Here is a 72,089-nt window from a genome sequence, read left to right on the forward strand (position 1 = left end):
GTTAATAAATGTATTTTCTTTCTTTTTTCTTTCTTTCATGAATAAAATATGTGATAAAAACGTAATTAAAAGCCCTCATCATTAAAATTCTAATATTGAACTTCTGGGAGCTTTATTGCACTCGGCCATTATCTACTTTATAAACCATTTTAAATTCATCTTAGATGTTTGCAGAAATAATACCATTTACCAAATTTATCTACTCAAAAGCGCGAGTTTCTAGTCTAATCTGGAGGAAGATACTCGTAAATTGCTAGTAAGGCAATATGGCAATTTTTGATTTGAGAATTATTACTATATAAAATATACTTACAAAAACATCTGGAGGAATCGTTTAAAAATGTCTTATAATAAACAAGTCTGAAAAAACAAATTACCTGTTATGTCTAGATTTTAATTTATTCTTTTGAGTCCTCGAACTGTAAACTAAACATCTCTATTATTTCCTATTCTTTAGAGTCATTATTCTTTCAGACAAAGAAAGTTATTACCTATTATATATCGTCATAGGTAATTATACCTTTGATTTCACATAAGAAAAACAATTTACAGTTTGAAAATAGTTTAAAATCGAACGTAGAACGACCATATATATTTCTATACATGTTAGTTTTTGTGCGGTCAATTATTTCCTATTTTTCGCACTGTTGTAAATAAAATATGTAATGTACTATCAACAAACGTTTGTGTATCAAAGACTTATAAAAACAAAGTATTTTGAATACTTTACTTTTGAGTAAATAGGATAAGGAAATTGATTGTAGTTTTTATTTTAATGAAATTTCGTAAAAGACGTGCAAATAAGAAAAGTATTATTTGTCAACATATTTGTCTGCTTTCATTTGGTGGCCATTTGGCCACCTGTATGTTTGACACACCTAAAAGGCAGACATTATTATTATGATCAATAAACCGGACATTAAACTATGTACCTAACTAAACTATTAAAGTATGTAATTATCCAAAAAGACGTTTTGAAATTTTCGGTTGTTTTTTTTACATAGGTATTTATTTTTATGGGGAATAGGTTTGACCGAATAATAGGGATGATGTGATGACACATGTTGAATTTTATAACAAAATCTAGTAAAATAGATAGCAAATCAGCAATTTATCGCAATAACGTGGATATTAAAATAATATATGGAAATGATAAAAAAATAAGTTTCAAAATTAAAGGTTTTTTTTCCTAAAAGGAATAAAGTAAGGGTACCATTCGATCCCTTACATTTTATCCAAAAAAATATTGTATAGCAAATATATACATAAACACAATATTTCACCGACAAAATCGCAATTTTAATGTTTTTTAACCGACTTCAGGATTTCAAAAGGAGGTTATCAATTCGGGTGTTTTTTTTTTGTTTTTTTTTTGTTTTTTTAAATGTTTGTTACTCTTCTTTAATCTTTGTTTGAATTTATATATAGGTATACAGATTGGTCCCGTCAAAACTCAGTTCTGATGATGGGATTCATGTGGAATCGAGGGAACTCTTCAAATGTGAAAGGCAAACATAGTGTTTTTTTTTATTTTCTAAAGAAACAAAAATTTGTTTTTGTTAAAACAAGTCAAGAATTTACATTCAAAAAAGTGACATTTGATGAAGTGGAACTGCTGATGATGATCAGAATTGAACTCTTCAACGACGCATAGTACCTACACGTTTGGCGATTTGTCCTCTTCCCTGTGTTTGTTAAGTAAATTAGATTAGATTTTTTAGACAAATTTTTGTCAAGTTCAAGTTCCGACGATGAGGTCCATGAGGAATCGAGGGAACTCTTCAAATGTGAAAGGCATACATATAGTGATTTTAGTATTTTCTTTAACAAATCGAGCATTTACAATTATAAAAGTGACATTTGATGAACTGCTGATGATGATCAGAATGGAACTCTTCAACGACGCATAGTACACTTTTGGCGATTTGTTCTCTTCGCTGCGTTTGTTAAGCAAATTAGACTTTCAAGACAATTTTTTGTCAAGTTCGAGTTCTGACGATGGGGTCCATGAGGAATCGAGGGTACTCCTCAAATGTTAAAGGCATAGTGATCTTAGTATTTTCATCAACAAACCAAGTATTTACATTTGTAGAAGTGACATTTGATGAAGTGGAACTGCTGATGATGAACAGAACGGAACTCTTCAATGATGCATAGTTCACGTTTGGCAATTTGTTCTCTTTGCATGTTTGTCAAAAAGTTAGGTTTTCAAAGGTACATTTTTATATTTCTATCCTACTTAGTTTTTTAAATAATTATCTGGTGCTTTATTTCATGCATGGTGTCAAATAATTTATCTTAAATACAGTCGAATACCCTATTGCGGGTATCTTACCAATCAACATATCTGAAATGTGCCAAGGTGGGTACAGGGACAAAAAAAACATGTTACCTCCTTTTCTACATAATTAGGCGTTGGATGCTGTCTTTTTAATTTCATTGTATGAAATCCACAATCAATAATAATCGTGCTTTCACTGGTATCCCTCATTGAAATCGGTTTTTTTTTTCTTAAAAATTATCACACTTCAAGATGGGCTCTTGGTGACAGTGACGTCACGTTTGCTTATCGTTTTGTTGGGAGCATTTTGCGAGTGAAGTAGGACTGTCGGACTTTGACTATCATTTCTGACTTTTGTATTGCTTTAATGCAATGGGTCCCATATAGACATTTGATTCTAAAAACGAACCTGAACAATTGATACCATTAATAAAAAATTGTCATCTAGCCTATTCTTTAAGTTAGATTATTGCCAATTTACTCTTGTTCGCTCGGCAATTTCATCCTAATTTTTGGCATAGGTGCTAGATTTTGCAAAAAGCTACTCCCATCTTACTTTACTGAACTGTTGACTTTTGTCTGGTAAAAATAAAATATTAAATAGAATAACAAATATTTTAACCAATCATCTTTAGTCAAACAACATTCTTGTTAAACGAGGATCAGCGTCTTTATGTCCCTTAACAAGCGAGCCTTTGATATACTTTTGTTACAAAATAATATGGAAAAGCAGCTTTTGACGAGGTTATTTGCTTTATAAGTCCAAAGAAAAAATAATAATGTACCTAAGCTGATGGTAATGATATTGCTAATGTAAATCCTGATGACATTAAATGAACCGTAAGGTTAAAGTTTTTTTTTACATCTCCTGGACGGTAGAGAATGAAAAACCTAACCTACCGGGCCAATTGCACACCAAAATAGCATTTAAGTATAAGAGGACGGAACCAATAGAAACCAGCAATCGATGAATTCAGCTGACGATGATGAAGTAATCATAAATTATAATAAATAATATCTATTATGTCCTTCATTTTAAAGACACGTGATCTTAAAAATACAGTTTAAAAAATATAACTGTTTGCTAAACTATGCCCCGAAATACCTTCCCCACTGACATCTCAAACGCGATAATTTTAATTAAACCAAGCTCAAAAAACAATAAAACCTTTCAACCAATTTTGTTTCCAACAGCCGAAATTTGTCTCACGAACGCATCAAAATTCTGCAAAAACGGAACGCGTCAACGAAACAAAATGGCGGACAGTAGCCATTTTGCGTTGTGAAATTTTAATTGGGCCGATCAAGGACCGTTCACGGAAACGTGAGGAATGCGGTCGGGAGAAAAACTTTTATCTGTCGTCGATTAAAATTCTGTTCGTAAATCGAACAAATAGGTGGGTTTTTATCGGCCACGCCTGCGACACAGGCTTGACACCAATATGGCCGATGTGAAGACGTACTGGCATCGATCGATAAAAATATTTGCGGTTTACTTGGTAATTATTTGCCATTTCAGATGTTTTATTCCTTATTATGTTAGCACGCATCCGTCAGCTTTGTATTGCTGGAATTTTGAACTTCAATTTGATGCAATAAGGACCTATTCAAGGTAACATATGACGACTTTTCTCATCATTATCCGTAGTTGGTTATTTTTCCTTCTGTATTTTTTTTAAACAAGTATAGAAACAAGTGAAAGTTGCATATTTTAGAACGTGGATTTAGTGTTTAGTTTAAAATGATTAAATATGATTAGGTACATATTTCGTAGTGATGAATTTATGGATCCTCCTAGTAAGTATGTCTATACCAGAGTGCGGGGATTCTTGTCACACGTTACTTATAAGCATTGAAATATATATCTAAGGACGGGCCTTACGGGCACTAAGAATGGCGCTAGTTCAATGGTGTCACTCACGAATTCGAGCCAATCGTGCAATCTAACGCAACTAGTTGCGACCAATCGCGCGCGTGATGCAAACTCATCAACCAATCGCGTTGTGGCGTTAGACTGCACGATTGGTTCGAATTCGTGTGCGTGACATCGCTGTACTGGCCCTATTTTCATTGCCCGTAAGGCCCGTCCTTAGATATATATGTCAATGCTTATAAGCGATAAGCGTACTTACTGTGAGCCTTCATAGACTGTAAACTAAATGTGTAAGCAATTTTCGATTTCCATTATTAATTAATTGCTGTTCAATTCTTTATTATGGTATCTACACATAATGTCTATTACACATGAATAATAATGTAGGTATAGTCTTACCCATCTGGTTAAAATACTTGTGTATTGAAAACGATGCAATCAACCTTACATTCTTACCCACATAAATGTGTTATCGTTTAAATCGTATCCGCAGCTAAGTAATTAAAATTGGAACCGAAACAATTTGTAGAGCGGTGTCAAGTTGCGTCGTTAATCATAGTTTTTAATGTGCTCGGAAAAAACGGGCTAAGCCAAAATATCTGCTAATTGACGTGTTCCTGGTTAGACTAGTTGGAGTGTAATGACTGTTCGTGTGAAGGAACTAGGATTTGTCATACGAGGTAACTAAAATAGATGTGCTATAAGAAAAAAAAAGTATTTAGAAAGAGAAGAAAAAATACTTATTTATATAATTTTGGGATGTTTTGCATGTCTTGATTTGGGATTTTACTATAGGGCCTATGAAATAGGTCGACAGGGATAAATGCAACTATGAGGGTAATGCCTCTATTTGATATATTTTTTTTTATAACTTGAATTACAAGAGCTCACGGCCTTTTTTTTAATACTACGTCGGTGGCAAACAAGCATACGTCCCGCCTGATGGTAAGCAGTCTCTGTAGCCTATGTACGCCTGCAACTCCAGAGGAGTTGGGGCGGAGCCATACCTTTCTTTTGGACGTAGTTTAAGGACGTACCCGGGTCCAATCTAGTTGACATCTAGTTGATAAAAGCCTGAGCTATTAGGAAATAATACTTAACATAGAGGGCGTTCCATCCAATTGTATTTAAGAAATGAATAATAGACACAATTACCCCATAGTTGCATTTATCCCGGTTGACCTTACTTATATGATTTTCGTAACAGCCGTGCAAACATACCATTAAAATGTGCTGTGGAAATAACATTAGGAAACGCGTTAAATGTATTTCAGGTCTTTTGATAAATTGCATTTTTTTCTATTAAAGATTTTTTACTATTTTTTTATTATTATTTAAACTGCACTTAAAAGCTGGCACATCTAATAACGTTAATTATATGTAGCATGTGACACAGCTGTATCTAAATTAACTTGATTTAAAGCCGCCTATTAATTAATCTGTTAGAAAAATGACGAGGATGATGCATTTATTACCCCTTTTGTCATTTGTCATTTGTGATTTGCGATTTACGTAATATATTATACTTATAAAATACTGTTTTTATGATCAAAGAAAAATGGTATTTAGTATCTAAGACTAATAAGATGTTTAATTAGGTAATACAATATAACAAGGGTAATTGTGTGTTGGTAAATTGGAGTTATTAGGTAATTGGAGTGGAGCGAACTTAACCCTTTAATGGTCAAGATTAAAGCCTCATCGCCTAAAGTCCTAAAATTCTGCATAAAAAATAAATAGGGTGGTAATTTTGCCATGAATAATATCTAAGTGTGCCTTATAATAAACAATTAATGGTGATTTTAACTCATTGCGAATCTCGCGCCAGCTATTGTGAATTAATATGACTAAGCAGGAATATAATATTTACTAGGGATTTTATGCATAAAAAATTACCAATGGTACTTATGGGGTTACAAAATACTTTAAATTATGGACCTAATTTCATGGCTTTTGAAAGTCGCAACACCTTATTTCATATAGGTATTTCAAAACGCTGACAATTGACACCCGACATAAGTAGGGAAGGACAGCACGTATAGTTAGCATTAATACATATTTACTTGTTGGACGAGCAAATAGGTCAGTAAGTACGGTGAATTGACATTGTCATGTGACAATTTTCAAAGTGGTTGAACAGGGGCCAGGAAGCTACCAATTCCAACTTCAGTGACCTTTCTAATTAGTAGGTAAAATTCCATCCAATTTCGCGTTCACCTCCAGCTAAATAGTCGTAAATTACCTAACGCGTCATACAAATTCCTCCCTTTTTGTGTAATTTTTTTTCCACTCCAAACAAATATGCGAGAGTAAATTATAAGGGCGCGTTCCAGGGATGTTTGAGTGAACGCTTAACGCTATATTTGGACCGTTAGGCAGGATACCCCATCATTTGCTTTAACCATGACATTCCGGCTAACACGTGGTTTCATGCCATGTCATTAGGAGGAAAAAAAAAACTAAAACATACACGTATGTAAAAGGATAGAATAGAAAGTATCTTGCGATTACTATGATGAAAGCTTTAGATCTCATAATTGACAAATAACGTAGTCCACTATTGGCTATGTCAATTGCAAAAGATGTTACTGAACGTTTTACTTTTAAAAAGTGGTAACTGTCTCCTATTAGACAATTCAGAGGACTAAAATAATTAAATGAGTTTGTAGATATATTCACTGATTTTAAAACAAAGTTATTACTCGTACTAACTATGTCAGTGCTAATGATTATATCACACAGGTTAATACGAAATGAGTAAACAATGTTGCTATAAAAAAATAAAAATAAAAACAAAAATTATTTATTGCGTAAGACACACTTTGTTTATAATGTAAGGTGATTGAGCCACCCGGTAAGCAAAAATGACTATGTTGGGTGGTGCTATTAGGGGTTCAATTAGGAAATTAGGCTTTATAGCCCTTAGCTTTGGTTTAAAACCGACCAATTATAGTCCAGATCGGCTGATATATCGGGTGGAACAGAATGAGGAACTTATAGAAACCGGGAATTGTTTAGGCTACGTACTTTATTTTTCACTTATTAATCACGTTAATATTTATAATATTTTTAAAATAAGTTGTAACTGTAGTATGGAAACGGAAACATAGTAAGTAACGCCATCTGTTGGTTGCGGTGGCGAGATTCTGCAATTATCAATTTGTCAGTAGGTACCTACCTGGGGGCCAAGATGAGAGGCGTTGATAGAAATCGCCGATTGAAACTTAAGAGGATGTATCAGCAGAGCTAAGCTCCTTCTCAGATTTGAGATTTTTAGGTAAATATCTCCGTCGTGCTGACGGGAACGGCTTCTAAAATTAGTGCGATAAGGACAACTGCGGGTGTATATCATAGTTTCGGACACGTACTCTCGGAGTATCCTGCTGTCGAATGTTCGTTGATTGGACTGTCGCTGGATCGAATGTTCGCTGGGTCGAAAAGCGTAGAAATAATCAATTGTAGAATCGAATTTGAAGTTTCGATTGTCACCCCATAGAAGATCTCGGGTACGAATGTTCGTTGATTCGACTGTCGCTGGATCGAATGGTCGCTGGGTCGAAAAGCGTAGAAAAAATTTTTTTTCAGGGTACCTCCCGAACATGTGAAGAGGGGGTATTTTTTTTCAGTTAAACCCTAAGGTAAAAACCTTTTTTTTTAATCGGTCCAGTCATTCATTCATTCATTCAGTCATTTTGGAGTTCATTCGTTACAAAAAGAAAAAATCCTAAAATACAAATGTTTTCTCTTTAATATTAGTATAAATATAGCTTTGTTTTTTAATCTGAACATGACACTAAAAATCATTAGAAGTAAAAAAGGATGATAAAATAAAACTCTTGATTACTCAATCATTTATGCATAAATCGGCCACAAGTATTTCGACCCAGCGAACATTCCATCCAGCAACATTCGAATCAACGAACATTCGATACAAAACAAATCGAACCCATACAATTCTAGATTACGATTTTTCGATTATGCATAATTCGGCCACAAGTATTTCGACCCAGCGAACATTCGATCCAGCAACATTCGAATCAACGAACATTCGACAGCAGGATACTCCGAGAGTACGTGTCCGAAACTATGACAATTATACACCCACAACTGCAGCTCGGGCGAAAAATCCTGCGTAAAAATCCCAGAAACCGAGATTTCGTTCTCCACATTTTCCTCCTCCAAAACTTAACTAATCGTTACGAAATTTTGGGAACGGAATGAGAAAAAAATTATCTGTGTTTTTCCTTTTCGATTTTTGCGTTTATTATTGCCGATTCTGTATGCTAGGCGTCTGTTTACGGCGCATTTATTTGGCCGTTTTAGCGCTGTTTGAAGTAACCAAGTTCTTATAAAGACAAGAATATATAAAAAAAAAAACAAAACGTAACGACACTTAAAAAACTAATTCATTTAGCAAAATCCAGAGAGGAAAATGTCGAGAACATTTGTATGGAGAGAAATGACAACTAATGTATCCACTTAAATATTGTATGAAAATTGTCACGTGACTTTTCATAGCTTCTGTCAAATGGGGCCCACGTGCCTAGATACCTGCTGGAAAAGAAAATAAGAGAGGTCTTGTTTATTGACAAGCGATTCTTTTGCATTGAAAAGCTATTATAGGTGCTAAACCCCAATACATATGTAAACAGGCCCTAAAGCAAGTGTATTAATTGAGTTAATTAGAATAGATACCAAGTGTCTTTGAGAAAGTAGGAAACTTAATTTTAACTCACAGCAATGCGCAATTGACATTAACGGAGTAAAAAAAAACACGGTGTATAACTTCTTAGTGATACATCTCAATTATATTCGTACATATGCATGAGTATGTTTCAGCGAAATATCTTCATAAATATGTAATGATCTCTAATACTTCAATTAGTTTTGCAAACAAAGTAGACAGGTAGGTATGTTAATTACCTAATTGCTTAAATTAAATATACGTACGTAAGAAATAAAGTAAAAATATTCTTCTTACATGAATACCTGAGTTAGCACAAAAATGAACTAGATAACCACGAAAGAATAATTTTGGCAGCAACGGTTACGAATGTTAATAAATACCACATTAATTCCACGGCTTCCTCATTCATTTAATACAATAAACCTCCAGTCAATCCCCATATTCAATACTAAATATCCCATTAAGCACTCAACAATAAGCTTTATATCTTTAGAAATAAGGTACACGATGAGACGTTTCGCTAATAGAGTTCCACTATCGCTCATTTTTCTTCGCACCCCACGTAATTAACTATCTTCCCTTCGGAATACTAAAGACCTATTTAGTACCAAACCAACTATTCTCGAAAGAATAAGGAAGATGTGAGATATCGCAGGTGTAAAAGAGATAGGAGAGAGTAATAGATATCACCCCAAGTCTTCACGCTTGCTGTAAGGGCGATTATGGTTTTAAAAGAAAAAAGTCGTAAGTGAGGGTAGTTTGAGTATTGTTTGTGACGTTTTGTAGTTGGGTGGTGTCGGTACATCTTTCCCCTTATGTTATTCTTGGACGGCAGCCGCCTGTGAAGTGATAGGAAATGTTTATTTAACTAAACGATATTTACACTTTATTGGATATTTATGGTCATTTAACTGTCAAATGGATGCCGTTATTTATGGAGCTTTTTATGGGGAGATTTTTGGTTACTGAGCTTTTACTGAAGTAGGTACATTTTGATTAGGTTTTTGTTTGTATAAAAATAAGGTAACCATTTCGCTTATCCCAAAACATGACTTCGTATCGATTCATTTTAATTTACCCATTTTATTTTAATTCCTAATTTAAGAAACTAAGGGTATGAATTTATTTTGCAACAACAAATTAATAATGAAATCCACCAGTAGCACCTTAGAGGATTTAACAACGGCAGGAGACGCCTAGTCTGTAATTTTCTGTACAAAACAGTCTGCCGGTTTTTGCGGGTACAAATAGCCATGTCAGATAAACGTCAGTCCATACAATACATGTGGCCATTGGCCGAGGTTTTTGACAGAGGGGTAAGCTCTTAAATGCGACTCTAGTTGTTAAATCCTCCGAAAGTAGTGCCCTGAATGAAGTATCCGATACCCGGTGCCATTAGCCTATTACTTAGCGAATCAAAATCAATACTGTAAAACAATAAATTAATTCATAAACAAAAAAACAGTTTAAGTGACTCCAGACTTATTTTGACCCTGTCGATTAAATTTCGCAAAAATGCATAAGTAACAATTTTAGCGCAGTCAAAACACTAATAAAATAAAATCACAAAAAGCTCCTAATTATCGAAAGGATTCAAACAAATAAATCATATCGCAAATATTGTCAGCGGTACACAGTAAATCACCAGCCTAATTTGAAACGGATCCGTGCGCTGCGTCAAAATTCAGCTCTCGCGGCACTAATCTCATAAAGGGCTCCAGCACCGCTCAATAGGATTTAACAAGCGGCATTCACGACTCCTCATTATATTTTTATACTTTATACCTTTAGTGGCGGACATAAAGTGCGCGATCAAAACGCGCGAACCCCTACAAAAGGTAATTATGTTTTGATTCCTACAAAAAATCGAGTATCACAAAGGAGACTAACGAGATAAGAGCGTGCTAAATCGCTCCCCCTGCGGCCCGCGCGCGGATCAATTCTCGGCCGAACGGTCGATTGGCTGAGCGGGACGACTCCACGGGGGGCGGAGCTCTGCCCGGCCCGCCTCGAGGGCCTCCGCCGCTCCGGCCGCCAGTCCACCTCCGAGCGCCCGCATGCGTACACGACACGATCCCCCAGTGAACTGTGCTAAATGGAACTGAACGTTCAATGTTAAAGAAACAAAGCTACGAAGAAAAAGAAGTGAATATGGCGATAGAGAGTGTTTCGAGGTACCCCAGAAGCCCAGCGGAGGCTACAGAGCCGCCGAAGCCTTCGAGGATAAGCTTCAGCGTGGCTTCTATACTCGCCGACACGAAAGCTAACGAAGAGACTGCTGAAGTTCTGAGGCATCATAGGAGTATTCCGGAATCTCCTTTAAGACAATCGCCGTCGGCTCAGCCCGAGCTGCCGGGTGGAAAGTCATTGTCTCCGCGGCCTTCTTCGCAAACGCCTCCTTTGAACTTGAACGCCTCAGCGACGGTGACTTCTTCGGATGACGAATACGATGATGGTTCGATAGTTGACGTCGAAGATTTGAATTTGCGGAACGGTCAGAGCGAGGACGAGGAGCGGTCGAAGGAGGAGAGGTTAGGGCCGGTGCGGCCGACCCCGTTCAGCGCGCTGGCGGCGGCGGCAGCGGCGTACCACGGGCTAGGCGGCTGGCCCGGCGCGCCCTCCGTCGTGCCTTCCTTTGGACCTCTATTTCCTCCACACTTCAACGTTGGACACCTAACAGGTCAGTACTTAATTACAAATCTATTAGATTAAATTTTTAGGTCGTTAATTATTTGGTGTTTTCAGCTCACATTTTCTAAGTGAAAACTACAGTGCTAAGAAATCATAAGTACGAAGGCTTATGAACATAAGCTAGTGCGAAAATATAATCGCACAGTTTGTAGTTATTAATAGTTATTTAGCAGTAATTTTCTTAAATGATCACAAATTCATTATGCGCGATATAATCCGTTTAAAGACAATAATTATTATAATCATAGCAATTGATTCGTGCGGAATTCACGATCCTTATAATTCTGAAGCTTAGACATATAGTCACACAAATTAAAAATTATTTCAGTGTTGTAATGAAGCTTTATAAGTGATAAAACGTAATGAAAACTGTTGTCTAAACCATTATTCCTGTTTTTGAACAGCTAAACGCCATACATATTATTTCTTCTCAATATGTAGTACCTGTTTTCCATTTACATCTTTGTTAAGTTGATGTTTTGCAATAACCTTATTTTGAAAACGTTTTATTTGAACCCGCGATATCCGTCCTGTAAACTTAGAACCAACTTTAAATATATTTCTGCTAAGTTTTTTCTTATCTGATATATCCAAACGACAACAATTGGAGTCGTCTTGCCAAAATCACGATTTCATTTCTAATTAGCTTTCGGTTTCTCGAGTTTCTCTTAATTGTTCTGTTGGTTTTTGCATCTGTCAGTGATCATTAATTTACTGCGCGCCGCCTCTGCGCAGGTCATCAATCATCTGTCGAGTTTCTTGTATCGGTGTTTGTTTTAATGGTTCCTATTTGAATTATGTCTTTTGGAATACGTTGCGAATCTTGTTTCCGGGATTATTTTGCTGTGATCATTAGGTTTTAGTTTGTTTACTTTTGATTACATTAAATTATTATTCTAATTTTAGGTTGCTGATGCATTGTTAGTTATTTTGTCCATAAGCCTTGTTTAATAAGATTAATTATACGTTTTCAATTACCTATTTAATTAAATTATGGGCCAAAAAGCTGGTATTACAAGTGTTATTTCCTCAACCTTTGGCCTTTCCAATTTTGTTTATTATACATTTTACCGTAATTTAGCAATTACAATAACATTACTCACGTTTACTTAACCGCAAACAAAACCTTACATATTTGTACTATTCGTACACTCAGCTAATCAATATTAATATTTTATTTTACCTTGTTTTGGGAGCCTAGTGGGGCCTTTACGCTATTAATTAATTATAAAAACTGATCCAAGTTCATTTGTACTCGTTCCATCATAATACCTACTATAATTAATAACCGCTTGTATGAGAACAATAATTGTAATTAGTTGAATGATCTGTTAATTATATTGTTTTAATAAGGTGTACATATTACTTCGGTTAGATTAGGTAGGTACGTGCCTATTTATTTGTTATATTAATTACGATTATTATATCTAATTACAATTGTTAGTGTTATCACGTACTAATCGATACGCAAATTAATACTGCGTGTACCTATTAAACGATATAATTATATAAAAGTCATTAAGATTTTTGGATAAAATTGTTTTCAAAAAATATGGATGAGAAAAATTAGGATGCAAATATAAAAAAATAATATTTTGAAGCTGAGACAAGAACAATAAATTGTAATATAACGGCATCGAATAACTATCAATAAAATGTTCGTCCCCTATACCTGTCAAGACATGCAAGAAACAACACCACTTAATAAATTAACATTGATTTATTTAATTGATAGCATTATAGAATCAATTAGCAACTGCATTGTGTAACAAATTCATAAAAACTTAGTGTCACGTTCAAAGCGTCATCAGGGTAAATAATAAAAGTAAGTGCACGTGATAAAGTCCCGTTAAAAAGCGTAAATAAATGAGCGAAGATTACACGATTTAATCAATATGAATTTATGAATGCTATTACCTACTATATAATAAAACATCATTCGGATTTGAAGACATCAAATCACGAATGTAGGTAAGAAAACATTTGACATAACATGACAATCATTTGAATATATCGGATTTGAAAGCATCAAATGCCTGAAAGTTAGACAAACCCAAACAAATCCGCGAGAATCCTTACAAACTGGTTGCCGATTGCCGAAGCCGACTTGAGCCGTGCATAAACAACGGGTCGCGAAAACAATATCCCATTCAAGATGGCGGCCCAACATGGCCGCCGGCGCATAATTGGCCGAAAACGGGAAAGTTGGTGAGACGAGGAGAAATGTTTTGGATAAATATTAAAATCTTTGTATCCGATTATAAATAAAAATGTCTGGAGTTTGATGTCTAGGTAACTCAAATAGTAGATCACATAAGAAAGCGACATCGCTATTACAAATCACGCTCAGAATATGTGGAAGGTATGAGATTAGGCAAACATTTTATGCCAAAGTTTATTTGAATAATCGAATAGGATACCTATATCTAGATACGTTTAAAAAGTAACAGGAATTTAGAAATAAGATTTAAACGTGGTTGCCATTGTTGAGGTTAAACAAATTTGAATAATAGCAAATTCAAGACAGACCTACTTAATAACTAAGCTATTTACGTGATTTATGTTAATGTAATTTAGCTTTTAAGTCTTCCTTTTATTGGACTGATGATTAGTCACTTGCAATGTTTGATAAATTAATACTGAATGTCACGTTTATTAAATTATAGTCAAGTAAAGTATTTAGTAATATATTTTCCCGGAAATGACATTCATTTCATTATCAAATCAGAAACAAAGAACAGGTATTGAGATTTGAAATAATAAAAAGTGCTACGTTCCCTTATGACGATATTTTTAGAAATACCCTTTAACACAATACAAATCCTCTTTATTGCACAACCTCAAAGTAACATTTTCAGAAAGACATACATAATACATGAAGATAGAGGTGACAACAGGCGGTCTTATCGCTAAAGAGCGATCTGTACCAGACAATTTTAAGGTCACAACTTAATTTAATTGAATAATATACTAAGGGAGTATGTTGATCTCATATTATCCGTCCATCTCTCTTCCATCATCTGTAACTACACACGATACAATTAGGAATACAACTACATATTTGTTTTGCAAACTGAATATTTTGACAACTAAAAAGACACTTGATCACTTGGTACTAACACCGGTAGGCAGCACCTCTGTGTGTGTCTTAACGCTAAATAACACACATTAAAAAGAGTCACTTTGTATAAAAATGTGTGTATTAAATATATAAAATTAATTCCACTAAATGATATCAAAATTAAGCTAGGTGAACTGCAGTAAGTAATAAAATGTAAAAAGTAAATTAGCATAATGCCTAGATTGTCAACAGTAGCGTGGCGCATTTGCGTGCGGAGCCGCCATTAGGCCGCACGGTACCCGATTAGCTGCCAGTACATGGTTATTCAATTACTACACTAATCGTTATTCGCTATTTGTGCTTATGGGACTTTGCCAACGGACTGTCGAAAAATTGTTGAAGTTGGAATTCATTAGTCCAATTTTCAGATGTTTTAGCGTTCTCTTTTTACTATTTTTTTTTATTGCGAGTTTCTGCAAAATTTTAATAAAGATATTTCTTCAAAAGTGGCTAATACTTTCCTCCAGGTTATTAAATTGCAACACTAATTGTTATTCTCTCTCTCTCTCTCTCTCTCTCTCTTGAAATGTCTTAAGAACGTGATTCTGCAGAAAATAGCAAAGAAATTTTGTAATATTTCAAAGTTACCAAAATCTTAATTAATCTTTCTTAATCTTGCTCGCCTTCTATTTTATTCAAACGAGGTTTTTTGTTTTCATAAACACAATAAAGTCTTATATTATTATTATGATAACCCAAAAATATTTTTATTATTTATAAAAACATTTTGCAATTTAAGCCAATAAAAACTTTAACTGACAATTAAATCTGACTATGCACTGTTACCTACAAAAACTTAAACTTAAATCTAATCTAAACTCTAAAACCAAACATAACTTCTCAAAAATTTGAGAAATACGTAGGTATATACATAGAGTCAGACCAAGAAAAGCCAAACTTCTATGAAATTATGACGTCTAAATAAGCGTAAGGCCACACTGGTGCGTCGCGATGCGTTGTGACGCGTTGATTCATCGCAAGCGTCGTCCCAGCGTCAACGCTGTGTCGTTTTACATATATTTTTTATGACATGCCACCTTGATGTGTTGCGACGACGCGACGCAAACGCAACGCAACGAACCAGTGTGGCCTCCCTCAAACACTTGCTTTGCGTGTGCTATCAAAATCGTTGCAAACTTGTCTTGGCCTGACTTTAATTATTTTAAAGTAGAAATAATCAAGTGAAAGGGAGTAGGTACAAGAGCGTAATTGCTACACAATTCCTAGAAAGCATTGATATCGCTATAAAAATCATTCGTGCCAAATAGCCATTGTCGATATTTGCTGATTACGCAGTTGCTCGCTACATTACCTTTTCAATTCTCCACTCATTCGTTTTGCAAATTATTCTGAGGTTATCAAAGCTATTATATCTCATTATATTTATTCAAAATTAGCATTTCTACATACATGCTACGCTTTATTATAATATAATACTTCTACATACCCACGCAAGGTATGTTTCTGATTGTGGGCGTACCTACTATTGATCTCATCTTTTTCTACAACTTCCTACTTTTCTAAAATTTACTTATCACACATATTTTCAGTCGGTCATCTGTCATCATTAACTTCTGTCTTACTTTTAATAGTAATTATTAAGATTTCTGTATGAATTGAACGCAGACTGAATTCCTTGCCATTTCGTAATGCTCTGCTTACAAAGGACGATAGGTTAACAGTTAATCTCATTTCAATCACGTATCGCAAACACCCTGCGAAACCAAACCACAGCCTTCACAATGCTACTATTGTATATCCTTAGCCATTCAAGCCAGTCAAAACCAAGCAAATGCATTTAAAACTTAATACAACGATAGTAGAGCACAAACTGCAATGTAGTAGTTCTGCAGTTACGTCACTATTCCTTTCTTGATATGGACACGATAGACCTTAACAATTGACTAAAGCTTAATTCAATTTTAAACTGAGCTCAGTTGCAATAGAGTTGAAATTACAATGAGTAATACCTTGCAGTTACGACTGTTCGATTTTAGAGGTGGTTAAGGTATAGGTGCGTTAATACGACCATTATCCGTACTTTCCTATTTGTTTACGATCCGACATAATGGTCTATTACGATTGTTGAATTACTAAACATAAAGTCACATTGCGTGAACATGGATTGATTAACAAAATAATTACTTAGCTATTGAGTTGTTAGATCTATAAATTATTATGATGATCAATACATTTATTGACCGTGATGTTTTCCTCTTCCATTATTTAAACGAGTATTAATTCATTTTGAAGTATACATTCATTTTCATTAAAAAAAAATCCTTTTATAATCTATTTACGAGTCAGATCTGATAAAACATCATTAAAAATAGGTAATCACTTTTGTTACCCTTTCAAACATATTAATTGCACACATTTTATCACTTGAATTTTTATTTTTACATTTTACTTATTTGCTAGCATATGCTTTTCTCAGAACTAAAGAAATAAGTTTTCGAAGGCAACTGCGACCTTAAATAGCCTTAACATTTAATTGCATTAGCAACCGATGCTTTAGCCGCTGTCATTCGAGTAGTATAAGTTTTTTTAAACATATTACGTGTAAGTAACGATCGTTTTCACCCTTGTTTGATGGTTTGTATAAAACTAAGTATTTTACAGGTAAATATTATTGTATTTATATGATATTTATCACCTACAGGAATACATAATTAGCCTTAGCGTGCACTTCAATAACAATAAACAATTTAATTTCACACTTATTGATCCTATGGGATCATATGCGGATATATTGCACTATGTTGATTAGGAAAGATATCGCTTTACGATTCTTATCGAGCCTATACGACCTGAGCTCAATAATGGTCGTTTAACTTACATGATAATTGAAATTTCGATTTTACGACGTTATTAAAAAACAATAGGAAATTGCCGCATAACCAATCGATGTTTTTATTAACCAATCAACTCATAGGAAATATGCTTGAAGACCTATAACAAATGGTAAAACGTGAAGCTTTGAAAACGTACTTAATCAAATAATATAATATGTATAAAGAGCTGATATGAAAACATCTACAGAGCATACAAAACAACAGCGAGCACTTAAAACAATTAACAAGTCTTAACGATCGATACCTTGTTTGCTCATATATGTCAAACACTTGTTAAGCACATTCAATAAGAATGGAAAGTTTATTGATTATTTTAAAGTGCTGTAGTCCATTTTAATATTCACAATTTGTAGCTATAGTATGTTATAACAATTGGATAGCATAATGCATTCTAACGCGATCCATAAGTAATGCAAATTTAAAGATAAATACGTCCATATTTGTCTATCAGAATAACTGAAAAGGCTTATCAGCCAAGTCGAGTCGTTAGCGCGCTGTAACCGGAGCTCCCTATTATTAAGATGGCAAAAACGCAAATACCTACTTTACTACGCTTAATTTAAGTTATATTTTCCTTTGTATGGTATTCAAAGGTCTTTTTTCGCCCGATACTCGCACGATTGCCTCTCCTAATTGGCTGGCCATGTGTTTTAATTCATTTTGCCATAGTTTAACAAGTATTTTATCGACGCGTGGCTCCGCCTGGCGGTGTAACGAAGCGGCTAATCGATTCCTATGCGTGTGAGTCGACTGAACTCGATCGCGAATAAATTGTTCAATTATTCAATTTTTGAATTATTTTCCTTGTATGGTCAAGCTTTTTAGGGCAGATGGCTCAGGAATTGAACCTTTCAGTTAACGTCATCGATTTTGAATGCAGCATATCTTCGTGTTTGTCTTACTGAAACTACAAACAAAACCGCATTATGGGAGGTCTTGGAGATTATCATTCAAATATCAATCTTGATACCAACTGTATATGATTTATTTTCGTCCGTTCGTGCTGCAAACAAGATAAGTCCAGTAGCGTGGTCTTACCAGCTAGCGCCACCTCTCGAACGTTGACAGAACTAATAAATCTTCAGATAACATCAGAGACGAAGATTATACGGCACTGTGTTCCCATCACACCAGCCGTGCTTCCTGCTTTAGCAAATTAGTAAAACACTGCAACACATTTGCAAAATCAACCCTGTTTAGTAAACAATACGTGTCATTGTTCTTTGTTTGTTGAATAAGATAAAAGTGGTCTGAAAACACTGAATATATTTTTAGTAGTTCGCAGAACTGTACGCTATAGTTAAACGGGTCGACACAGAACTAAGCATTAACGTTTAAGAGGCAGTTAAACTTAAACTGCGGTTACGGTTCAAGTTAATATATTGTCAAAGGATTAGCTAAATAGAGCTTGTAATATTGTTTGAAACTTACAGCCGGTTCAATACCAATACCCATTCCATTAAAAAGAAACAATAAGACGAGTAAAAGCAAAGATGATAGTGTTGGATTTCTACTTGCTATTCAATAATACCTAAGTAAAAATAAGAATATAAAGCAAATGCGTAGGGTCGTTATAGTTAAGTATCGTAGTAGCACTATAGTAAAAAAATCTATTGTACCTCTAAAGTAAGTGACTTAGGTAATTGATTAATTTTACAAGGGCACAAAAGTCGTCTAAAATATACGAACTTCAAATGTGACCCCAAGCCATTGACCAATTAGAATCGGCCATTAAACGCGCAACAAACCCCGCTCCTTTTCGGCAAACGTCGCATTCTTTCACGAAAACAAGCTCCCTTAATTGGTCAATTTGCACAGACCAAAACACGATCGGTAGCTTTTGAAAATCGAATACCCAATAAACACACACCTGTAAACTACAGGTCCGAGAACTGAGCCTAGCGGTACTCCAGGCCTGTTTGTAAAATAGACAACGTGACTACAGTGGCAGACAGCACTGTCCAAAAAAATAAACAAATTAGTTGTTCAATGCGTAGCCTTATGCTTCATTAATACCTTGTACATATTTTATTTATGCATTTAAGATTTTTGATGTTATAACCGATCTCCGATTATATACCGTCTTCTGATATACATTTAGGTAAATATCATTATTTGTATTATTTAGAGATGTGTTCCATTATTTTCTTTCCAAATAATTTACGTCACTATCAAAATAATATTTGTTCAATATGTCTGACTTCCTTTAAACATAATTTTACAAATACCTAAAAATCGTAGGTCACAACAAAGTCGTGTATGATAAAACCGGTACTGGGCTATAATAATCGAATCATTTTAAAATTACAACCGTCGTACGTAACGACTTTAGAATTGAATTAATCAATTAGCGGCATAGGGTTGTCAGCAGCGTTACTAATGGCTATTATTAGATGATTAACACAATTGCGGTTAAGGAAAAAACAGGCGATAAGTATTATTAGTTTAATAAGTACCTAACTGAATGAAAAAATCATTTAGAGCAATTACAGTATAGAAATAAATTAAGAGGAAATATTAAGCGTAACAATAACAAAAAAAAAAAAATTAGAATATTTTAGATATTTTCCAAATTGTACAAGAACTATAATGTTAGTACAGTTACATCAAATCATGTACGTAGCTACATAAAATATATATATTTTTAACTTAATTTCCTAAATTAAGAGAATTCCTAAAAACGAAGCAGTAACTTTAATTTGCCGATTCCATCTCAAAAATGTGGAGCCGTTAGTACTTATTTTATCAAATTAGTCGTCGTCTCGGAATCGAGTTTTTACGAATTTTAATATTATCGAGTCATCTGCTGCGATAAAGTGGCATCTTTATGAGCCGGGTTAGCGGCCATTAAACGAAAGCTTGCTACTGTTTTAATGTTGAAGATCGAGTGATACGGCAAAGTATAAAATGTATAATTTTAAACTAATATAAGCGAGTAATTTTTACGTATTATGTAAATGTTTTAAAATAATTGTAGCTTTAGGGCATTATTAATCCGAATTAACTCTTTTACGAAAACGTGAGCTTATTTAGTTTTATGATTTGCCATAAAACTTTACAACTCAAGTCTTCCAGCTTAAAGTAAACCTTTTGTACAAAATTAGGAGCGATTAGCGATAACCCCGAATTATTACAATAAATTACAGATAATGCATTTTAATATCGACCTGTGTTATTTATATCCACCTGAGCTAATTAAAATAATCAAGCGAAGCGAATTAGATAATTTGTCATATAACCGCTCACGACATTAGTCGCCACAAAATCGAAATGCCTTATGTCAATTGAGATTCTAATCAACTTCATATCTTTTGGTAAACGCATTGTTTGGACATAAATTATGACATTTAGCCTTCTTGGAACTATGGAACATTTAAATATTAAGAAATCGGGAACAATAAATTTGCAAAATAGCTTTGTGGTGCCGATGTAGATAAATCAAACGGGAACAACAGTGTTTTAGACGGTTTCGAAATTGGTTTTAAGGCTGAATATTTGTTAATAGAGAACTTCAAGCAAATTATGCATTTGTATGTGGGGTGTAAGGGAACATTGGGACTGAAGAAGGAAACCTCTTGTTAAAATCTTAATAATAGTTAGATCCCTTTTGCTTCCTTACTTATTTTGAAAGTTTTTTTCTATAGGTGACGTTGTGGATTTTAGCAAAACTTACGATACCTTAAAATCTTAAGTTATCTTAAAATGTAGCAATGTAAGACGTACCATAGGCTAACTAATTCATTCATCTCCGGTAATAAATAACACAGCACCTAAGCACGGGCCGACGGTTCGACTGTGCTCTGTGTCTCGACGAGGTGGGCCGGCGTCCCGCTGGGCTGTCTGCTAGGCCCTAACATGTTCATTTATTAATATCGAGAGATGGCTACGGTAGAGGCGGCAAAATAAATGTTTGAGAGTATTATGTGACATTATCAATGTGAATGAGCTGTATTAATGAATTCCGCTGAAAAGTCGTTACATATTTTAAGTAACTTGAGTGTGTATGTTTCGAATAATTCGTATTATTATGGCATTTCTTGTAAAAATATTGTAATTTTCCCTATAAAGCAAACCGTTACACAGTATTTCAGTGATATGCAAAAGTATAGAAGGTTACTTAGGTGTTAAATAAATAACAAAGAGCATTGGTAAAATATCTAGTTACATATATTATGACTTGTAATTTATTCAACAATTTTACTCAAAGTTAAATAAATTGCAAGTCAAAACAGGTTAAAAGGTTAAAAATCATACAACTTATTCAACATTTTGACATTTAGTCATTATTAACCATTTCGCAATGACAAATCACTCGTTCAATGAGCTTTGAGAGCAAGTACTTATTTATCTTTCATGGTTAATGATTGTAGGTTCTTGAAACTTTTTAACGCTAACTAATTAATTATGTTTTAGTTAAAGTACAGCGTATATTCTAGATAATGCTATTTTTAAATAATTACTAATATCGTTAAATTTTCGCAAGCCATAACATAATTAAACAAAGTGCAATGATTACATTATCATTAATTATAATTAGTACAAATAAAATATACTCGCTAATAATGTCTAAAGACTCCTAAGGCTGCGCACACACGAGCGCGTGGGCGTTACAAGCGTACGTAGCTTCAAGCGGGCCGCTAAGTGGCGTATTACCGACCCTATTTACCATTTCTACCTTAAATACTCAATTAAGTTCAGCACTGAGTAATTTACTGCGATTTCGTCTAGAATTTATTAGGTAACATTTCAAAATGATTTGTGAATTTAAAATGCTGTGAATTTAGAATGTTAAATAACGCCTACACTAACGTTTAACCTAATTATATGCGGCCGTTATTTCTCAACTGTTAAAAAAAATTATAACACATTTGTAAATTACTAAGCTGTCAATAAAGACTTAATTATGTCACCAAGGCAATAATTGTGCACAACGCTTTATTAATTAACTCGTAAAACACGTATTTATTAAATTCAATAACCGTTTTTATTCCTTTATTAATTGGTCGTTATGATAATTAAGTTGTTATGGTGGTGTTATTAATTTTCATTCCCACTAATCATATTTTATGACGATAACAATTTTATCAGTCCTAAATTGAACTTTGTAAAATATTACTTACAAATAAGATTGCCACGTAGTTTGTTTAAAGTAATTTGACGTAATTGACCTTTTTGACATAAAACATAACCTAGGTACGAGTATAACAAATAGCCTTCATTTATTTAGAAACTAAATTCTGCTTTTTTTGGCTATAAAGTACTATACTACTATAGGTAAATTAAGTACATAAATATTACCTACGACATACGGAATATGACACTACCTATATTGTAGTAAAGGATAAGCACACAATACCCTTATGTTTCTATTTAATATTATGCCATTATTACATTTAAAAAATACCTGTAACATACACATGTAATATTATTGGTTGAATGTAAAATTATGTCCTAGTCCGGAAACAATCATTTAGTCGATCATTCATTAAGGAACATCTTAGAACCGTAATTGTCTGCCAACACACACACAGCATACCCGAAGTACCGTCAGTAAGTCACACACATTGCATACCCGAAGTACCGTCAGCAAGTCACGTTCCTAATTATAGAAGCATTCCCAATCAATTACTGCTTGAGCGGAGAACAAGACGAGCGTCAGCAAAAACGACAATCGTTAATGAAATATTGTCCGCAGAAGCGATTGGTTGCAAGTGCAACGAATGTCAAATATGCGTTTGACGAAAAGGTTCGAAGTTGGTTACATTGTTAGGTTTATTTTGATTTATTGGCTGTAAATATCTTGCTAACATAGCATGGATACACAATTATCATGCAAATGTAGGATTGTGAATCCAAAAAAAAACTGGGTTTGTTTTCGCTCTAGTTAGCGCAAAAACGCCTATTGCCTATTGATTTAAAAAATTAGAGCATTTTTTATGTAATATTATCTTTCCTTTTATGCAGCATTTCTGTGTTTATCTGATAAATATTGATAATAAACAATCAGTCATACACGTCAGTCATATATTTAGTGGGTTTCGAGCTTGCCTGAAGCCGATGGTCCTGGGTTCGAATCCCGGTAAGGGCATTTATTTGTGTGATAAGCACAGATATGTGTTCCTGGGTCATGGGTGTTTTCTATGTATTTAAGTATTTGTATATTACATATATCGTTGTCTGAGTACCCATAACACAAGCCTTCTTGAGCTTACTGTGGCACTTAGTTAATCTGTGTAAGAATGTCCTATAGTATTTATTTATTTATACATTAATCATAATACGTATAAGAACATTTCAGTTAATAATGTCAAATATTTATGAGAGTCTAGAAAATAATTTGACTTTCTTCTTCTACTTCTTTCCTGCCATTCTCCTCCTTCTTCTTCCTCGCGTTGTCCCGACATTTTGCCACGGCTCATGGGAGCCTGGGGTCCGCTTGACAACTAATCCCAGGATCCAGACTTCTTTCCTGCCATTAAATTTAAAAAAAATATCCACAATACACACGCACATATTTTATTTTGTATAAAGTCACATTACCTTTTTTAGACCACTGTTAATATGTATACACTGATAAAAATTAATATGTAAGATAATAAGATGTATAATCTTTTGTTGACATAAAACACTTAAAACCTATATTTATACATAGCTAGGAGCTTCCGTTTTATCTGTCGACTATTAATACAGCTAAAAGTCAAAGTACTAATATTCCATTAAACATGTCATTTGTTCCCTAGCTGGAAATAAACAACTTAGTCGCTGCTCGAAATAGATTCTGGAGCCATAGAATCTGCGTTTATAGTTACAGTTAAATATTAACTCGTGTTAGTTAAGATGAAAAACGATTCCAGAATTTAACAAGTAAATTCTTATAATGGAATTTGAGTACTTCTTAAAATTTTATGGTGATTGAAATTTTTGAACCCTTTTTATGCAGAGGATTGTGTTAACAATATTGTTTGTAATTTAGATAAAGACTTTAAGATCGTCAATATTAATTAACACCAGAGAAAGGTTATTATTGTTCTTTTTTGGCAGAATCTGGAATCATGCATTATGTTACTAATGATCAGCTGCGTAAATCAACTTGACAACAAATTCACATGCATAATAGAAGAAAAAAAACTTGATTCTAGATAAAGGAACTATCAAAGAACCTAATCAGATCTAATCATTCTGAAAAGCAGGAAATCTACGCCTATTCACGCTTCCTGTACTTTTGTCGCTCATCCTATGGCCTCCAATGTGCACAAAAGGAGCATATGTTAGTCTGAAATCCACGTGCCTTAAGTCCTTCTAATGTACAGCTAAAACAGATGAATGTCAGATCTCCTGATGAATGGATCCTACTGGCTTGGTATACGATGTAATAATCTACGAACCAGTTAAAATTGTGGTCTCTGATTATGAAGAGTTGTCTTATATCTTTAGGTCTTATTACTTGGTTATTTGAATCAAACGCTCGCTTAAAGCTAATACATACAATAACTTTGATCGTTAGATAAATGCGTAGGCGCACACTAAATAGCTGAAAAACGCTTTGTGCAACTTTATTTATGGCGACGAGGAATTTCTGATATTTTGTTTTGGTTTTTAAAGTGGTTAGAAGATCAAAAGTCGATTAACTACCGTGCGCTGTAAAATTTATGAACATATCTGGCATCCTGATTTTGGAAAGAAATGCGTTTACATTTTTGAACTATTTTTGATGATGTTGATAAAAATTAAGAACGATTAAAAAAAATAAGTGCTTATTATTAAAATTAGAATCAATAAAGTCAAGAAGAAAAATGTACCTTAGTTAAAGATGTCAAAGACGAGTTTAATATAAACATAAATACTGCTGCTGTCAACGATTTGTTATATAGGTAAAGTAATAAACTTTATTACTTACATGTATACGTCAAATTGTTTGTAAATCGACCTAGAATGTATCGTACTTGCATTTCTGCATAAGCCACAATAGATTACCATACCAACTCAAAATAATTGTTAAAAATTCCGAACCTCCCGGAATGTTCCCCGGTTGTACGGACAGCAAAAACGTCGCCCGTACAGCGAGCATTTAAAATATTGGAATGAATGACATACCACGCCTCGCACGATTAATGGGGTACCGTCCACAAAAAGCAAGCTGCCTCATTAATATATCAACTGTCTTTGAGAATATGGATTATTTTTGAAAATTGAAAGTGATTCAGGGATTATAAATGGGTTAACCAGATGCGTAATTGTTTTGAGGTTTTAACATGTTATTAATCAATAATACATTGTCTGAAGTAGGTAGAAGGGGCCTATTGTTAGAATTAAGTTATAATCTTTCGTTTTAAATATTCTTATCTTTTCCTTGATTTGAGTTCTTCTGTTGATTGCATTGCGAATAGAACTTGTAACATTTAAGTGCAATTTTACTAGGCAAAGTAGAAAGAGCTCTTACGTAGAATTTGGACATAGTTATTTTTTTTAATGATGCAAGATTATTACTTTAGTGTATGCACTTAGCACTGTTTAGAATGAACCTACATTCGGAACAGGTCTTAACCTACGCATAATAGTTTTAACTATTTTATTGTTACACCTGTAGTTCAAACAAATCTCATTTATCTCTAGTAAAATACAGTTACACAAATACTTAAACAAGAATAAATACCCAAAGATCATACTAACCAATCTCATTAGTTGATCACTTAAGCCCCAAAAAGTACGCGATCAAGTCATAATAATGAAGGGATACAAAAGATCTCATATTTCTCTCCTCGCTCACAACACGCGTAACTCAACGGCACATCTGTAGCCGATATCTCTAGACAATTAACATCGGAACGAAAGCAGACAGTCCCATTTATGTATTTTTAAATGGGATAATTTAACAGCAGACGAAAAGGAAGCGCGCACACTCGCGATTGATGCTAATTTCAAAAATCGTTGACAAACAAATTGCTATTTACTGCAAATTATTAGCTGACATCCAAGTATTATCATAATCTCCTGAAGCCCAGATGCAGTTGTTTTGTTGTTGAATATGGAACAGTTTTTAATAAAAAAAAGTTTAGAATAGATTGTGAAATATATTTCAAGGAAGGGTCTGGAAGAAAATTAAGTAAGATGACCAAGTCCTAAAACTACAAAAGCCTTCCTGAAAAATTACAAAAGTAGTAATTACGGAAGAAAAAAAATGCATTATGAATTATAAAACATCTACATATACTCTTAAAGTTTGTTTAAACAGCTTAAGTAAAGTAGCAATTTAATATCCAAAGTTCCTTTATCTAAATATCCTTTTTTACATCTTGTCAACCATTAAAAGCGTCTTAAAAAACGCATATCTCAAACGCGCGTTTGCGGCGGCGCTTGCCCTATTTCCGTCTCGCGCTCTCTTTGACGTCCGCTAAACACGACATTAATACCGTTTTTTTTGCCTGTCACATAATTTACCTTTTATTTTTTCTCCCATTAGCTATTAAGCGGGTGTATACCGTTTGACACTGGGATTAATACGTTGGCACAACAAGCGCCGCGGATATATTTCAAACGCTTTTAAGTAGCTTTAACATCATCATTATCACAATTGGTATTATATTTTCATCACACCAACTGGTAAAGGCTATCTTGATTGTTCAAAAACTGATGAGAAAGTTGCATTGGTGCAAATTTCGAGTTGTTTCCTTATGTTGCCTGGTAGAATTGACTTTTAAATGATGATTTTGGATGCTGAATATTTAATGACGTTCATTTGGATTTGATTTGAATTGATTTTGTTTGATATCTATCTAACAGTTATACTACAATTTTTCAACGGGTTGATATAGTGAAAAATATTGTGTTTCACTCGGAGGCAAAATTTGTTTAACCCTCGACGCTTTGAAACTCTCGCAACGCTCATGAATCCACGTTTTGAACCACTCGCTACTATCGTGGTTCAATTTTGGAATCTATTGCTTGCTCGGGTATCAATTTTGGCACGAGCGGTTAAACAACAACTTTGCCCCATTGTAAAACAAATAACTATTTTCAATAAAAAGTTCAACACGTCTCAGTCACATGTAAGTTAACGTCTGTTTTCACTTCGTTTTAGTATAATTCGTCGAATTATGAATCTTATTCATGATTTTGTGACTTATTGAAATAATCTTAGTATTTTTGAATAACTTTCCTTCATTGATTATTAATATAATTATTTCTTAGTTCAAGTTTTTTGGCCGTATTTAGTACATTTCCATTCTAAATATAATTTTCTTTATCTTATCCTCCTTTAGGGCAACTAAAATTTTAAACAATTACTGTAAATGTGTAGTTAACAATACCTACTTTCTTGACACGTGTTAATCTGATCAGAGTTTAATAAAAGTTTCATTGGCAGACAATTGAAGTAAATTGTTAATTAACTGCGTTTATAATTTAATCATTTTAATTGACATAATATTCATAACATTATTTTAAGTACTTTTGGTTTTAAAATATCGTTTAGTGATTACTTTGATTTCTTAACGGCATACTTTTACTAACAGGTTTGGAATTCAATTTATTAATTCATTACAAAATTACAGAGACATCATTATTTACTAATTTAAATGTAATTTACTACTTTCATTTGCCTTGTTTGTGGTTTATGTTGATTTTGTGACGAATTTAAAATTACCAATTTCTTTAGAGTCAGAGACACTTTGGAATTTGAGTTACTAAGCATATTTTAGGTAACTTAGTAAGGGTAGACCTCGGCGGACTTTCTCTGATCAAATCGGGGGAATCCTGAGGAAAGGTCAAGAGCACCCTAAACCGACGAGCGTGTATGAGGAATGTTATGAAAGTGAATGAAGGTATGTCAGGATCGTAGCAAGTGGAAATCCGTGGTCTCTGTCTACCCCTCAAAGAAATAGGCGTGATCATATGTATGTATGTGTGTTTAGGTAATTTATATGACATTGAAATCAATTCATTATCAAAGTTAGCTTTTGCTCACCAAAAACGTATATTATTATATTAAAAAACAAAAACGTAATAAGATAAGTTGGACAGTTGGAAGACTACACTGATCGATCAAATGGAAAAAAAGAACAATCAGGTCAAAACACACACAAAAGGCATAATAAAGGGGGACAAAACAAAGGATTAAAGAACGTTAATGAATAGAATGAAGCGACAATGTACCTTGAGATCACAGAACTTGCTTGCAATAGTTTTCAGAACAAATTTGTGATTTCTGCTCGCCTCTTTGACTAACTGGCATACAGGTTAAGGAGTATTGTTATTAAAAACAATTTGTTTTCAATCAGACCTCCAAGTAACTTAACTCTTTCGCATGTTTTTTCAATCTCCCGCAAAATTGCATTGGGTTGGTTATTGAAGCCATTCAATTTGCTGCCATAATCTTTCAGACTAAAGGTACCTTAATGTCGATAGTTGACAAGGTTCATTTCTAAAGAAATCTGTATGAAAAAAGAGTCTTATTGACAATCGGCAATAAGTGACATTTTGATTGAAAACGATAAGTTTGGTACATAAAACCGTAATTTGAATCGATTGCACTCAGCCACATGATTGGCTCCGATTGGAGGTTTACGCCCTATATAATTCAACAATAAATTATACAAAACAATAAGAATACCACGCAAAATTTGACGCGTCAAATGCGAACTCTAATAAACAACAAAATAAATTCTTGGCTAATCCATCTTGCTTATATCAGCAAGAAGGAAAACCAACGGGACAAACTGTGCTTGTGACTAACTTGCAAAACAGTCATTTTCATAGTTCGGAATTTTAAGAAATTCTTTCATTCAAATTCACTGGAGGAAACCCAGCAAGATGCATAATATGTTTAACTAAAACTTCTAAATCGTAAACGTGTTCTAGTTACCTACATCTCACGTGGGCGTTATTTAACTTTTCTAACCAAATAAGGCAATAAAGTCTTCAATATGCTTACAAATCCGCATATTTTGCAAGATATAATCAGTTTGGCCTTCTGCGATATCAGTTCTGCTGGATTTATTGAGACGGGTGAACATTCCGCGGGTAACTCTGGTCAGGAGTGAATTGTTTTAACTATAATATATCGGAGTAATGTAGCATCTGCTCTGCGGTAGACAGATGCGACATTTACCTAAGTGCTTTTCTTTTATTTTTATTAAAAATATTTACAATTCGATATTATGTAGCGTGGTGCTTTTATAGTTTTTAAGTGGAACGGGCTAGAGATTCGTTACTCTTTTGTTTCTTACAACTTCAGAGATGAACTCATAGAAGTTTTATTTTCGTAAATGATATGAGATATAATAATTTTATAACGTTTTTTAGACCACAACCTGAAGTTGTGAAGAACTAATCATCTTTGTATTGAATATTATATTAGAAAAATTGTTCAGTAATTCGGTCTGCAAGCAATAAACTTGAAAAAGTTATATTTATCCTGTTGACAATTAGACCCATATATCATAATTATTGTATTTTTTGTATCCTATCACACTACAGCGTGATGAACAACACGTTTGTAATGAAACTCGGATCATTATTTACATATAAATTCAATATGTCAATGATTGTACAGGATGTTTATTCATAAACTTAGTGCCTTTCGACGGATTGAGATGCGCGAATCATTCAAATTGCCCAATTACCTGACTATCAAGCAATTCTCTACTTAAAATTCTCAATTCTCTCTTAGTAGTTAGTAAGTCTCTTATAAGTTATATTTTTAGCCGACCTACCAACGTTCTTGTCAAGCAATTATCTGCCTTATATTCATGCTATAAGGTCGTTGTAATATGTACATTTTAATTTAAATGTGCGCGTGATTCAATCTTTGACAGTTTGCCATTTTGACAGCATCCATTGGCCACTTCAATGTGCTGTAATTGATGTCAATGATTGATTTCCCAATTTCATCACAATGGCGAATTGAAAAGTTATAACTGTAATAATAGTGATAATAATGATGCCGGTTTCAATATACTGATTATTGACCCGAAGAAATGACATTATTAGGCATTTGGTAATTTTAAAAATCGTGATAGATCAATATGAATCTTTTTGAATCATTGCATTACATTTGTAGGGCAATAAATAAAAATTATAGGACATTATTACACAAATTGACTAAGTCGCATGTAAGCTCAATAATTTCAACACATTTACATGCTTGAAACTGTTAGTTTCACTTAAACCTATACTACATAATTAAAATGATATTAAATAATTATGCAATAAAATAATTATTTGCGTCATCGTCATTATCAAGGTTATCTAGAGAAGATTGGTTATTAGCGCTTCTAGGTTTAAGTGTAGGTATTACCTATTTTAATAAAGAATATTTAATAACATTGATTTCAAGTGATTATTGGCGTTGTCCCATTAGTTACTACATTTAATTCAAGGGCCATTTTTGGATTTATTTAAGTTCTATTTTAGATTTAATTTAGTCATATTTTAGTTTTTGTTTACTTATAGTTTTTATTATTAATTCTTATAATTATTTTATATATCAATTGTATTTCTTTGTAAACATGTCTTAATTCTAATTATAAATAATAAAGTGGATTTAAATTTTTAGAATTTGGATGGTAAACATTAATTGGCACTATTTTAACTTCTCTTTAATACCATTTAAGTTAAAATTAAATTATTTACTTTGTCCATAACTTAAAGTTATCATTTATTTATCAAACAGAATTAAAAGACAGTTAAATAATATATTCCTCTAAGTCGGTCCCAGACTGAAGGTGGTGTATCCGATTTCCAAGTGTTCTTATAATAAGAAAAATATAGCTAGCAACTCTCCATTTCTCCCTATCGATTGTTCTGTGGAAAGCGTTTCTCAGTGTGATACAGTATTGCATTGTATAACAATTTTCTCTCTTGTTGCAGACGCCAACGGCGGCCCTCCAAAGCTGAAATGCAACCTGCGCAAGCACAAGCCGAACCGCAAGCCTCGGACACCCTTCACAGCGCAGCAGCTTAGAGCGCTCGAGAGCAAGTTCGTCGAGAAACAGTACCTTAGCATTGCTGAGCGCGCCGAATTCTCGTCCAGCTTAGGATTATCTGAAACCCAGGTAAATATCATTTCGAAAACATCGCTTACTCAATTACTCATCGAAAAACTGCATAAAAATTCAACTTGCGCATACGCATGCCACGGACAAACGTAACAGCTTCCAGCGTTGGAGAGCAAATTCGTCGAAAAACAGTACCTTAGCATCGCTGGGCGCGTTAAGTTTTCTTCCAGCTCAGAGTTATCTTAAACTTAAGTAAAATGTAGAAATCTTTAGGTAGGTATCATCTTTGCCAACTCATTGAAAAACAGTGTATGACAATCTACACATCTGAAGACATTTTTCAAAAGTTGTCGACGCCGTTTTAAACCGTCCGATTGCATCATAATTTGGTACCGTCGAAGTAGTTCGTAGAGGCTACGACAGATACCATGATAATGTTCTCAACGTTAGTTATTCCTTTAAATAAACTGTTTAAACAACACGAAAGACAATTGCACAAGTATTAACGAAAACCCCTTTTTTACAGGTAAAAATCTGGTTTCAAAATCGCCGAGCGAAAGCGAAGCGAGTGCAAGAAGCAGAGATCGAGAAACTAAAAATGGCGCAGTTCTCTCGTCACCCCCACCACTTGTATCCCCACCCGCTGCAGCAGTACTTCCACCCACATCCCCTGATGGGGGGCCGACCTTTGCCCCCGATGGGCATGCCGCCCCACCTAGGGATGGTTCAGAGCCCCGTGTCAGGGGGATCGCCATCGCCTAGTACGCAAACTGGTCCGCAATAACATGATAACAATGTGGGTCTGACGAGTAAAATGAAGAATATAAAAAATAACTAAAACCAGTACAGATAGTGCTACAGTATTTGATCAAATCGAATGGTACTTTTTAGGGCAATAGCTCACAAGTGATTTCATATTCGTATTTAATTTCTTTATCAATTATGTAAGATACGAGTATCTAAAATCTTGTCTTGGAAAAATAATGTCATAATATTTGACTGAAGAAAAATAATTAAATAAATAGACGTCTGATGTGAATTCAAATTGAAATGTAAGGACTTTTTTATCTGACAATAGTCGAGTGATTATGTAAATTATTCTGTAAATATGTAGTTAAGTTAGATTAAATAGCACCATATTAAGGATTGTATTAATTTAATGTATTTACGTTGTGTAGATTCGTTATTACCAAATATTTTAGTTTATTCGATTTATTATGTTTAAAAAACTCTTTCTAAGGCAATTTTTTTCGATCCTTTTTATATTTGAGGATGATATATGCCCTGAGAGTTGGAATACAGCTAAAGAAATATTGTAAAATATTTTTGTACATAAACATAAATGATAATTGTACATTATTATTTCTACTTCAGTAGTTAAATATATATCTATTTCTTTCACAATGAATGATTTTGTTTGATTTTATTTCCTTTATAAATTATGATGATAATAAATGGTGATGCATAAATCATAAAAGATAACCTAAGTTTTATGACTTTTAAGTGACTGTTAATTACTTAACACAAAATATAAGTTTAACCACAAGGGAAAAGTTAGCAAACTAAATATAAAAAAAAAAAAACAGAAATATATTTCAACACTGTACCGACTTATCATTTTGACTTGTCAAGTATGATAACTTCTGGGCGGTCCAATATTTTGACCTCCAAAAAAGTAAATATTTAAAAGAGTTCAGGGGTTATAATATAATGGTGCGATATCGGCGCAGTTTAACTTCGTAAGTATTTAAAGAAATTCGCCGCTAATTATTTTAAAACATTAGTAGTAGATTGTCAACCAAGGGATTAAAGGCACCCATTCCTGTCGATGTAGTGAGAGCGCCAATAGTCCGAGACTGAAATGTTGCCTTTCACCCGAGTTAAGCACTATACTTTTCATTTCGAATACGAGGAAAGTAAAATACATACGGTATAAACTTCAGTATTTCTTGATTAAAAAATTTAGGTAATAACATCGTTATTTATGGAATGAGGAGTTTATTATCAAATTGGAAATTCAACAACCAATCCATTTAAAACCAAAAAAATAAAAAACGTACTTAGAAAGTAACAGTACTCTGGAGCAGAATCGTTTCATTTTCTGCACAGTTTTAGAACAACAACCACCCAATTTCAGAGCATGAGAAATGAAAAATTATTTGTGATAAAGTATTATTTTTGACGACCGGTTTGGCCTAGTGGGTAGTGACCCTGCCTATGAAGCTGATGGTCCCGGGTTCAAATCCTGGTAAGGGCATGTATTCGTGTGATGAGCATGGATATTTGTTCCTGAGTCATGGGTGTTTTCTATGTATTTAAGTATTTATAAATAAATATTTATATATTATATATATCGTTGTCTAAGTACCCTCAACACAAGTCTTATTGAGCTTACTGTGGGACTTAGTCAATTTGTGTAATAATGTCCTATAATATTTATTTATTTATTATTATTATTTATTATACAGTGATCGGAGGTGGTTAACATTTTAGCCTCAACCTGGTATAACCGTTGCAAAATCGCGACCTACATAATTTTATACAGCAGGCTAGATTCAGTGTACAGGTAGTAAGGTCGTGATTTTTTTTTATTGAGCCACTGAGGGCAGCTGTCAGAACCCTTGCTGCTACCCTAAAATGGTCTTTGGAGACGTTCCTTAACTTTTTCACCAATGATGATTGCTATTTACAGACCTAGGCAATTGTTGAGCTTATAATTAAATTAAATTCCATATTTTAAGCTTGGTCAAAATTTTTAGAAATAAAAATCGCCAAGTGAATGATAGAGTCAGAGCCAGCTAAGTTGGCAGCGATTTTGATAGCCCAGATGGCGCAAGTGTTCTTTTTAGCGTCAAACTTCTATGAAATTATGACGTTTACTTAACACTTGCACCTATCTGCTGTCAAAATCGCTGCCAATTTAGCTTGGTCTGACTCTATAAATAATCCGATTCTGAAGAAGAAGCCTACATCTGTAGTTAGAGTAATCTTGCAATAAATAATTCATTCAAAACCATGTACCTATACACATAAGTATAGCTTTATGTACAAAGCGTACGTGCATTAACTCAGTCACACTTGAAGTTTGTTTTCATATCGATAACGATATTGTCAATTGAGTATGGCACTAATTTAAATAATAACCATTAAACTTAATTGGTCGATAGCGGGGTCGCGTCGATAACGGAGTATAGGGCGATTCATTCTCGGTACATTTGGTGCTTTATTTCCAGTACTAAATTAAGAGAAACTATTATTTATGTTTTCAGTTCTATGGAAATACTAATAAGCGCTAACACTCACCTCTCGTACCAACTTTTAGTTCTGTTGTCCTAAGGAGGATCAAACGTATCCAGGATACCTCGACCTGTGCCACCTGCCGCGATAGCAGAAGATGCTGGTTCGATTCCAGCCCTGAGCACTGGAGGCCTTGGTCACTTTTACTTAGTAAGAAAGTTTTTTCAATGGCCGTATATATTTAGGTAAAGTAGTATCTCTGAATAGATATCTTATTAGATTGTTATTACATGTAAATCCCTTTCAAATTACCTCTGCAGAATAATTCAGGTATTTGGTTTGCACGTCCAAACAATCAATCAATCACATACAAACATCTGTGCAGGAGAGCCAACTATCCCTGCAGCTGACTGTACTTAACACCAAGTAGCTTTGTATTTAGCTCACCATGACACTGGTTACTATCCGGAACAGCGCATTAGGTCGGAGTGTATCTAGTCGTAAAATGAAAACGATAAGATTATACGGTCGTAAAACCAAATCATAGCGTCTGAGAGCGGTCTGCGACTTGCGAGTCTAAAATAAAACTGATAGAATAAGGGTCAATATAATTGCCCGAAACCAAACAAAGGTGACTGTGCTGGTGGCCATAGTTCTTAGCGATGAAAATTGAACGAAAAAAAACAGTTTTAAACAGATTTTTTCTAGTCAGCATCGCGCCGGCGGCGTGGGATCCACACAGAGAACATGCACCTCTCAGCTGATTGCAGCTAAGAGGTATATATTTATTTATTTGGGGACAATCTTACTCAGATCGACCTAGCCCCAAACTAAGCAAAGCTTGTACTATGGGTACTAGGCGACGATATATATATATTTATAATATAGAAAACACCCATGACTCAGGAACAAATATCTATGTTCATCACACAAATAAATGCCCTTACTAGGATTGGAACCCGGGACCATACAAACCGTCTGGGATCAGCTATTCGTCCTCCGCCACTGGAGGGCTTGGTCACAAAAGTGACTTTGGTAGGTATGTGACGTATATTTAATAATCAAACGAACTTACCTGTGAAGTTTGATTACAATTATACGAGTATCCAAATCCAAGACAACAAAGCTAGTAAATTATATTTGTTGTCTTGGATTTGGATAGGAAGTATAATTTAGTTCATGCCTGACATCAGTGAAATTAAACTGCATAGCAAATCGAGACACACGGCAGTCTGACCGGCTAAGTTCGAAGAAAATGCTGCGTGACAATGCAGTGTGTATGTATGTACCTACGTAACTATATTTTACACAAACCCTTTCAAGCCATAACAGCCTTTCGAGTTAAAGAAATCCATATGGGTTTCTGTATTAAATAGTACTGTACTTCCTAAGTACATAATCACGCTGACACTGTTAAATTATAGTACATTACGATACACGTGCGAAAATTAGGAAATTCGCAACGAGTGGCGATAAATTAAAACACAACCGAAAGGAGTTACGTAATGTGCTAATTATCGCACTAGTGCAGTAAAGTAGCACTATATGTACTGTAATAGTACATTACGATACAAGTGCGAAAAATAGGAAACTCGAAACGAGTGGCGATAAATTAAAACACGACCGAAGGGAGTGTTTTAAATCGACACGAGTTGCGAAGTAACTATTCGCACATGTATCGTACAACGTTTTACAGTAACGTAATATGCTAATTTTCGCACTAGTGCGGTAAAGTAGCACCATATGTACTGTAAAAACTCTTACAGGCGAATTCGAACGCACGTTGACATCAGATATGTACCAGATTTTACGCTGAACCTACTTTGCTCACAGATTGATGTCATTTAGTTATCGTGCACTTTGTTCGTACTTGTCCGTACATGTATAGGCGTGAGCGAGACGCATGATAACTCTAATGTCAGTATATGTACATACGTCCGAATTGGCTATATGTCACTACGTAATATGCAAATAATTACAGAAACGAATAATGAATACATCCTGTACTAGAGCGCTTCTTTTGGCTAACGTAAAGGTTAACTCTTTCCGAAAACATCTGTTATCAAGTAATTTATAGCAAACGATTTACCTACATCGAAGCTTTGTTTGTCCCACATTTTGTGATTATTTTTATCATAATCACATTTTCGAATTACGAAATTATGTGATGTAAGCTTACAATTACAGCATTACATAAAATAACAGCATTATAACGATATCACAAAAAAAAACAAAAGTGGTAAACTTAAAACATTTTTAGAGTTATTCAAGCTAAAACGGTCCGAGTCTAGGCCGAAGCATTCGAAATTTCGTTTAACATGATGGGTAATTGCCTAATTGGTTATCACGTGGTGCTTTCTGTACAAAACGATATATGTATATACAGCCGGTATTTTGATACGACCACATAATCAAAGAGAAGTTAGTTTAGGCTGTAATTAACACAGTTTCATAGGTTTTATAAAAAATTGACGACTATTAATGTTTCATGCAAAATAATTCAGCAAGCAATGTATCACTACTTTGTTTTAACTCAAAACGTCTCATTAATGACGCGTCGTCACAAGACGTGATCATGATGTACGAAATACATTGCCGCTCGAAAAAAAAACAAAAATCCTCTGCCAGTGAAGACTAAACTAAAAAAAATCTTTCAGAATTGTTTTATAGCACTAAAACCTACGTCTAGTTTAAGTTTGAGGTTATATCAAAAATACATACTGTATATATACACTTTATTTTAAATAAATAAAAATATTATTATTATGTTCTCTTTTATGTCTGTCTATTAATGTTTGTGTGTTTATGAATACAACAAATTCTATTCTATTCTATTCTATTTCTACTAAGGGCCTGTTTCACATTATCCAAGTACTTGAAAGCTAATTAACAAATAAATTAACTGCCAGATCTAACTACCTTAATTTGTAAACGTATTTATTAAGTTAAGCTTACTTATTTGAAGATTGTGAAACGCCAACGATAACTTTATTCGTCAGATAAGTGGCAAGTAGCTTATTCAAGACTTTACTTGGACATTGTGAAACAGGCCTTAGAATCACTTTTTCGATCTTCAAAAGAAATGTCCCATTCCGCTGCATATAATTTTTCATAAGCTAATTATACACGAAATGGACGGAACGAAATTTTATATAATGGTGAAATTATATTTGTACGAATTTTTTGGGACATTTTTTTCTCCTATTTAGGGTCAAAATCCTCAGTAAAAAAATAAGTGTGGATATTAAATAAAATTACCCATCTATATAATGCAACTATTGTATATATTTAGAATGATTGAAACGCTAACAAAGAACAACATAAATAAATATAAGTACTTGTGTATCAGTGTTGCACGAGCTGGCACCCAATTTCTTCCGCGCACCATTTGCGCCACAAAGTTCGCGCGCCGCCGCCATACAATTAATCTCGGGTGTGTTCAATTACTCTGTAATTAAAAATAACTTATTCATTTAGCATTAAAGCGGATCTCTTAACTGTTGCACAGCGGAGACTGATACAGAAGGCGAGCTTTGAGTTTGACATGACAGTATAATAATAATAATGGGACGCATACCCCGTGAGTTTACAAGACACAAAAATTATTAATAATAAAACGCTTTATTGCACACTACAAAAAAAATGGTACAAAGTATGAAAAGGTATAAATATATTGGTAATAACAGGCGGACTTATCGCTAAATAGCGATTTTTTTCAGACAACCTTTGGATGGTGAAATGGCGAACGTAGTCAAGTTACCGTGTAATGCAAAAAAAATACATATACTACAAATATATATATATATAGTACATTTATGTTAACAATATATAAATAGCTAATAAATATATAAATAAATGTCAAAGGAAGCCATACAAATTACAAACAACAAAGAGTAATGTAAAATTTCGAAAAAGAAGGAGGGGGAACTAGTAGCAGATTTTGAGAGCATCTGTTATAATAGAAAGAAACTTCAAGTATGGACTCGCGTGCGAGAACGCAAGCCATGCTAGACGGCATGTCATCAAAATGTATGGACCGTGGTGTTATAATGCTGTGCGTTTCGTTTATCGCATGGTCACGTTAATTATGTAAAGTAAAGCAAATATGTATATCGTGTAAAGTGGTCATTTGTCCAAGTAATGCTACTTATTATGTATTAAGTGGATTTATTGCACAGATCATGAACTAATTCTTCATAATATTCTATCTGTAAGCAGCTTTTCACAACGTCAAATTTGAGTCAGGCAACCAATGCACCAATACCAAATAATACCCGCAGATATTCCACAACCGGACCTACTGTTCCCCGCCCCACTACATCTTAATTGCCGAAATTAATCACGTTAATGTCTCGTGACCGTTAATTTCAGGCCACAGGCCAGCCTTGTGCTCGAGCCGGCCTGAGTCGAGCGCTCGAGCGCCGCCGCCACGCTCATTAGAGCCAACTCGAGCAGAACTCGCGGCTCTGTCATCTGTGCCTATTTTTCGTGATGGTAGTCGTTGATTGTTTTTGTCTATTATTTATCGCCTAATTGTGTATTTCATTACACACGCTGTTAATCTGATCTACATGCTTTACTTGTTTGAGTTTTTGATTTAATTAAAGTCATGTGGGGAAAGATAAACATAGTTTATTTTAAACAAAAGAAACAGTATAAGGATTCCTTTAGTCCCATCTTACCTTACATGGGTAGTTTTTGTTGGTAGTTAAACCAACAGTAGTTGGTGGTTAAGTGAGTGTCGTGTACAGCGCCGATCTTTATTTTCTACCTTTCTCCACATTAAACACTACAGTATGTTAATATCTATATACAAAGTAAAATATAATACTTCATACAGAAATAACAATAAAATACCCTTCCAAATTACAAGCTGCACGAGTTGACGGCAGTTTTTACTGAAAAGTATTGTAACTATTTTCTTTATTAGTTATTACACACATACGATAGTATAGATATTAAAATATAACTTAAATAAACTACATAAAACTAAAAAAGTAAAGATTGACACGCAAATTACAACTAAAATTATAAATAAAAAACTGGCTCCAGCTCCGTGCCTTGTGGCAAGGTGCCTAGAAGGATGGCGGCATTGCCGATGCCAATGCATTGCGCGAGGTAAGATCCAGCCCTCTTGTCACCCGTCGCCTCCACTAGGTCCTTTGCCACTTGCCAGTCATTAAAAAGGACAGTCGAAGTGAAGAATGAAAAATATGTTTACACTTTTGCACCTAACTTCTATGTAATAAGGAAAAAAGTAAACATAATAAAATATCTTTGACGTCGACTGACGTAGTGTACACAGAAATAATAATCACATGGAAAGTGATACTATTTCTTGTACAGGTAATTCTTATCTAATTAATCAGCATATAATTGTGATGCAAATTGCACACGGTATCAGATATCACACTCATGATTCTAGGAAGCAACGCTGAGTCAGTGCTTTGATTGACTTGGTTCACATGCAGCTTTAAAGTATGTAGGTACAGATACTTATTAAGTTATTTTTAGGTACCTACTTACATTTACAGATTTAAATATACTTAAATTATTGATAAGATAATATATACATACTCGTTCATTTTCGAGGTCCACTCCAAGATAGGTTTCTTGTGGTTTATTTCATTTTCATTTATTTTGCCAAACAATCTCATAGCAAGGAATCTCGACTTCTTCTAGGCCAACGCCTACTTAGTCTGTTTTTTTTTTAAGTAGTTTCTAAACTTTAATTACTATTAGGAAATATCCTATCATTATGGCTACCTATTCTATCCTTCATATATTCAAAAAAAGGTGTATTTTTCTGACATAGTACTTTTCCCTTAGGTTCAGAATAATGAAGTCAAATCAAAATATATTTCTTTAACGGAAAGAACATAATACTTACAAGAGAAACAATACAGTGATCCCCACACTAGTCACACTTGTATCGTGGGAGCCGACAAAGAAGGAAAATAGAAAGCCTTTCATTCCATCAAATATAGAAATTTAAGTGAAATTAATTTAGAAAATAACAGCCAAAACTAACACGTAATTAGTCCTATTTTTTTTCATCGAGCTATCAAATGAATTGTAAAATCACATGATGTTTTTTCTCCGGTATAATATTCGTGCGATAAATGTTTAATTACCTACGTGATTAAGGCCCATTTTGCGTTGCACATAAATAGGTTGATTCCATTCTGTGACTGCAGACAATAAATTAATTATGCTTTACATGCATAGCGTTATCGTGGGCCATTGAAAAGCGTTCATATCTTGAGAGAAATATAAGCTAGCATTCCACCTGAACAAAAACATCAATTTTGAGATGTATTTTTGACCCCGAAACCTGTAACCTGTATATAAATGGCGTGTACAGGTGGTTTTTTTAATGGGTTGGTAATTGCAGCTACCACTATATTACCAGATCCCATGTTATGCCTAATATACAATAAACTCAATACGTATTATTCCAAAAATGCCGTGAAAGGATTTCCTAAACTCTTTTAATTAATGACAATGGGCTTTACAAATTTTATAATACATATATACGGTTAGCAACAACAATATCAGCTTCTCTGTCTAATGGTATTTTATCCTTTTCAATTGATTCCACTTCTATCCTTGATCTAAAGCTTTTCAGTAAGGTTAAGGTGTTAGAATAGCCACGAATTATAAAATATTCAGACTGCTTACAGTCAGGTAGTAGTCAGGTAGGTAGGTAACTACCTATTTTACCTACATGATGTAACATAAAAAATGTAACCCGAAAAATTGAGAACGTATTCCTTTTTTGAAGTCGGTTAAAGATAAAATGATATTATTTATTTAGTTTACATTTTTTTCTTAATACCAAGACGGGTAATACTTCATGTGTCATCATCATTCGCTTGCCCTTTCCCCATTCACTTGGGCTCGTCATATTTTTATATATTTCAGTCGTCCCCCATCTTGCCTCGTGTGTACTGCGCCTTAAACAACCAAGAATAAATTAGCATGTTTGTTTCAAAAATCCATTGAAACCTAATCTAGAAAGACATAAAACGTATCGGCAGACACATTTCTCAATCGTATGTTATTAATGAGCGGCATAATTTATTGGTCCGACCATAATAATTATATTGTAACAATTATTGTTCCGTAAAAGGACATTAAGATATCGTATCGATTCGGTGAAGCTGGACGGATGTCGTTTGACAGAATATGTGTGGATTCAGAGTTATTGCGATGTAACAATGTTCTATGAAAGTATTTTTTGTTAAGTGAAGAAGTGTAAAGAACTATTTATAAATGTAAATTCGGTTAAGTGTGGCTGCGGGATAAAGGATGACTCACGTTAGACCGACCCGGGCTCGGGCCGGAGCGTAGGACGAGTGATCGGACTGACGACGCTTTCTATAGATAACGAAGTGTTGGACGCCCTACGGCCCGGCGCCGGGCTGGCCTAACGTGATGGCTCCTCTACACGAATGCCCATCATACTGGCCCACTAAGATGAGTAGCCCAGCGTGTAGAGAGGGTAGTAGTGTCGGAAGCCTTACGGCGCGGCGGGATGGTGATGCGATGGCCACGTCGGTTTTTCGTCAAAGGTGGCGGGCCACCGATAGTGCGTACGCATCTACACGTGGCCCATTCCATAGTGCGAGCTCTCAATCATCGCATGGCCATCACGCTGATCCAGCGCTGGGCCATCATGTAGAGGAGGCATGAGTCATTCTTAAATGCGGCTAGCCTTCACATTGGGGCCTGTTTACACATTGATTAGTGTATATTGCGATTCATAAATTTGCTTGTAAATGCATGTAGCAAATGTGTTTTATTGTGAGAGCTAGCCACACTTGACCGTATGCCATACTGACCCGTATTGACCTTACTTATTAGTTAACTTAAGTTTCGAGTTGGTGTTTGTGTGTAATGGCAAACTTGCTTCTTTTACCCTTTTGCAAACCGTCTTGCCCTAAAGAGGCCTATGGCAAAAGGTTCCGTCTAAAATATTTTTAAATGTTATTATGATTTGCAAAATGATTTAAATGACAATTATTTTGCAAATCACACAAAACTTATAAATAAGTAGCTATTGACCTAAACCAGAATGACCTATAGCCAATCTGGAAGTAATTTAATTCTTCGCCAATTAAGGTTAACTTACAGTCTGTTATTTACATTATAAGCGAAAACCGGCCATGTGTGTTTCGGGCCTCGCATAATGGAGGGTTCTGTGGATTCAATTCGTAGAATGCAGGCTTCGGGAATTTAATGTTGACTTCTAAGCTACAAGAACATAGCGTCTAACAAAGCACACCTACATATATTCCAAATTTAATTAATAAACCTATAGCTTAATAGTATTTGAGTAAAACAGCTGTAACATACGAACGAACACATAGACCTGACGAAAGTATAAGGCCCAATTTTGCCATTTTGGCAACGGAACCACCAGAGTTCCGTACTTTTTAGTATTTGTTGTTATAGCGGCAACAGAAATACATCATCTTTGAAAATTTCAACTATCTAATAGCTATCACACAGGACATATAGACAGACAGACAGACGGACAGCGGAGTTAGTAATAGTGTCCTGTTTTACCCTTTGGGTACGGAACCCTAAAAATGGCGTAGGTAAGATACTACCAATTAACCAATTTGTGGTAGATAAATATATACCAATTAGATAGTATAATTGATAACCTCAAATTGCATTACTGCAATGCATGACGGACTTTATACTATGAGTTATTTGGAAGTGAACTTATACCGAATGCCTACATCATGCTGTACACATGTATGTACGTGATTCAACCGCGTGTAGAGTCAGCATGCTGGAATACTTTTCCAAATCAAGATATATCTCTCCAGTTTCTGTTCAAAAGCATCTGTCACGATAGGCCAAGCAATAAGAAGGTATGAGGGAGATGCTTTGAACTGATGGTTATACATATTGTTAACATATATTATAAAATGAAAGGTGCTGAGTTACTCCCTTGTGCATAAAACTTAGCAAAGCGCTGTTAAATTTTGTCTCGTTCTAATAAACACATCGAATGTCAAATGGCGCTGGTCCATACATGACTCTTTTCTTAATCGTGCTATCTAGATTCCTTTACGTTTATGATTATATTTAAAACTGAAAGCTAGTGGAAACATTTCCTTAAAAATTATGTTTACATAAATAGATACGAATTATTACATGATTAAACTCATTTAAATGGACTTAGGAAAAGAAGAAGTGTCTGCTTTTCATCTTGTCACTATAAAACAAAAGTAGGTGTTGTGTGTAAATACAGTCATAGCGAACGGAGCGTGTCGAATAGATGCTTCGCTTCTTCAAATCTTGTGCATACTAAGTGCTTTTATTCTTAGGTGCTTACCAAGTGCGTTAGATCAACCAATTTATGAATGATCTTTATATATTTTTTCAGTTATCCCACTGGCAACATTCACCGCTGCGATATTTTTGACGAGAAGGTATTGCGAAACTTCCCGAATGCTGCCTGTCTCTGAGTTGACTTTCACTAGGGATCCCTTAAAAGCTCTACAGAAATTGCAACAACTCGCACTATTTAAGAAGTGCAATAAAAAATAAATAAAAAATATAGGGTCATTCTTACACAAATTGACTAAGTCCCACGGTAAGCCAAGAAGGCTTGTGATACGGGTACTCAGACAACGATATATATAAGTACAATATACAAATACTTAAATACATAGAAAACGTCCATGACTTAGGAACAAATATCTGTGCTATACCACACAAATAAATGCCCTTACCGAATTTCGAATCCAGGACCATCGGCTTCATAGGCAGGGTCACTACCCACTAGGCCGGTCGCAATTAATGACAATATTTGGCTGCTAAACAATTTGGCAATATTAGCACCTGAGTTGCTTGTAACACTGGTCACATAACACTGGTTCCTCCAAGAAGCCAACTCGCTGCGCCAGCGCAACGTCCGCACACGGCAAGATGGCGATATCGGCGGCTGAGTTGTTTACGACTTCCCGCGGTCACGCGGTCGGCTATTTCAGTGGAGTGAATGAGATGGTAATTAATATCGTAGAGAGTAAATAGGGTGCTAATCTTTAAACAAAGTTGTCTTCACAGTACTTGACTATCAAATAAATAAATACCTATATACTTTGTCTTACAGGACAATATTACAAATAGGCTATGATAGACGGACAGACAGACCGACCCTGATCCAGAGTGATCCTATAAGGGTTCCATTTTTTCGTTAGTTTTACCTCTGTAACTCGAAACCACTTGAAGACGAACAAAATAAGTGAACTCGTTAACAGTAACACAAACTTCTTGGGGTTTCCCTAGAGATTTGTGCTATCGAGGTTCTAGTATCACACATACCACTATGTGTGTGTTTTAATTAGTCGGGCGAGCAGTTTTTTTTTAGTTCTGATGTAATCTGACCTTGACATCTGTAACACTACACGTAAATTTAAACCTTATTTTTTACCTTATTTTCTTGTAGGTCATTTTGAAAATTATACTTCTGCCCAAAAATTAGTTTTACCTTACACGGACCTTTTGTTGAAAATAAAGAGAAATATTTACATGTTATATCTACCTGAAGCTCCACCGAGGAAAAACGAAATTTCTTAGGCAAATAGCGAAGTTCCGATTTTCGTTTATCGCGGTAGGTCCTCTGACCACTGATACCTCTATATTTAATCCGTATTTGTAATTCTATAGGTAACTAATCTTGTTTTTTCGGAGTGTAATAAAGATTAAATCCTCTATTTGCAGTCCCTCGCGACCTCTAGCTGACTTCTTATAAATAAAGTAGTAATAGCATTAACTCTGATTGCGCGCGCAACATTAAGCCATTTAGTGATCAATGTAAAAACACCGCCTTATCTTCATTACATATAATCCGCTAAAACGATCGGATTCACAATAAAAACCTACACGAATATAGCTCTTAATCAGTCGTATTAAGGACACAACGTTTGTGATGCGTAATGACATATAAATTACCAAACTCAGCTCAGGTTTTGCTTACAAATTGTGCGCGCGCCGGTTTTATAGATCATAAAACTAATGTGAGATAAACGAGTGAATTTATAATTATCATTAATGGATTTTAACTATTAACCGCTACCGGAAAGCCGAATGAAGACATAAAAATAAATAAAAATGTTGATTCGGCGATAACATTTTATTTGGATTTGAATGCGACACTTTGTGGTGCCGTCTTAAGGGACAGTCGGGCACCTTATAGTTTATACGCATTTATAATGAAGAGATAACTATGACTTCTTTTATTTCTATGCTAATCAAATACTTTATTTGTTTTAAGTATCTACTACAAATACAGTACGTTTAAAAGTCATAAAAAAATCCAAAAGTTCAATGTGTTGAAGTCCGGTCCAACGTGAGTGAAAAAATAACGATTTTTACCCGCTTGCGCAAGACTGTTTTGTAAGAAGTAAATTATTTCATAAAATTAAATATACCACAATAGAGTAAAGGCGCCTAACTTCTTTCTAAATCAAATATGGGTTTGAGTGTTAACCATAAGAAAAACTTAGAAAAATATGTTTATTTATTTATATTTTATTGCACATAAAATAATAAGTACAAATGGGAGACTCAATTCCTTAAGGCATTCTCTACCAGTCAGCCACTAGGCAAAAAAGAGATGTTTATTAGGTGCAAGCTTTGTAATTGACTTTGTATTTGATTGATTTATACGTTTATGAATTATGATTAAAAATTCAAACAAATACCAAAAGAATATTTTAACAGAGATATTAATTACTTATTACACTGAAGAAGTGTATGTATTTCAGTTTACTTATTAATTTGAAATACATACACTTCTCTGGTATTTAGAAGTCTATTAAATAAGTAACAGTTATAAAATGATTAAGCTAGCTGAGTAAGTAGGTAACAATTAAAGAATGATTTAAAACTGGCCCACTAATCGGCATTGTTTATAATTCGAAATCTACTTTAGTCTGGTGAACTTTAGCATTTTAGCGATAGCCATTATCGTTTTGTTTTTAATTTTAGTGTATAAAACTTATTATATTTATATTTGAATTACAATAATAAACCTTATGTGGTGCAGTTGTTTATGCATAATTATACTATACATATAAAAAGATTAGTACCTTATCACCTGTATTTGTGTTCAATAAAACTGTGGCTTATTAACCCAGTGACCTTTATGCAAGTAAATAACTAGGTACATAAGTATATATTTATTCTTAAAAATACCTAAAAACAATAAGGAGCAAACTAATACGATAATTTCCATAGAAATTGACCCACTTTCATTCATATTGAGTAAACAAGACGATATATATAATATATAAATACTTATATACATAGAAAACATCAATAAATCAGATACAAATATTTGTGATAAACACAAATAAATGCCCTTACTAGGATTCTAACCCGGGACCACCTGCTTTGTAGGCAGGGTAACCGAATAGGCTAAGAGGTCGTCAACAGAAAAATATTATTTCCCAGGGAAAATACAAGTTTAACCAACACTTCCCCTTAAAACATAAGATAAAGCCTCCCAAAACCTCTCAGTTAATTGGTATAACGAGGCGGCACCGGCACTACTAGGAAACTTCTTTGGGTGGGCAGCTTAATGCACGCTGGGCCGTTGAGGACCACATGCGTGTAAAGTTATTCGAGATCGCATTCTGGGCCTCACAGCACATCAGTATTCAAAAGATAATCGATGTAGAATCTCATTATCAAAACCTCTTTATCAGTGGTGCAATGAATATCATGATTGGCAACTTTACGAACTTTGCTCAAGTACAATATTGAACTAAGTAATATATATGTTTACCAAGCAATCTGGGGGCACTGTAGTGCCACCGCCAAGACGATCAAAGCGAAGCGCAAGGGCACTGCCTACTTTTTTTTGAATCCTTATAACGCGAGCAGGTCCATGTCGGGTCCCGTAAGGGCCTTGTAGAACCGCCCGTGTAGCACCTTACTCTCCCATGCCGCCTTGCGTTGCGACCTGCAGTACTTAGTACCACAGGTTTGCGCCAGTTCTCGTTTGCCAAGGAGAGCGGCGTAAGGTTCCTGTCTACTGCCACCACAGCACGACGCATCTCACACTCGTTGTTAAGGAATAAATAAGTCCTGAGATTGCACACCTCGCGGTTGTGGAGATTTTTGGCGTTTAGGAAGCCTCGGCTTCCGTGGGATGTACAATTTCATAACTGAAGAGCGCGGATGTAGCATAATATTATTATTCTCTTTATTCATTTAATATCTTAGATTAGGATTTTTTATAATATGGATATAAAAGTAAAATATAAAAACACTTACAAAACAATACAAAAGATATAAACACATTATAAAAAAACCTAACCTAGGGTGCCGCCAGCAGCGGGGCAGGGCCCAAGCTGCCGGTGGTCAGGGCCGCAGAGAGAGGAACCGCCGGACTATCCGCGCCGTGCTCAAGATCACCGCCTTCTGTATCTGACCCTTGATCCAACCACCTAGCGAGAGTCTCTCAAGGTGTTGTTCGAGACTCTTCGCTGACTATTATATTTATTAGTATTATTGTTATATGTGTGTAGGTATTGTTAGGTGGACTGTGATGTGAGGTGCCATTAAATTTGCCATAAACCTAAAATCCAAATTAATACTTGAATTTATACTTTTAACATCATTAATCGCGTAGCAGAAACTCTTAAAAAAAACGCTAACAAACTTGATACCAAATAGAATGACCTCTAAAATTAAAATGACCCTTACGGTAATACCACTGCCGAATACAAACACCGGGTATCTGGCCATTTCGGAATTCTTTTAAAGCCATAGTTCACTCGCCGCTAACCGCTCGTAAAACTTTACTGTCCTCTTTATGTGCTATCGGTTAACCCTCCTTGGGTTTTGATTACCGGGATATTTACTGAAGTCGGGATACACCGGGGTCAATTTTTTTTTAGTATAAGTTAAGTTTATGCCTCTTTCCTGTGTACATCATAAAATAAATGGCTTTAGAGGCAAATTTTTTGTCGGACTCTTATACGAGTTGGTATTCATTTGACATCTTAAAATCTGTATGTACTGAACTCAAATCGTAAACCAATATTATCGTCAGGAAAGACGACAATTTTATCGAACCTTTTATGACCCATTCGGAAAATATTTATAAGCAGAAAAAGCTTATGTGTTTGACTCGGCGTCAAAAAGGTTAACTATCCATTAAACTTATGCAACTGTGCATGTCTCAAAAGTTCCTTAAATATGTCTGTTTTCCTATTACCTATGAAAATGGTGACCAATTTTCTACATTATATCCATCTGGTTTTGTGTCATCGTCGTCATCAATCACTACGGATCTCTGGATTATTGCGACACGTCTACCGTACATATTTTTATACGTAGCAATGTGTAGCGTAGCTGGCTTATCATTAGACAATAAAAAGTCTGTACTGTCAATATTTGAAATTAGAATTGTTCTTCTCAAATAAATCTCTTTTATAATTTTTAATCACGATGCTTCTAGACGCTGATTGACCAGCAGATCAAGGCCCGGAAATTGAGTTGGATTGCGCCTACACTCACATATCGAGGTAAGACTTGATTGGAATCCCCAAGAACAGCGAAAACGTTGCTGTTCATAGCAGACCAGGCGACGGACTATTATTGCAGAGGCGAAGCTATTGGAAAGACTTGGAGCGAACTTAATCACGAAGCTCAAGACCGATCCAGATAGCGGCCTAATGTGGAAGCCCTCTGCCCCATCTAGGGGACATAGGACATTAAGTCAAGTAAGTCAAGACGATGCTCCGAGTGTGCCCTCAACTGCAGCGTCTCATCGTCCCATAGGGCGCTCAATATCAATACGTGTAAATGCCACTTACGGGGTTTTAGATGGGGACATATAATGCCCAATTTTATAGTGTATGTTAAACAGCTTCAGTTTACTACTTGTTTACGTATTGATTGAAACTAAATCGATTTTGGTTAACGGCTTCATAAAGACATTTCATAGTTTAATCGTATTTTCAAGTTATCGTTCATAAATATACAACATGGTAAGTAACTGGTGTAATACAAACAGACACGTTTTCATTGTTCTTGTGTGTAGCTGGTCTATCTGTAAATTTGTAAACTCAATGATACGAGGTTCAAATATATCAAGACCAGAAACTTTCTGCCTCGCACAGCTTAATTGCGAATGAATTGTCGCCTACAGTATTTCCGGACCGATACGACCTTCAAACATTGTAGACTAGGTACATGAATGATGAAACACCGTGGGATTAAGTGGGATTGTAAATAATGAATTATTTATTGTTATGTTAATAATGATGAAATTCATAATTCACTGTATATATACCGTATTTTTTGACATTTAGATTTTATGCTAGAAAGTTTCTAGACTAGTATTTTTATACAATTTTGGTGTTTGACGATCCTTTTGCGAAATTCTTATGATTAAGTATGACATATCTATAATAATTCAATGTTTTTTGAGAACAATAATAACTGCATCAATAAAACGGACGGACGGACAATAAAGGGTTCCGTGGTTTCCGTTTGAGGTACGGAACCCTAAAAAGAAGTATGATGATTTGACTACGCAAACCCCATACCCATACACAGACAGTGCATGTGTTATTTTAAACGTAAAACTTTTATGAAATTATGACGTTTACTTAACACTTGCACTGGGCTACCAAAATCGCTGCCAACTCAACTTGGTCTTACTCTACAATGTCTGCATACCTAGCTTATCACTATCATGCAACTAAACAAAAAGGCGTAGAAAACGGTAGCAATTGAAAAGCGTTTAGAATCGCATGCGTTTAATTGCTGGCCAACATTTCCTCTGACAGCCGTCAGTGTCAGAGCAAGTATTAAGGCGACGTTATTTGCATTGATAAATAATTACAAGTTTTATGATATTGGTAGACCCTATTCCTTTGAAATAAGCTACAGTTATGTCAGTTACATTTGAACGTAGTTTAGCGAAAAGGATCCACCATATCACATTTCTAATTGACTGAAAGTTCAAATTTTATTGAAAATTATTTTGATGTGATCCAAGTTATAGTGGACTGTAAGTAAGTTACTTAGCCGTTCGCAAGATAAAGCTGTTTTTAGGGTTCCGTAGTCAACTAGGAACCCTTATAGTTTCGCCATGTCCGTCTGTCTGTCTGTCTGTCTGTCCGAGGCTTTGCTCCGTGGTCGTTAGTACTAGAAAGCTGAAATTTGGCATGGATATATAAATCAATAAAGCCGACAAAGTCGTACAATAAAATCTAAAAATTTAATTTTTTTTAGGGTACCTCCCCTACACGTAAAGTGGGGGTGAATTTTTTTTTTGCTTCAACCCTACAGTGTGGGATATCGTTGGAAAGTTCTTTCAAAACTAATAGGGGTCTTCAACAAACATTTCTTGATAAAGTGAATATATTTGGAGATAATTGCTCCGAAAGAAAAAAAAAATGTGTCCCCCCCCAACCCCTCTAACTTTTGAACCATAGGTCCAAAAAATATGGAAAAAATCTTGGAAGTAGAGCTTAAGAAAGACATTAAATGAAAACTATAGCGGATATGATCAGTTTAGCTATTTTTGAGTTATCGCAAAAAGTTTCCCCTTCATAGTAATAAGACGTACACCCACAGTTCATCCCTTGGTTTGTTAACCAAACTGAAGGGGAAACTTTTTGCGATAACTCAAAAACAGCTAAACTGAAGTAGTAGTGAAAATTAAAGTATGGTAGATTGTTATCTACCATACTTTAAGCTCCAGTTTAGCTTATTGTGACGGAAGAGTAACTACGAAACCTTACTCTGAGCATGGCCCGACATGCTCTTGGCCGGTTTTTTTATTAAATAAAACAGCAAAGGTAGCACAAACAGGCGCAGACAAACCTATGAGTAGTATGATATTTTAATAATAAGAGTTATTATTGACAGCCAAAAATTAGAATGCGGCTCGGGAAGATTGTCACTAACCAAAAAGACTGTGCTATTTTGGTGTAAAAATATCCATTATTTTGTAGTTAACAGCTCTTTCTTTTCTAAGATTTTCTCGTCGGTGATTAATGCCAGAGCGATCTTGTTCTGTGTTTTTCCACAGGCAATCTGAAAGTAATGCCTCAATGCTAAATATAGGCAAAGTTTTATTAAATAGCAATAAAATAAAGCAGTGTCATCTTAACTAGATTGCGTGCAGATTTGTATTAGCAGCTAATAACTGCAGCCAATCAATTATTTATCCAGGGATTGATTTCTCGCTAAGACAACTGTCAATTGCGTGCAAATAACGTTTTTTTCGCTAATTGGGAAATAAAAGTTGCAATTCTAGTAATTTGAGCGATTTGCCTAATTATGGATTTGTATTCATTGAAACAACTGCGGCTCAAGGACTAAGGTATTTTACGCGGTGCAGTTTACTACAATAATATGCATTTAGAAATTGGGACGAAATATCTGATACAAGCGTATTTGTTGAGCCATATGAGCATGTCCTGTTAAGACGAAAGTGAAGGACCCGCCCGAAATCGCCTTTTCATACAAATGTAGTCCTCAATTTCCTCTCCAAATATTAACATTATTGGAAATATTTTGACACAATTTGTTGTATATGGACCATGGCCATGCCTCTATGTTGAATTTTTTCGAATATTTAATTATTATAAGATTTAGGAGCATTTAAAAATTTGCATGGAAACTTTTTCAATCCAAATTTTTACAAAAACAAAAAATCGAAAAACGTCAAACGTAGTGGCATAGCTATTGTTAATATACATCAAATTATTTTAAAATATTTTCCATAATGTCAATATCCAGAGAGGAAATTAGGGACTACGTTTGTATGAAAAGCCCTTTCCTCTTATGAGTCATACGAATCTAGCCGCCGCTATACAATACCGAATTTACGCTCTCGTTTGGTTTTGGTGACGGGTTCGTGTGACTTAAATTTTTTGCAAGATACAACTGTAAGTATCTACAATAAAGTAGGCATTAAGCAAACAAAACAAAAATACCTGTTATATATATTTTTAAACAAGCGGTGGCCTAAATATATATTAATGGTCAAGGATCAAGGTCATTTAGGTTAGGGACGCGCCTTAAGTTTAATGCCTTTACAATGTATTAGACATTTGAACTTTTGCTGTGGGCTTAGCTCAAGTACACCGCGGCAGTATCCTTAGCTAGAGCTAGATTACACGAAGTAACCATCCCTCACTGATTTATGCAGTTAGAAAAAGACGAGTAGACTATCTCGCGCGCTACATTCTGTTCACCCGGTGATGATACAGCCATCGGCATCGCATGGGTGGTGGCGAATTATCCCGAACTTTGCTGAGAACATTATTTATTTATTTATTAACACACAGTAGGTACATCATTTAAATCTAAAACAGATCCCTAAAAAATTATACTTACTGTTTGCCTGCTGGTAAGAGTCGCTACATAGGTACACATACATTTTAAGTAGGTACTTATGACTATATTTATTAATCTTAACACTTAGCGACACTTGCACGTGTGCAATTGGCACTTAAGTGTTTGCAATAGGTACAATTTTAAGGCGTTTTTAAACATAAACGGCATAACTAGTCACTAGTCAAGGTCATTGAGGTATGGACTCGCCTTAAGTTCACCAACATTACGAGCAATGTCGGACATTTTGTGTTTATTATGATCACTTCCTTCGTTGATCATATTGCAATCGAAGCACGGGTGCGGGTGGCGAATCTCGAACTTTACTAAGTATGCTTTGGTGACTATACAGACCTGTCAAGCACAGACCATCCATGCAATTAATTAAAAATAGTTGACACGAAATAAGATGCGATGTCCTTCCCGTCAAAGCCCGAAACCAATATTCAACCTCATTAAGAAGTAACCAACGATTCCCTTCTCGATTATCTAGTACAATTTATACCTCCATAACTCCTCGTTAATGCAAATTTTTAAATTTTTCGTTTTACCACCATTTTCTAGTATGTTATAGACACAATGAAAAACTAGGTTTATAGATTTTTCCTTTCTTTCAACATTTGCATACAAATGGATTAACTTTTTTTAAAACGAAACCTATAAACCTAGAATGTATTATGCAGAAGAGATTGATACCAATATTAAAATCATTTGTTAAGATTTAGTTAATGGACATTTTATTTATATATTTTAAAATAAACCACGTAACAGAGCTTCGAAGTTAGACAGCTTAAAATATTAAGGCGCAAAATAAACAATATGCTACATTTGTACCTATTTTCAGAATTGTTTTTTTAAACAATAGCTTATAGCAATATAGTCTTATTAAAAAAATAAAATGGTTTTTTAGTTACTTAAAACAAAATTATAATTCAATAAAATAATATTATATTTCATCCAAAAAACAGCTGGTAGAGCCCTCAAAATATATGTTATGTTCTACAAAAAAATACGCAACTTTTGAATCCTATTGGGTTCCTGAATTCAAAATTTCGTGTTCCATGGGACACCCTAGTGGACAACAAAAAGTATCGTTATCTCGCAAGAGGTGGCCATTTTTAATGAATATAGCTACCCTATATTTGTATGCATATATTTTGATTTAATTTTGCTCTGATCACTTCATCCGGAGATGATATTTAGCCTTTGATATCACCCTGGTGACGAATTATATCAAACTCTGCAACGTATTATTTTAAACGACATAACATAATTAACGAATTGCAACCACGCTGATAACCAGTCCTATCGAATTTCTACGAATGGCAAGTGGGTGATTACATAGACTTGAGAATCATAGACCATCCATGCAATTAATTTCATTTACATAATTATGTATTTAAAATAGTAATAATGCTTAACTTTACTGATTTAACGAAACTTTTTTTAATCTAGCTTAAATACATTTATTGCAATGAATTTTTCTTAAAAACACATTTTGTGGGGTGAAAGTACCTATGTGCTAAGATGTTTTATGATAAAACTCCAAATTTATAAATTGCCTGAGGGCCTACCACGAACCGCGTTCGACGTGTTGCCTCTCTGTTGCACTTCTAAATTTGTGCGTAAGTGTGACAGGGAGGCAACACGTCGAACGTGGTTCGCGGTAGGCCTACTGAATTTGTGATATAAAATGTAGCTTCTTGACAGTTTTCATAATTCTAGATCAACACGATTTACCCTAAGGTTTTTGGTTAGGTACCTTGAGAAATTTAAAATATGAGGGTTTTATGACCTTATGCGTTAATATCGTATTACGTTAGTTGTCATAGAAGTATGCTTTGTCAACTAGATTGCAGATCTGAATAGAATTGAATTCAATTAAAATTACTGTTACATTACCCTAAATTTTCCAACAGATCAGTCATTTCATTTTACTCCAAAATCAGTAAAAAGGGTACGGTGTTAGGGTCGGCATGTAACTCCTCTGAAGTTGCAGGCGTACATAGCCTACGAAGACAGCTTACCATCAGGCAGGCCACATGCTTGCTTGCCACTGACGTGGTATAAAAAAAATTGTCAATCGAACTGTCATTTTATGGCGTGGAAAGTAAAAACAGAGCTTATGAAATAAACACCATTTTATTCCTCATTTTAGGTCTGTTTTGAGAACTCTGTAAATTTTGACTTTGACAATAATGTTAACATTTTTGGCCGCCATGTCTACAGATTCTCAACTCCCTCGCACCGAGGTTATCAGCCCACAGCCGACATAACAATTAGAAGAGAAATTCAACAAGCCTTCCGTATCTCTGATAACGAGGCCACAGGCCAATTGATATGCTTATTTTTTTAACTCCGGTTGCCTAGGTCATAGGCCCATTGGCGCATATAGTAAACCTGTCCTTTCAAACTGGTATGTTCCCGGAAAGACTAAAAAAGTCAATTATCAAACCACTTTTCAAACAAGGGGAAAAAACTAGGCTAGGCAATTATAGGCCGATAACATTGATCCCAATATTCTCTAAAGTGATTGAGCGACTTATGTATAACAGAATAATCAAATACTCTGACAAATACCACCTACTAAGAAACGAACAATGTGGTTTTCGAAGAAATAGGTCTACAAATCTTGCTGTATTTCAACTGCTGAAAACTATTCATGAATGCATAGACAAACGAATACATGTATCCTCGATCTTCACCGATATGTCTAAAGCTTTCGACTGCGTTAACCATTCCATATTGCTTGATAAACTCGACCATTACGGTATTCGAGGGCAGGCTCTCGAGTGGATAAAAAGTTATCTCTCAAATAGGTTCCAATGTACTGAGATTAATTACTACTGTTCCAAAAGCAATACCATTGAAACTAGAAGATCTGCATACAGACCTAATCCAAGAGGCGTGCCTCAAGGCAGTATTCTTGGCCCGCTCTTGTTCCTATTTTATATAAATGATCTCCCACAGCACACGAACAATCAAGTAGTACTCTTTGCAGATGACAGTAGTGCTTTAATAAGATGTTCAAGCACAACAAAGGAATATGAACTTGAAATTAATAAGACTCTAAATGATATCATTACTTGGATGGTTGACAATGAATTAAGCATAAATTTGTCTAAAACTCACTTTGTTCAATTTCATACAAGCCGTAGGCCAGGTTTGGCAATTAACATATCGCATAAATCAGACGCAATTACAGAGTCAGAGACAACTAAATTTCTTGGACTCATACTTGACAGTAATTGTAATTGGCAATGTCATATAACCGAACTATGCTCCAAACTTTCAAAGTTTGTCTTTCCAATACGTAGGCTGATACATAATGCATCGGAAAAAGCGGGACTAATGTCATATTTTGGTTACGTTCAGTCTAGCATCACGTACGGTATAATTTTTTGGGGAAACTCGACCGACTGGCTAAAGGTTTTTAAGATGCAGAAACGATGTGTAAGAGCGCTCTGTGGGGCATCTCAAAGAGACTCCTGTAAACCTCTTTTTCTTAAATATAAGATTTTACCACTACCTTGTTTATATATCAAGGAAGTTGCTATGTTTGTAAAAAATAACCTTAATTTATATCAAAGGAACGATAGATTCCACCGTAACTTGAGAAACGAGTACAGACTCGTAAATACGCATCAAACTAAATCGACATTTTACAAAAATAGCATTTTCTCCATGGCAATCAAGATTTATAACAATATTCCGGATGTATTTAAGAACCTTGACAGAACTAGATTTAAAAAGGCACTTAATGAATGGCTATTAAGCAAAATGTTTTATTCTCCACTTGACTTTATAAATAACAATGGCAAATTATAAAATATTAATGTAATAATAATAATGATTAACTTGACATATACAGATGTAGCGTAATGGCATAAAGTTGGGGACCTTATTGTATAAAATACTGCGTTATAGGTTGTATGTAAATAATGTAAATAACTTGACTGCATGTTGTGCATGACATTCAATATTGTACACCATAAATGTGGTAGACTACGGACAAGGACATATTACCAATAACATCTTTTATATTTTTACCTGTGGTCTGACAATAAATAATTTCTATTTCTATTTATATTTCATAGATAAAGGATTAGGTATAAACGTACTAATTAACAATGTCTGTGTTAGAGTTGGAACAAACAAACTGCATGGAATTTGCTATGATAAAGTGTGGCAATGTCATCATTCGTGACAAATTTCTATAAAAATATGACGCTTATGAAAATATGACGTTGTTCAAGTCGGTATAAAGTTAGCTCAGTCAACAAGGATCCCAAAAAAATGCATCAAAGGGCCTACCGCGAACACAGAAGTTCGCAAATTGCGGGCATCTTTCTCTGTCACTCTAATTATGCCATAATTAGCGACGGAGCCGAGAACGCCCGAAAGACCTAGTTTCCCCCCACTGACCTTAGTTTTGTGGATCTCCTCATTACCCGACTGCCAAAGGGAGGAGGGTAATGTTTTTTGCGAGTGTATGTATGTGTGTCTGTTTCTTTGTGGCCTCCTGTAGCCTAAACGGCTTGATGGATTTTGATGTATGAGGTATCGTTAGATTCATCTTGATCACGGGAGTGTCATAGGATGATCATTTTTTTTGGGGGTAGCTAAAAAGTTACAATAGCATCCTGAAAACGTTGGCAGGTAAGATAGATGCACCATTACTCAAGCATTGGAATAGGTAGTCTGCATGTGGCAGCAACAGATACTGAGAAGTGGTGCATCTAGATTACCTGGATTTTATTTTATTTATTTTATACTACTTTTTGTGTTGTCTTAATGTGCCATGTGTTTTTTTTAAGTTATTTGTAAATTCTATGTCACTAACCCCAATTAATTTTAATATTCGCTGTACTATACCTACTAATATGGATCTCCTTCTTCTTCTTCAGGCCTTATTCCCATCTCTATTTGGAGTCGGCTCTTCTAATCCTTAGTCTCCATAGTGGTCTTTTCTGGGTCGTCTCTGGGTCCGTATTGGAGCTTTTGAGGTCTTTCTTTATGACGGATATCCATGTAGTTCGAGATCTCCCGCGATGCCTTGGTTTCGGTTCAAGTTCCAGCACTTTTCTTGTCATGTGGTCGGCAGGCCTCCTCATGACATGACAGAAGATAATAATATGGATCTTTCGACACAAATAAATGATTGAAAATAAAATTGAAATTTCAACAATATATCAGTTCTTGTTACGTATTTACATACACGACAATCGCCATATTATTCACACAGAGCCGCATTAAGCGACAACACGCTATCTCGTGCCCCCTGCCCTGGATGCAATAACTTTTAATTTTAATTGCGCTTATTGAAGACAATTAACATTTAATGGCATAGTTAAGATACAGCTATGTGACGTGATTCGGTATCAGTTTGTAAACAGTTAGCCACGGACTAAAGGAGGATTTAATTCTTTGCAACTGTGGAGACTGAAAGGGTTTTCATTCGATCCGATATCGGTTGATCCATGGAGAAAAACAGCAGCTAGAGAGTGTCCTATGACATTAAGTCCTTTTTTAGGGTTCTGTACCTCGAAAGGAAAAAACTGAACCCTTATAGGATCACTTTGTTGTCCGTCCTTCCGTCTGTCTGTCAAGACCCTTTTTCTCAGAAACGCGTCGAGGTATCAAGCTGGAATTTATATCAAATACTCAGGTCTACTGTTCCTTGGAGCTGTGAAAAAATCAAACTTCTAAGCCAACGCAATCAAAACATACAGCCGTTTATGCCGCAAATTTTCGACGCTCGCAAGGGAATCAAAACCTACAGGGTACCTACTTCCCGTGAACTTAGAATCTTGAAATTTGGTACGAAGCAAGGTCTTATAGCACAGATAAAGGAACAATTGCGAAAACTGTAAATTTTTAGTCACATCATATAATAAAAATATTTCATATTCATATTCATATTATTCATATTATTTTATTGGTAATAATAATTACATGTCAATATTTTAGATACAGTTGTATATATACTTATTTTAGTTTAAGACTAGGAACTATTGCTAGTGAATAATTCCTTATGATCGTAGAACGCCTGCTCTATCAGCCATTTTTTAAGTTTTGTTTTAAATATTGCTATGCTATGTGTAGCGATGATATCACCCGGGAGGTGGTTATAGATCTTGCGACCCATGACGTGTGTGAGTTTTCCTGACTTTGCGAGTCGGTGTGGCACGCAAGGTAGCTTTCCAGCGCGCGCGCTGCGGGTCTCATACCTGCGTGTGGCTACGGTACAGTTAGGCGTTGCGTCTACTTCTTCCCGTGTGGTCACTGCCATATTGAAAATAAGAAGAGATGGCAGAGTCAAGATGCCTAGTGACTTGAAGTGTGGCTTGGCAGTTTCAGTTTGGGTGATTCGCACTATAGCTCTTACTGCTCGTTTTTGTAGACGAAAGACTCTCTTCCAACCAGCGGCTCCCGCCCAATAATTTCTAATAATTAATATGACTCGATTGTCGTGATGGGTGAACTTTTACTTATATACCTACAGGTTTGTACGAAACCCTCGGTGCGCGAGTCCGTTTTGCACTTGGCCGGTTTTTTTTTACTTACCTACTGCTTTGGCGCAGCGACCCGAAGTGGATCTTGGCCTCCGACACCAAAGACCATGCTTGCCATGCTTCTCTGTCCAAAGCCGTTCCTGTCCAGTCGACGGCGCCGAAATCGCTTAGGTCTTTTTGCACTTCATCTCTCCAGCAAAGAATCCTAGGACCCACACGTGGCGAGGATAGAACCTGGAGACTCCGCAGGAACCAGGAGATGGAAGATCTGTTGTCCGAGCCGAACATCATTGGAGAAACGAAAGCCGCCAGACTCCGATGGCTCGGGCACGTAGTCCGGATGGGTAAGGAGGATCGTGCAGTCTGAAGGGCGTACTCTGGAGTCCCAAATGGCCGAAGACCGTCTGGACGCCCTAGGTACAGCTGGAGAGGTATTAAATAAAAACAATTGTTAAAAACCGGAACGTTTTACACTTGTTCTATGTATATAACATAACATTCTGTTCAATTTTAACGGTTCAGATAAATAAACAATAACCGATTTAATGACTGTCGCTTATCGGAACTGAATTTACGACCCTATCGTTAAATAGTCCTAATGAGATTAGGAAGTAATGACTTTATTAAAAGATAACGCTTTCCGCTTTTTTATGACTTGAATTTGTCTATTAACAAAATTTGCTTCTTAAAAACTAGAACGGTATTATTTGTAAGTAGTCACAGGAAATTAGCGCGGAAGGCAGATGTCCGAGCTGAGTGCCTAGTCAAGATGCCAATCGTTTGAGTTTGTGTTGTGTGAACGGAAGTGTCAATGTACTTGTTTATGTTTCCGATTCAGGCCACAAGATGGCAGACCCTCCAACATGCACGGTCCCTTCGCATTAATAGGTATGTAAGAGTGATAGAGAGACAGAATGCGTTTTGTTGTCTTAGCGTAAACGATTGGCATCTTGGCTAGGCCCCGAGAAGAAACAGCGACTTGCGATTTACGATGACTATTTTCTCGTCCGTAAAAACGTCGCTCATGACAATTCGTCAGCGTTTAATTTCGGCAGACAGTGTTTTTTTTTAATTTATTTGGAAAACTACACATAATAACTTACTAGAACTTATACTATACTTGCCGCAAAACTAAGTGGCGAGTCAGGTCATACTATCATCTCTTTCACACTTGGTTGGTCTTAACAAGAGTAAAGGAGATAGCATTACGGCAAGTGTTTTAGTGAGCATGTTAAATAAAAACTAGTACCTATAGTCTGAACCCTTACTACGCCTACGTATTATGAATCGCAAGGTCATATATACATACTGGTTTAGACGAAGAGCATGCTCAGCCATAAGTGTATCACAGATCACTTACGAGATGGAGAGTAGAAGAATACTTTCCGTGACTTTGGCGCTACTTAAGAGGGGAGAAGAGTTATAATCCAAATAGTACATTATCCTAACGAAATAACGGTACTTTTTCTATGAAATTCACTTTCGAGGAAAAACGGTTTCATCACTTTGATTCAAATCACTTTGATTTAGATGCCTATCGCGTCAGCATAATATATTCTAGGGTAAAAAAATTGAGTAAAAGGAAAACATATAAACCAAGTTTTTCACTGTGTCAATAACATACTCAAAAATCAGGGAGAATGGGAAATATTTAGAAGTGGAAAAACATTTTTCTCTTTTTTATGGACGAATACGTACTTATACGTTACGTACGTTATACTTCCCTCACGTGATCACCGATCACCCGGCTTACTTCTACGTCTACGACATGTGATAATCTATAACAAAAGGCAAATATGAGCTTTTGCAAGTTGATTACAATGAGTTGGTATTCATAAAATAACATGCACTACTACACACTTAAATAACACAGGCACTACTTGAATCTTTGTACTAAATAGTTTGTTATTTAGTTATAAGATTACTGCGCCCTTGCAGGGTACATATTATGTAATTTTGTGTACTTACCTAATATGATTGCAATAAATGCTTTGTCTTGTCTTTGAATTGTATTATATTTGGATATATGGAGCGCCTTTAGGTATATTTAGTACCATGTAAAGTATGTTATTTTTATCCCCTGAAAAAAATATGCGGCAATATCCGCAAACAACGCGCATAATCCATCAACAATTTTAGGAAACTCATTGTTATACCCTAAGAATAAAAGAGTTCATTGAACACTACCTTGAGATATCCCTAAATAAGCAGCTTAATAAGGCGTGTCTTCAAAAGCGTCTCACAATAGGGAGCGTGTAGAAACTACAGGGGGCAGCACATGAGACGTCAGATTTTTGGCGTGAGGTGTAAATGTGAAGTTTATGCTTCCAATGTAGCCCACAATATGGCAGAACCTACGCGCAAGAACGTACGAGAACGGTAGACGGCAGCACTTGCTTTTTCAATGTACATGTTTATGTTTCCGATTCAGGCCACAAGATGGCAGACCATCGGCACGGTCGCTATGCGGAGTCAGTTTGACGTAGTCAATGGTAATAAGACTGCTTCAGTAGCAATGGTAATTGATATTTCTTCATTACGCGTTCGATAATTACCGCTGCTTATATTACCGATCGTTATAATTACCAGCCGTTACACTAACTAATAACTGAGAACGATAATTAATGGAATGTTAATACTTGTGAAGTGGTTTTTGTAGTTTCCTGTTAACATTAATGTTAAGTTTGTTTGTACGTTTGTTTCTAAGTTACGTAAAAACAGCTGATCGGATTTTGATGAAACTTGGCACCCATATATTAGCCTCATAGTTAGCCTCTAGCGGCTGCGGCTGCTACACTTTTCTTGTACGGTAAGCATACCGTACAAGAAAAAAACTTATTTAAATTATTAACCTCGTCAAGATCAATACGAATTGTGTTACCCTCATAAGACATAAAACATCAGCAACATTGTTACAAGTCCAACTAGAGACTTATTCGAACTTAAGAAATCTCAACATAATTTCATTTTAATTTCATATACTTGTAAATCGCGGTGTCGCTCGTTTTTTTCACTTTTATCTTTATTTACAGAAATGCAATCAAATGCATTGCTCTCATAAATTTCAACATCAATTATTAACATTTCAAGACGCAATGCAGTGAATGAAGCACCATCATAGATCGTGCCATTCAAGATGACGCGTGCCTTGACATGTAGAGTCATGTTGTTAAAGGTTAGATTTCACAAATCTGCGCGTCACCGTGGATGAGACGTACTAACTATAGCGTAACATTTTAAGTACGACACACTGCTAGTAATGCCAAATAAAATACAGATTTAAAAAGTTCAAATAGACTTAGTATATGAATTTTTCATATACACGATGCGTTATCGATTATTAATTTAGAACTGAATTGGAGCGACACTCGGTTCTAATTAGCCCGGTATGTCGGAGGCAATAACGACCCACTAATGACTCGAAACGCACAAAAACAAATAAAGGCCCATTAAAATTGAACTGGACGACAAAAACCCGCTACCTGAATGTTGACACGGGGGCGCACAGTTTGAGAGGGACAGTAAGGCAACTAGTAAGGCTAACACCAGATTGACACTGAAATATTCGCTAGAGTGTGAGTAAGTTACTTTCTATGCGCTTGTACTCGCTTATTAGTGCGAGCGAGATGCAAGTAAAGAAAGTAAGTTAGTCAGTTTGACACTGTTAAGGCAGTCATGGGCCGGATTGCATAATAAAATATACTATTAGCGTATATTAGTGATTTCGCATACAAAATCACTAATAGTATTAACTTGTATTTCATTATGCAATAGGGCCCTGGCAAGGCTATAAGTGTGGGGTCAAAAACGTTCGGAAAAATGGGCGTCTTTTCTGTAGTTTATATTACAGAACTTAACAATTTGGACGCATTTTTCTAAGACTTTTATCACACGAATTTAAAGAAGTGGTAGGTTGCATGCTGATAAGGATGAAATACAAAAAATAGGCTTTTAAGTCCGTTTTTTTATATGATGTCTACAGGAAAGTCGCTCATTTTATCAACGAATTTAAAATACATCCTGACGTTTCGAGACTCTTTCCAGCAGGAAACCGTTTCAGTTCTTATTTATTTCTTGTTTATGATGTTTCTTTCTTTATATTGGCTGGAAGTTAAATTGACTTACGATTCATTTAATTTGTCAGTATTGTGCCGAGTATAATGGTAATTTGTATATAAAATAACTGGAGACTATTTCTAATTGAATGGTAATTCTTATTTCTTCTATTTGCTTTCCGCCTTAAACATTAATAAAATATATTCGATTTTAATATTAACTACCTTTAGTCTAACAAAAAACAGAACGCCTTAATATACATCCGTAAATATTACCTATTGCCGTTATCTTAAAAAGGGTCTAGACGTTAAACCCATCTATGAATTATTTTTCGTAGCTCGCCGACATTTGTCACGCAACGAGTTTTCATTGCCCCGCTGACGGACGCATAATTGGTAAACCAATATAACGCGACTCACAATTCCTACTAACCGCGCTTAATTGGAAGTCACACATATACTTGATTGCGTAAACTCACATGCGCTAGGTAAGCGCTGGGAATGCACCATAGTTACTTGTACGAGTTAAGTTATCCAAGTCGGCTAGTTAAGTATTTCTTTTCTATTCTACCCACTTTGTAACCTAACTAAAATTTTGTATCGATTAATCTTACATTGTCTGCATGTTAGTCCTAAGATATATTATATAAATATTGTATTCTCAAGTAAGCGAATTTTGTAAATTCTTTTTGAGAATAAATTTCTTAAACCATAATTATAATTATATATGCACGTACCTTTTTACATTGCATGCAAAATAATGAAAACAATTAAATACAAAGAAATAAGGTTAAAACCTTATTTATTTGTATTTAATTGTTTTGTTTTAGAATATATTTTATTCTATTCGTGCACTATGTAAATAATGTATGTTATGATTGTTTGTATTTCTTTTATGTGAGTGAATTGTAATATTATTTTGGAGAAATAAATTCTTAAACAATAAACCATTTTGAACTGAAGAAAGCCAAATATAATTTAAAGTACATCCTATTTTTTCTACACAAAAACACAACACCATGTCATAAAAGTGTCTTTACTGTCCCGAACATTACTGCGGCAAAAAGGAGGGCGACTTTGCTCTTAACTAATTTCTACCATCGCTACCGTATACGAGAGTGTTAATTGCCCTGAGCGACTGAGACGAACATACAACCTGGCAACCAGTAAGACAGAAAGGGGAAATAACACGACAGCAATATAAATAGTTGTTGCAGTCGCACGGTAGCTCTCGTTAAGGTGAGTTAACCCTTCAATGGTCAAGGCTGATTGGGCGGTGAATATGGCGGTTAGTGGTCTGGGGACATGTTCCACGTGGTAAATTGATAACTCGTCACAGCGCTTAGTCAAATGCTATTTAAAATAGGTAAGTAATTACTTTAAAATAGGCTGGTTGTGTCCTACCAGTACTTACTTATGGAGCGGAAACCTGGGTCTTTACGAAAGAAATCTTGCACAGATTACAAGTAACCCAAAGAGCGATGGAAAGAAGAATGGTAGCAATCTCACTTAGGGACAGGAAAACAAACAAGTGGCTTCGAGAACACAGTAAAGAACAAATGGCAAAACTGAAGTGGGAGTTGGCAGAAAAGACGGCTCATGGTGCAAAAGGCTGGTAGAGTGGAGACCTTGGGTAGAGTCGCGCCCAGCACGGAAGCCAAAAATGCGTTGGTATGATGATATCAAAAGAACAGCCTCATCGAATTGGGTACATAGTGCTCAAAATAGATCAGAATGGCCTATATCTCTAAGATTGATAAGGGCTAAGAAGAAGAATGGCTGCAAGGATTTCACTTTCACTTTTCGATAAGTAGGTACTTTTGAGCTTCATGAAATACTAAAATATTTGGAACTGTTTAATGAAGAAGTTGGGGAGCATTCCATGGTTATGTAATCGACATTCGTACTATATTTTAAGACTTTACAGGTCTGTTACTCGTTTCATTTGAGTTTTCGTCATTTGCTAATTATATAATAACAATACTATATGTGTACTTAAAAACATCCATTAACTACTTTTGTCATAATGTCCAAGTTCGTAAAGAAACTAGGTATCAGCCAAACGTTATGTAAGCGACAACAAATCAACCTAGTCTGAAACATAAGTGATATTTTCGAAAGTTTTAGCGAAATACGAGACAAAGAGGAATAAAGAAAAATTACACTCATAAATAATACAATAGTCGTTTATTTACAACAAATAAAAGTTTCGTTCTTCTAATAATTTGAAAGAAAATAAATAAAATGTGTAGCGTTATGTAAGCGACAGCAAAGTTATGTAAGCGACGCGTACGATTTTACACCAAGAATCTCGCATGCTTTGGTCTAAATATTTATTCTTGCGTGTCCAATGCATGGACTTTACCTTTTAATATTTCACCATCACAGTACAAAATATGAAATTTTGATATTCCAGGAACTACATCCACCTTTTCCCATGGATTTTTTGCTGCCGTCTATTTCTGTTTGAGATATATATATATATTACTTTTGTATTTGACACGAGACTTAACGCGAGGTATGCAAAATCTTCTGCTGATTGTACGGGTGTTACTTGGCCTTGCGACATTGATTTCTGACGCACCAAATGCTTAACATTTCCACCTACACCATCTATTACTCCTTTACCATGCGATGTGGCCGAATACTTCCAAGAAAAGGTTTTCTTATATTTTTTGGATAAATAAAATAACAAACGAACCATGAATTTGTTTTTGAACTCCGAGGATGAGCCATCACTCCAAATCACGTCGGTAATGTTTGCATCGTTGTCTTCAGATATTATTAAGTCGTACAAATGATTTATAAAGACAAAAATGGTATCTTTGTTTCTGGGACAGTCAGAACAAATCACATAAGTCATACATTTTTGAAAAATTACATACATTTTTTTTTTTGTAGTCTGGATCTTCTTTTTTTTTCTCACGATACTTTTTCTGTCTCGCTTTGTTCGAGCTCTTCTTAGGCGGTGGATCCATTAAAATTTGTAGACGAATCAAGCTTAGAACACGCACTAAACGTTTGTTTAGTCTACGTATTCTAATAAACACGTTATGTAAGCGACCGTTATCTTTTAATAAAATCAGTACGAATAAACACGCAAATCACAACAAAATCCACTCGACAAATGCTATCCTGAACAAATTCTGTTTAGAAAATAAGTTTTGAGATACACTTCCCTCAAGTTTGGTTTATAATTTACAAATTATGTTTCTTTGTTAGGTAAACGACAGTTTTCGAGTGCGAGATAATTTTTTCAAATAGCAATTAGAAATCACGAAAATACTAATAAATTCATGTGCCAACGTCAAAAGTAGACATATAGTTTTGATTTTATACCAGCCATGTTTAATTAAAATCCAAATAAAAGTTGTTATTAAACATAGAAATCGGGGTTGTTTCCTTACTTGACGCGATGTTTATTACAGTGTTCTCGAAATGTAGCTATTATTTAAAAAAATGTTAAATGAATTACAAGCTGTATATAAATTCTTAAAGATGATACTTTAAGCCGTAATTGAATAATGTGAAATTAAATAAAATGTCAAGAAATTTTTGACGAGAAAGTTACCGATTTCCATGGAATGCTCCTTGGTAGTTTTTAGTTTTTGTTTTAAATACCTAGTACTCATAAAGTAGTCTTCGTGATATTATCGAGTCGTTATGTTGAATAGAACCTTTAGTGTTAGAATGGAATGTGGTAATTAAAGTATTCCAAAACTTAGATGTAATCGGTACCGGCCTTGCTCTGTGGTAGTGTGGGCGGTGTTTTACATTTTAAATGTTATATTTTAATGGACAGTAATGCATTCAAATCTATAGCTACTTAATGTATACTTTTAAGGGACATATTAGGTACCTACCTACATATTGGTAAGTATGATAACGGCTTGATACCAAACCAAGAAATCACCCTAAATCCTTTTTTAATGGTATTAATGTTTAAAAAGGGTTTTTGAACATCAATACCAATTTAAAAATAATAGTTGACCATGGCAAACTTACAGTAGTAATATCTAAAACTATAAGATATATGTTACCTAATCGATACAATAATAGCAAAAAAAAGATTTCTAGGTTAGGTTAGACAGCCATCGCAGCGCACGGGTTAACAGCTGACAGGTTGACAGCCATCAACGATCAGCGGCACATTGATACGGTTAATTAGCAATAAATGTGGCCATCTTGCCCCGTTTCGATTGGGGGCACGGCAAATAATAAAGCCATAGTGAGTCCTGTCTGGACAATAATTTCGTGAATAAAATCGGTCTACGGGTCATACACATTTTATAGATTGCTTAAGAGGGAAGTATACCACGTTCATACAAAAAGAGAAAACGTATTTCCACTTCTAAATATTTTCCATCCTCCATGATTTTTTTGTATGTTATTGACACAATAAAAAACTAGGTTTATAGGTTTTCCTTTTTTTCACGCAATACATGTTATTAAAAGCGGAACCTATAAAGCTAGCATATATTATGCTGAAGCAATCGACATCGAAATCAAAGTGATTTGTTAAGATTTAGTTAGTGGAAAACGTTTTCGTCCCGAAATGGAATTTATTAATCACACAAAACAAAGTTATTTATAATATATGTTTCTATTATGATATTAGTAATAAGTCGCAAATTTTGCAAACTAACTTGGCCATTATCACAATTGGACCCTTTGGCTTGTACCTTATAACTACGTAAGGTTAATACGGGTAAGTGTGGCAGTTAAACATTTGGGCTGTTAAACATTGATTAGCGTTTATTGCGAGTTCGTATATTTGGCACTAAACGCAAGTAGCAAGAAGCAAATGTATGAACTCGCAATGAACGCTATTGCGCTACATACCCCGCACACTTACCCCGCAGCCACACTTATGCGTATTGGCAGCTACACTTACTCTAAGTTGGCTTTTTCTACATAAAAGTATTACGTTTAACGTAACTGGTGAAGTAGTGACCGAAAAGCTGGCGGCTTCCTCGCACAACGTATCATCATAGCGATACAACGAGGAAATGCCCCCAGCATCCTTGGTACAATGCCTCAAGGGCCTATTTTAGATTTAAGCTAATTATAGTAACACCACTGTATATCTATATCCATTATGTATACTGTTATTGTAAATAAAATATGTTTAATATTAAGTATTATAATATATGTAAAGGGGTCAATTCACTTTACAGATGATTGTACAAAGTATATCCTAAAAAATATAGGCACTCACTAATTGCTACCCTCATACGGAAATACACGTTAGCACACAGTAATTACGACGTACGATTGCACTGCCATTTCCCTATTTCATGAAAAATTCATCGAAATCATCGATACAAATGTAATCATCATTTGCTAAAGTGAGGTATTATGTCTGGAATAAATGTGCATAACATGTATAAAATGTATAGTTTTACCTTAATAACGACTGAAATATATGACAAATATGGTTGCATTCAGATAGCGAATGCAGCAGAAATACTGTTTCAGCGTTATGGTCTAAGATACGTTATAAGGAATCTCATCTGTTATTTACTTATTTGTGACAAGAAATAAATGTGAATAGATACTCGTAATATTCACATTGACACATTGCAAATAGGTTGCCTAGTAAAATTAGGTACGAACAGAAACAAAATATAATTATTACTTTTTCTGTTTTTTTTTTTATTCGATCGAGTATGGAACTGTTTAAATTATACGTAATGCAATTTCAATTGTTTTAAATGCTATTTGTCTCAGTACAGTGGGCGGACTCCAACCAAAACCTACTGGGTTAAAGTTGGCTCTATAGAAAAAAATCGCGGAAACATGTTTTTTCATTCAATTTCAATTGTATACTGTTACTCTGCACCTCTGTACCACAGCTGTATAATTTTAGTATAAACTAGCTATTGATATAGCCGAGAGACATAAGGAGCAAAATTTTAAACAGAAGTATCTTCTCTCTTCTCCTTTTCTTCTTAGCCCTTTTCAATCTCAGAGATGTAGAATCTCACAGGTTTTAATTTTAGCCATTCTGGTTTATTTTGCGCTATGCAGGCGCGGATACAAGGGGGGGGCCATAGGGGCAATGGCCCCCCCCTAAAACCCTGGCTCTCACATTACTAAATTGAGTAAATTTTTTTTTACCTTATTTTCTGTGCAAAAATATATGATTTTCTCAAAATGGCCCCCCCCTAAGCCAAATCTTGTATCCGCGCCTGGCGCTATGTACCCATTTCGATCCAACTGTGATATTATCATACCAACGCATTTTAGCTTCTCTGTTGGGCGCGACTCTCTCCAAGGTCTCCGCTCTGCCAGCCTCTTGCAACATGAGTCGCCTTTTCGGGCCACACGCCCAGCCCAATCCCACTTCAGTTTTACCATTCGCCTGGTTACATCAGTGACTACACTGTGTTCTCAAAGCTACTTATTTGTGTTCCCGTACCTAAGTGAGAATACTACCATTCTTCTTTTCATCGCTCTTTGGGTTACTTGTAATCTGTGCAAGATTTATTTTGTAAACACCTAGGTTTCAGCTTCGTAAGCAACAGAAAGTTACTAACGTTAGTCGTAAACAGAAGTAGGTTTTTGTTAAAAATAAATGATTTATTACATGTTTTTTGAGTAATTGAGATAAAAGCGATGGTGATTTCTTCCGTCGTATGTTTCTTATTTTCTGGCTATAAAAGCATAAGTCCCCGATTAATTTAGTAGTTTTAAAACTACCTAAATAACCATATCAGTTACATTGTACCGATACCAGGAAAAAGCAAATCGCGGTAACTCATCGTTCGTGTTAAAATAAAAGCTTGTAATTAGTAGCAATTACAATAGAAATCGATGCACGAACGATGAATGCCGCTGTAATGCAATTAATCGGATAATGCTACAAAATTGCAGGGTAATAACAATCTGGTTCCCGTTAGTATTTTATAGTCACAGCGACTCAAGCTACAAATACAGGCGTAATGCAAGGCCAAAATGGGTTTGGTCAGATAAAATAGCCGTGTTAATTTAATGTATGTTATGAATTTATCTTGGTGTCTTTTACTTTTTCTATATATTTATTTAATCTTTAGTTTACTTCGTTGGCTCAGCGACCCAAAATGAGACTTGCCCTCCGACACAAGACAGCGCCGATTGTTTTGGTCCTGTGCGACTTCTCGCTAATTGTTGACTTGAAGTTCGCGCAGATCCGCCTAGTCGCTCCAGCGATACCTGGGGCGTCCGGTCCGATAGGATTCTTTAGTTTATAATATGTATGTCAATTTATTTTGTGTTGTTTTTGCATTATTTTTTGTTGGACCGGTACCTGTCGTGATTGCTTCACCTTATGGTGTCAAAGTGCAACGGCAGATTAGCGCTAGAAGTCGCCAGCATCAATGCTGAAATGAACCTATTTCGCGTATTTCGCATATTTACCCGACTGTACCATATTTGACTCACTAGCATTTGTAACATTATACAGTTACCTAACAGCTATTTTGTCCCACATAAAAAAATATTTTGTGTAAAACTCAAAACGAATAATCCCAAGGGATAAACTTGTAAATGTCAAAATCCACTCGACAAATTCGAACACAAAACAAGAAAACAAAAAAAAAATGTAAGCGGATAACTTAGGATTACCACACCTTGTGGCAAACACTGCTAAGTCCGATTTCGACCGTTTTGTATCCATAATTGACTTATCGCATTACAAAGTTAGCTTTGATGTTTAAAAATAAAGCTTTTGACCTTAGTGATAAGTAAATATGGGTGATTTCTGTTTTTGGTAACTGTAAAAATAAATTGGTGGTTTAATAACAACTGAAAGCAGCGGGTGTGACACTTTTGACATTTGAATTGACGTTTGGTGCATCCTTCAATGGGACGGAACATAATTGCTTTATGCCAAATTGGACGTACTTGTAGAACTTAAATTAAAGGTGGGCCGGAGTGTTTGAATGAAATTCGGAGAAGTTTTGGAGAGAGTATTTTTAAAGCAAAATTATGGGTTCATAATGAAGAGTTTGATAATTTCATCTTGTAATCCCTTTTAACGGACCACAAACACAACATAAAACAAAATTAATGTATATATTACTTAGGTACCTAAAGTGTTGAACTAGAAATAAAATAATCTGTAAGAAGCGACTTTAACGATTTTTTCAAACTTACTCCTCTAGGTGAGATATCATTACTCGTATTTTAGGTACATATCTGCAGATAAAATTGAATAGAGTAAATGTTACAATAATAGATATAGGCATATTACATACACAGTTACACATATACATACATACATATAATCAGGCCTATTTCCCGGTGGGGTAGGCAGAGACCACGGATTTCCACCTGTTATGATCCTGACATACCTTTTTCGCTTCCTTCACTTTCATAAAATTCCTCATACACGCTCGTCGGTTTAGGGTGCT

General features: G+C 35.1%; 1 protein-coding gene across 1 annotated transcript; it reads left to right on the forward strand.

The window, feature by feature from the left end:
* Positions 1-8,994: 8,994 nt before the first annotated feature.
* Positions 8,995-32,910, forward strand: LOC133529837 (muscle segmentation homeobox-like). The gene is made up of 3 exons (XM_061867647.1): positions 8,995-11,521; positions 31,375-31,559; positions 32,029-32,910. The coding sequence occupies exons 1-3, from the start codon at positions 10,954-10,956 to the stop codon at positions 32,284-32,286; spliced, it is 1,011 nt and encodes a 336-aa protein (XP_061723631.1). The 5' UTR covers positions 8,995-10,953; the 3' UTR covers positions 32,287-32,910.
* Positions 32,911-72,089: the final 39,179 nt, after the last annotated feature.

This window comes from Cydia pomonella, chromosome 21 (assembly GCF_033807575.1).
Source record: "Cydia pomonella isolate Wapato2018A chromosome 21, ilCydPomo1, whole genome shotgun sequence".
NCBI classification, from domain to species: domain Eukaryota; kingdom Metazoa; phylum Arthropoda; class Insecta; order Lepidoptera; family Tortricidae; genus Cydia; species Cydia pomonella.

Coding starts and splice junctions, on each gene's coding strand:
- LOC133529837 (XM_061867647.1), top strand. CDS start 10,954: ATGTTAAAGAAACAAAGCTACGAAGAAAAAGAAGTGAATATGGCGATA. Junction 11,522..31,374: donor CAACGTTGGACACCTAACAG/GTCAGTACTTAA, acceptor CTCTTGTTGCAG/ACGCCAACGGCGGCCCTCCA. Junction 31,560..32,028: donor TAGGATTATCTGAAACCCAG/GTAAATATCATT, acceptor CCTTTTTTACAG/GTAAAAATCTGGTTTCAAAA.